Genomic DNA, 72089 nt, shown 5'->3' on the forward strand with positions numbered 1-72089 from the left:
TTGCTGCAGACTAGCCACCCATGAACTCTCGTCATCCAACTGGGTAAAGCCTTTGGAATTCAGTAGATCAAGGTTTTTGTGGACTATAGATGGTGACAGGAGTGAGTTCAAAAAATTAGAAGGAAGATACAGTTTTCACCTCATCTGTCTTGTGAACAAGTGATCCTTGAGTGTGAAAAAGATTTTTATTTGCAAAATTATGGCCTGTGGTCCGCTTAGGTTCCTGAACAGGTTGTTTAAATTAGGCTGTGCCTTTTACTTACATTTTTCTTTGTCAGAGGATGAATCTTGAGACAGAGCCCACTCACTGCTGTTTTTTGTTTTGCAGTATGCAAATGCTTCAGCAGACAATTAAAATTTAAGGGAAGAAATATAATTATGTGTTTCTAATGTCTTAAGTGTTTGGAAGAAGAGTCTTGGTAGTGAGTTATTTCTTTGCTTTCATGTTATCCTTTGTAACTCACTTGCCATCTAACTATAATTTGTCTTCTATTTGCCTTTTACAGCAAGAGGGAAAGGAAGCCATCATGTAACTGAGCTGTAGCCTTGCAGACAGGTTAATCTGCTTCACTGCTTGTGTATGGGGTGAAGTGGGAGCATTTAGTTCAGTAGGAAACTTGACCGCCTTTGTCCCTTATCCTCTTTACTGCAGCTACAAAACTTGTTTTTGTTCTGTCCAAATCTTGTGGTACCACTCCTGCTTTCTTGCTAACACATCTTTTCATCCATTTACCATTGAAATGCAAAGTCTTGAAGCTTAAAATGTCACATAAAAAATTGTTCAATACAGGGAGATGAATTAAGTGAGTTTCAGAGGAAGGTGGTGAATCCTTCTTAATATATTAAAAACAAAAAGGCAGAAAACTTGGCACCATATTTTAAAAAGAACATGCAGTAGGCTAACTGTCCCAACATTTCTTTCTTTCCTCAAAGATTTAGAAAATTACCTCGGAACAATCAATCCTGCGTCCTATTGCTGCCTTATTTGCAAGATTGGTTACACATCTGGAACAAGGCTGGGATGAGGCTTGTTTCCAAAAGGAAACAATTATTAGAGCAACTGCTCATTTTTCACCACCTTTTTATTCTTTCCTATCTGATCGGTTCTGCAGCGTAACACAGGTGCTCCCAAGCACCTCTTCCTAATGTAAGCATTGACTAGTATTTCCAGCAATAGAGCGTGCTCTCAGAAAAAGATCTTTGGTTGATGGGTAATGATATGGGGGTAGAAGATGGGGAACAGTTTGTGCCTATAATAAAAATTGCAATCAGGTCTCCTGCCAGTGAGAATAAATTCACTTATCCATTGAAGTCAACAAGATTTTTTGCAGAAAAATTGCTCAGGGAAAATAATGTTGGGAGAATGTGGCTCACAGCATCTGCTGTGATGATACTGAAAAATCTGGTAGAATGACTAGCTAACATAGATGACTGACTTCCCGGATCACAGTTCTGATTCATGGTGATTGATTTCAACTGCACCTGATGTTGCCACTGAAAGATCTGAAAAAGTTAAACACTGGAAAATACAAGAACAAAGCACATGAACCTTGATGACTGCATCTGATTCAGCCACGACAAACTGCTGTGATCAATCCATAAGAGAACCTTTCTTCCTGAAAGCTTGCATACCTTGCATAATCTGCCAGCCTGTTGTAACCAGTCCCTGTTCTCCAGAAAACACAAGCTTTAAGGCGCTCATCCTTCTCTGAATTTTCATTCTAAACACCATCCATACCGTGTCTGTTCATTACATCAGAATACAGATAAGATTTTTGCATTTCTGAACAGGATGTTGCAGCTGAGCTTCCTAAGTCAGTCAGAAATGCTAATGAACAAAGCCTCCTAGGCTCACCTGGTTTGGCAGTTACTGTTATGCACAGTTTTCACAAACAAAGGCCCATGGTGTTTAAATGAAGGACACATACAATACTTCAAGGAAATAGAAATAGAACTCAAATATCCTGTTCTCTCTTGAATATGCAGGTGCTCACTTATTTCTTCTTTCTCCTCTTATATCTCCAGTAAAAAAAAAACATGTAGAGCTTTATGCCTTTTGACTCCATGGTTTGCTTGGGTCTTTTTTTCCCAGTGTGGGAATTTAATTTCATCTTTCCCTTGCTGGAAATAAGTAACATTTTGTAAATTCTTATTCTTTCAGTTCTATCTCCAACAGTCTACTTTTCTTCACTTTTTAAATTTTCTGATATAAGTGTATTTCACAAATTTCTGTCAACTTAATCCTGCTTCAGCTACAATATTTTTCTGCCTTTTTAATATTTTTATTTTTAAAATGTTTTAAATCTTTGGATTAATTTGTTCTGAACCAGACAGGGCTGTTTCAGAGTAACACCAAAATCAACTGATAACATTAAAAAAAAAAAGTGTTTTCACTTAATCTGAAAAAGAAAACTAAACAAAATTTCTGAGAAGTCTAATGCTTCTAATTTTCAGGACAAGAAGCTAAAAAATACTTTCTTGCCATACTGCAAGAGAGTATTTTGTTGCTTCTTTGTCTACTTTCTGGCTTTACAAGGGCTTTTTAAGGTGAAAATCTTTGTACTAATCAGGGGAGCAATCATGTACTATGCAGGAAATGTCATCCTGACCTTCTCGAGCCCTGGAAGTGGTTATCCTGAAACATGAGGATTAATATTTCCTGCATTCTTGTAGTGTGTTTTACAACTCATTATATCACAAGACCTCAACAGACATCTGAAATATCACTATTACTTATCTAGCAGCTGTGAGTACAGATAATACGTCAGAGCAGTAACAACTGAAGAAAGAGCAGAAGTTAAGGGAATGCTGCTACTTATCTCTGGTTAAAAAAAGAATATTCTCTAACCTTCTCTTCTGTATGTGTACGAATGCATTATCTCCTTTGCACGGTTTTCAGAAGTACAACACACTTCCTCTAAATTTCTCTTCATATCAAAGCACCATCCCCTCTGTTCTTTTTTTTCTTGCCTTTTTTTTTAGTACTAGATTTTTTCAAAGAGATGGCATAACTGAATTCTTTATCTTTTCAATATGGAATATAACATCAGTTTATATTTCAAAACTTGTAATAGTTTTACATGATTTGTTAAAGTGCTTGTTAATTCCAGCTGGTCAAGTTTAGTGTCTATTTAGACAGAGGGCAGTTAGGATAGGGAAAAGTCAGAGAGGAAATAGCGCATCATAAGGGAAAGGATAATGTTTTTTTTTCATAGAAGTCATTTAACTTTCAGTGTTATACAGATTATTCAGTCTCCTTACCTGTTTGTCAGTGGCCTTGGGTATGTCTCTGAAACCCTCAGAAATCCACAAAGGCAATCCATTTCCCCTTTCATGAGAAGGGGTTGTCCTTCTCCCCCATAGCTGCAGTTGGGGAAGATAGGAAAGTCATCCCTGGCCATATACTGGAAGTCATCTGAGAATCAACTCTAATCCTTGCAAATCCCTTTTGCATACTGGGTCGACATACTTCATTCTTACTCCAAATACCCAGAGAGATCATTTCAGTAAATAGGGTTTAACTGGTCCTTGTTTATTTGCCTTCTTTTCTAGACCCAATGCGTAATGAGTTATTCATACCAGAGTCCTCTAAAATTCAAACATAGATTATTCACATGAGCCAATAAAAGGAGGCCCTCAAGGTCCTATTTGGTCAGAACTCCACCTTCCAAGGTCCTTTAAAGCAGACTGTCCATAGCACACATGAGCTAAATAGCCCTCAGCTGTCTGAAAGAGAAAATCTGAGCAAACATCTCCTTTTTTTCTCTTTAAAGAAAAAAAGGCATAGAGAAACACAATTGTCTCAACCAAAGGGAAGAGTACCTGGTTTAGGTGGTAATAATGTCTACCGAATTAATTAACTGATGAGTCTTCGCCAAAAAATTTGCATGATAGGAAGGTTGGCCTTATTATGAACTCATATAGAGAGAGGAAGGATGTGGCAGAGAGGCTGTATGACAAACTGGATTCAGGACCGAAAGCAGAAGCACCGCAGGCCAGAGAGGGAAAATCCGTCCTATGAAAAATCTCACTGTGAGGCACTTTCCAGGCAAAAACTCAATTTGAAGCTCTCTGAAAACAAATGTTTGCCTCCAGATTACTTGCTGGCAAGGATCCCAACAATTTTGCTCTCTTGAGCTATATAGACAAGATATTGGAGACTGACCGCTTGGCCTTCATTTTTCCCGGGCCTCTCTCTCCTTTCCAGCCTAGCAATAGTTGCTGTTTATGTAGCTGGGTCTGGTATGTTAATCCCATAGAGATTTTTCTTTCCTTGACTCATATACAATTTATGGGAAACATGCCCATCTGATGTAAAGAAATTCCAGGTGTCACCTTTATTTAGGTCCATAAAATTCCTTGTCAAGTAGGTTTACCTAAGTATGTTGCATGCGTACCCTACAGAAACAGAACGTTTCAAACACTAGTATGTCTTGAATTGTATTCTTACATATTTATATACTTATTTTCAGTGTATTGAACACTCATGGTTGTTCAATTTAAAGTCAGTTCCTCTTTTCTTTGCTCTTGCTGAAAGTAAGTGACTATTTGGTTATGAAGTCTGTAGAACCCACTGTCTCATCCAGAAACAAACATGTCTTTAGCAGTGTTATTACAGGTTTTTTTAAAAATCTTTGTCAATGATGAGACAACACCTGGTAATTATTTCTATGAATGAATTTCAGTGCTGTCTAATTGCCTCTGGACCTATACTGCACCCTCTCTCTCTTCCCTCTCTTGCATCTAGCATGCTATTAACAAAGGCGGCTATTAAACACCTTTACCTTCTCCTACTATTCTGGGCAGCATTTCAATAGCTGTGCTCCATTCAGGATTACTTGACCACTGTGTTTCTGCTTTATGGACGGTATCCTATTTTGTGATCCTCAATAATACATCTGTGTTTTCATCTTTCATTTGTAAACATCTTATAAAGATATTCTTCATAATTAGACATCCTTTCCCAGTAGCCGTGCCAATCTCAGGACAAAAGGCTGTTTTTCTGGATTCTCATGTAGCATCCACCCTTCAAAATAAGTGTTTTTATGCAAAATTTCCCCATGGAATTTTTTAGATATATATATATAAAAAATAAATCTTGGATGCAGTAATCCTTGGGCCTTCTGTTGATCTGCATTATTTGTCATTGCAGTCTTCTTGTCAGAAACTCTAAATTTTTTTCATATTTTTCATAAATTAACTTCTTCCATGAGGAAATTTTTTTTTTTTTTAAGAAAGGTCACTTGTCACTACTTCCCCCACTGTAACTATTTCCACTGTAAAATCTGTCTACATGCACTAAAGCCTACCTATTAGAGTCCAAATGTTGGCAATCAGGGTAGGATTTGTTTTCAAGCAAGTGTTGCATGATTCATCTTAGACCAGTTTATAGCACTTTCGTTATAACCCTTGATTAGTCTTTGCCTGTTTATATTAATTAGATGCTCAAACATTCTGTACCATCAAGAATTATCATGCTTCATTAGTATTGTTGTTTGAACTGAATGCCAGGAAAGTGTTTGGTCATAATGAATTATAATATCTGTATTTTTAGAAACATTTGAATTTGCTGCCTTGCTTACTGAAAGGATCAAGACTGTATCTCATTGAGATACGGCTAAAGTTCAAGTTATTAACAGATTTCAGATGCTTTTCCTGTGAAGGATGAGACCATAAGATTTGGGTTAGGACATTTTTTGTATTTAGTTTCTTATGGTTTCTGTAGATGCCAGTAAATTAGCACATATATGGTATCAGATGTCAGTAAGCAATATACACTACCTACTGTGTGTGCTAGGAAATTAGAACACATTCGGCAACTATTTATTAGCATTTCAAACTCCTAACTACTGTGATAACTAGCCACTTAATAAGGCTAGGAAACTTTATATACACTGTTGTTTAGTGACAGAGAGGATAGGCATACTACATACAAGAATCTGCTTGTTTCCTGAAATAACCATGACCAAACTTCCTTATGAAAATGGCAGCTTTGCATGTTCTGAGCACTTTTCTGAAAGGCAAGTCTTTGAATGGCTATGCATTATTTCAATTTCTTCTGCATTTGAAGAAAGTAGCAAACAAAGTTGGAGCAGCCTTAAAAAGCATCACCAGGCTTTCAGTTGTGGACAGTTTAGGTTGTTTATCTGGAGCAACAATACCTACAGAAATGGGGGCAGAGGCTGAATTTCCATGTGACAAACTTACTGCTGTCAAAGAGGCGCTGTCAAAGAGGCACTGTCTGTGGCAAGCCCATCATTTCCATGTGGCAGATATGTGGTGAATCTATCATAATCTGGCCTCCAGCTGGTTCACTGTGGACATCTGATTTCCAAGAGCTGCCCAATGATGTGGGCTGGCACAGTGGGGGATTGTTGATAGAGGAAGGGTGACAAATAGAATCATAGAATCATTAAGGTTGGAAAAGACCCTTAAGATCATCGAGTCCAACCACTAACCTATCCCTGCCAAGTCCACCACTAAACCATATCCTCAAGCACCACATCTACCCTTCTTTTAAATACCTTCAGGGATGGAGACTCCACCACCTCCCTGGGCAGCCTGTTCCAATGTTTGACAGCCCTTTTGGTGAAGCAGTTTTTCCTAATATCCAACCTAAACTTCCCCTGGCGCAGCCTGAGGCCATTTCCTCTCGTCCTAAATACTTCTCCTTCCCCACCAGAGTTATTCTGATTGCCACCTCCATTATCTTGTACTTCTATTTTTAAAAGATTGCCCTAAGCAGAAGTCACTAATGTACAGAACAACTATGGTATGATGTTAGTAGCACATGTTTTTTTTCTGTTCACTAGCTGTGTCATAATGTAAAGGATCACCTGTGGTAGTTCCACATCTACCTTCTTCAGTCTTAGGCATAACTTCTCAAACAGCCGGTCAGGAGGCCTGTTCTAGGGGTATGGTTGGGGAATGAAACTGATATGAACTGGACTGAAAGGTTAAATGTGTAGACAGTTTCAGTGGACCAGAAAATTCCTATTAACACTTTGTGTATGTGTTCTTAAACAGAAAAACTGTTAGGTAATTAGATTTAGCCCATTTTCTTTGATAATCATTAGTACAAGCTTCTATATAGATTAATTAGCCCTGCTTATTAGCCAAACTAATACTGCAGTGATGTGTCTGTCTTGTTTCTGGTACTTAAGTTAATGCTTTTAGAGGCAGCTCAGATAGCTTACCTGAGGTTTGATTTGTGTGATGTAGACATACCCCTCTTATACCATTTAACAGAGCTGTGCCAGGCCAGCCTGGCACATGGAGCAAGAGCAGGCAGTTGCGGCTCTTCCACATGCACTAGAGGTCAGGTCAAAGTTGATCCAAATCAGCCTTAACAAACAGTAGTTATACTACAAAATGTAGTATGTTACTTGGGAGTATCTAGGAGGCAGATAAAATAGGTTGTAAGACTTCTTTGCTAAACAAAATCAATTTTTTTGCAGCTGAGATGTATATGCAATTGTCTCTTCGCTTTACTAAAAGTAGCCTTCAGCAAAATGGCTTAAAATCTTGAAAACACATTAAAGACATTAAGGTAGTGGGAAGTGTGTTTTCTTCTTTTATAGGTATATCTTTTGGTCAGTGCTTTAATGCAATGATTGATGAAAAAGTTGTCTATGGCTGACATCTGGGATTATTAATGGATGGAGAATCAAATTTCTTTGGCATTAGAGGAAAAGGGTGATCTGTGTCTTGCTGGATAAAATGTTCAAATGGCAATGGACCTTCAGTTTAATTTTAGCTATCACATTTTAAACCTCTCAAGCTAATAAATGGTGCTTATTGCTCCTACTGCTTAGGTCCGTGTAACTCATGAAAATGTGTAACTTGGTAATGGATAAGAACAACAGCTTTGAATTCTGTGGCTAAAATCTGCAGCTTTGATATGTGCAAAATTCTAACCAGAGCCAAAAGGACATCAAGTAAAAAGCAAATAGGGAAGTTCAGGACGTGGCACTTTGCTCTGTAATTGTTACGTTTCGCAGCTCTCCATGAGTTAAAAGTAGAGCGCTGCACAAGGCTGCTATTGTGAGAAGCCAACTCAAGGATTTTTAATGCTGTAAGACAAAGGGTTCCCTTAGCTAAAAATAATCTTTTCTTTCCTCTTGCTCCCAAGCTTTTTCCTCTAGGGAGCAGATTCATTATGCTGCACGTATGTGTTCAGTGCATTGCGGGAGCCGCTGAGGTTTATGACGTCATGGCTCTAAGCCTTCCACTTTTGCCACAAGGTCTGCACGCGTAGCTGCTGCCCTTTGTGTCTCGCTAAAATGCCACTTTGATGTACTAATGTGCTTTTTACTTATGTAGAAGACAGCATTTGCTGTTCTAGGTCAGTAAATTTGCAAAGGGAAAGCATGGATAAGGAAAGAGGGCTTTTTTCGTTGTTAGACAAAGCTGCCCCTTGATTTTAGGGCTTGCTAATCAAACAAAACAAAACACACACCTCATCAAGATTTTACACGGTTCACTTGTCAGGCAGAAGTGTGCCTGGAATCCATTTCCAGAGGAGGTCAAAGATCAGAAGCGCTAAGGCAGCCAAGGGAATGATTCCCCTGTGACACTTTTGCTGTGTTTTGATGAAAGTGAAAGCCATGTGGTACATGGATGAAAAAGCAAACAGATTTTTTTTTCCTGTGGCAGTGCTGAATTTTGAAGCTAAGCACAGCAGGTAGGAAAAGTCTAATATTTGAAAAGCACTGGTACATCGAGACACCAAATCCCATGTCTCTGTCTTTTTAACCCCTTGCTACATTTCTTACACAAGTCTGTTTTTAAGTTTCACGGTACAGTTGTTTTTTTTTTTTCTCCTAAGAGCCTGGGTGTTTCTCTTAATTAATCCTGCACTGGGAGCAGGAGAATTGTGTATGTAATGCATGGGAGGTCATAACGTGCCAAATTATATGTATATCATCTTACTAGAAGAAGTATACTTCCCCAGTAGGAATGGCCATGTTAACTTAAATATGTCAGTGATGTATGCTGGAGTATTACCTAAAGATGGGACTAAAAGCCAAGACTATAATTCATTTACTATAGGTTTTTACTGTTCCAGAAATAATGTCTCGTTCATATATTTGGTTATACAATTTTATTCTCCTGACAGAATTTCCTTTCAATGGGTAGCAAGATTCTTGTTTCCACACCATTTGACTGTTACATAGTATTGATTCCATTGTATTGCCACGTTTTGAGGGTCATTTAATGCAAATGCTTCCACCTCTTATACATGCAGCTTTTTTTATTATGCATATTTCTGAAGCTTGATGAGCATGTAATTTTTATAAGATAATAAATAACAATACTGCAAAAGCCACCTAGAAAAAAAATTGCCAAGGGATTTTATGACTCAGGGGATCAGTAATGGAATACAGAGTTTTCCACCTCTAGGGCACTGATTCAAATATAACCTAGGTCATTAGTGAGCAAAAATCATTACCAGCAGCTGTTCAGTGACCTACAGAATGTGAAATGAGTTTGTGGTCTCCATACAGTTTCTACTACATGTGTATACAGATACCAGAAAAAACACGGTCAACGTTGGCCTCTTTGTTGGCATTCTTACTGGAGAAGCTCAAATCCACACAGATGCATGGAATGACTAAATGGCTTTCACATTTGTAAGTATGAAAAGTATTTGACTGATATAAGGAAGGAGAGAAATCCCATTGACAGCATGTTTAAGGAAATGTACAGCTGACAGTTATTGATTGAAAATCTTCTCTCTTCTAATAAGGACAGATTCCCTTTCAAGCGATTGTTGCTGTGGACATCTGAAGGTCTTGAATTAGGCTTGTAGTGATTTCATTGTCGTTAACATATTATGCTGCCAACGAAGCAAAGAATCGTGGGTTGAAATAACAAAGCATTAGGATTGCCAAGAGATGAATTTCAGTTTCTTAAAGTTTAGGTGGGGATTGTGCAGCAGCACAAACAATGTGGGTGGAAAAATGTTGTGGGTGGTGGGAGGGATTTCATGGCAGCTCTTTCCACATGACTGAATTAGTTATTGCCTTATCTTCTAAACCAGTTATGTGTTCTCGCCTCAGCTGATGGATGTAGGAAGAAGATACATTTTTTTCTTGGCCTTTTTGCTAAGAACAAATGTGTCCTCAGCTTACTATCTGATACATCTCCTGTGACAGCCCTTGCAGTAACATAAATTTGATGAGCTCTGTAAGTCATTTCCATCTTAAACTACAGTGCAATTAAAGCTTAAATGACTAAGGATTTGACACTGAGCAAATTTTCTTCCTGTCTGTGTGATTTTTATAGAATTTGCTAAATTCCTGGTTGCATTAATTTCTTCCTTTTTCTTCTAGTATTCCCGGCAAATGAATATACAATGTTATAAATGATTTCATATTTTTAGACAATTGATCAGATTTGTCACATTTTATGACAGGGTTGGGACTTCCTTTTAAAGAATTGCTAACTTGATTGCACTTCAGAAAACGTTTATGAGAAGAAGAAAGATGTAGCCATGCTGCCTCTGCCACACTTAGTTAAACAGGTTAATTTGGGATAAATCATCTGTGAAGATGCCACAGAAAAAAACATCTGTGAGGGAGGATCCTGACTGCATTACTTTTAGGAGTTTATACTGTTTATCTGGGTATGGCACTGAATGATAGCTGCTAGGTAAGAGTGCATAAAGCTATCCTCAGTTTTGCAGAGAGCGGGTAAGGCAGTTAAGGCTGTGCGTACATGATCGCTAATGGCTGTATCAGATCTGTTGTGCTTTAGCTTGTAGCAAAATGCCTTCTTTCTGTGTAGTGCTCCAGTAACTTACCTTCATTTTACCTAAGCCCATTTGGTTGTAATTTTCTCTGTACCGCTGCAATGCCCGCTACCTATAAAAAGGAGCTTCACAAAGTAGATTATCCCCTATATAGTGAAACTGCCCTTGTCGGAAGCTGGGAACCTTTTGCAGGGTTTCCTCCAGCTCATTCTTCTGGGGGAGAAAGCAGGCTGTTCTTAGTAAGTCAAATATTTAACACCAAAGCCAGATAGCTTTAGAAGACTGCAAGTTCTCAGCAAAAAGGACTTAAAGCCAGTGTACTGCTTCATTTCCTTCATTCCTGCATGCCCCATCTTCTGGCTGTGTGAAAGTCTAAAAGTTGTCAGCCGGAAAAATCGTCCACCCAGAGGAGCATAGGGGTGCTTATCAAGGGGAGAATTTGCAATATAGACTGGGGGGAATCAGTACTGACCCTGTTGGCCTGTATTTTCAAGTCCAGTCATAGCATACTGTGCAGATGGCATCTTTATGGACAGAGAACATTTGGCCTGCTCTGACAGACTTCCTTCTTAGCTCTGATACCAAATTTCTTGGGGATCAGGACAAAAGTCAAAGAGCAGAACCTTTCCCACTCAACAGCCTGTATGGGGCCAGCCGTGCTCTTATTTGCTCTCTCCTCTGTATTACTTTGAATAGTTTAGTCTAAGCATGGAGGGGAATTTTGTTGATGTTTACCTTATTAGTTGTCTTCTGTTAAGAAAAAGAGAGCCCTCAGCCCTTGTTCCTGTCCTAAAGACAAGATTATTTAAGTAGATCAGAAAGGCACAGATGAAGCAGATGTGACACACTGCCTTCATCATTTCCCAGGTAAGAGCAGAGAGACAACTCACCTGAGGCCATGTGGAAAACCTATGACCCATCAGGGTGACAAATCCTGGTCTCCTGAATTTCAGCTGCAAAATCACCTTTTTTTCCATCTTAGACCATGAATAGGACTCATATTTTTCACACATGAAATAGAAGAACTTGAAATGTGTTTTCTCTTTCTGTGAGGACAATGTCGTTAAATGCCCTGGCTCCTCTCAGATGTAGGGCAATATCTTTGTAGATGCAGAGTCCCACTGGTATAAATAGAAGCTATTCTTAAACTCCACTAAATTACCCTGGGGACTCTGGCTGCTTTAAACTGAAAATCCAAAAACCAATAAAGGATACTACAAGGTTTGCTTCTGGCATCCCACACATGTTAATGTATTTCAGTTAATTAATTTTTTAACTTAGGTCTGGCTTACCTGGTTGTAGAAGAAGGGGAAAGGCAGAGAAGTCCTGCTTCTTAGACCAGATGGCTGATGCCACATGGATGAGACAGAGATGAAATTGGGGTGCCTCTGCAAGTCTGATGGGTTTGCCCAAAAAAAGGCCAACTTCTCACAAACCTATTTCCCCGATCTGTAGGGCCGGAGCAGGAGGGAGGGATGACACTGCTGAGGCTGCAGTCACTGTGGCACTATGGTGGATGTTGAAGCTGTCACGTAGCGCAGCCCAGCTTCTTGTAGCTGTTCTGTTTGTGTGTGGGCAACACATTCAGTCAGATGACTTACTTTATTCCTGACAAGCAAAAATGATTTAAAAATCCCTTTTTTTACACTTCACAAAAATTTTAATCACTTTAAGCTGATTTTGAAATGTTTTCTTAATTTGATTTTCTTCAACACACTTTGGAATCATTTTTCAACAAAAACATGGACATTTTCACAAGTTGAAGAGGGTGTTTGTCACTGAGACAAGGTCGTGTCAGGCCTTCCCAGCACATGACTGTGTTTACTGCTATCACTGCTGTGTACTTGGCTTTAATGCTTCTGTCTGTTTTAACTGGCTTTTGCCCTGACTTCTGGTTATCTTTTGCTTCTTATTTTATTTTTAAATAATTCAATGGTCAGTTCTGCTAAATGTTATTTCATAAATTGTTATTTTTTAGACCTCTTAAAAGGCCAGTTACTCATGGTGTGCCAGAGCTGGAGGCCTTCCTGGAGGGTGTGAGGATTATTCCTACTGCTAATCCTCAAGGGGGAAATTGCAATTTATTGATTGGAGGTATTGACAAACCTGGGAGGATCTGGTATAGAAGTAGAGAGGGATTCTTTTGTACATGCAGCATGTCTTTATCTGCTATTTAAAAAAAAATAAAATAAAAGTGGGTCAGATAGACACTGAAAGAGATACTGTGGTGGGAGCAATCAGAAAATATGGTGTTGGGCAAGAATTACTTCCCCTCTGAATTGCAGTGCTCATTTATAGCCAGTTTAGGCAAATTTAGGAGAGGAACAGAAATGGTATCGCTAGTTTAGAGAAGTGACTTACAACCTTTTTGTGAGGGGGGAGCCTGTGGTGCCCTGCAGGGCCCTGGCCAGGCAGTGGGGCTTCCCGCTCACCCCCCCGGCTCATCCCCTCTGTGGTGCAGGCAGGCACCCCGGCCCGCCGGGCACCGAGGTGAGCTCACAAGGTGCTCCGGGCTGCAGGGTCTGTTACCGCGATCCCAAGTCTCATGCTTCATGCTGAACCCATGTCTTGCTCCTGCCCCTGCCCTGAATCCTGGATCTTGGGTCCTGCCAGAGGCTGCTGCTGCCAGCCGGTCAGGCAGCCTTTGCTCTGCCTGCCTGCCTCCCTCTGCACCCAGTGTCCCCCCCTCAGGCTAGCCCTGCTCCCCGAGAGCTGACTGCCTCTGCCGTCCTCCTGTCTGACAGGCACATGAACATTACCCCATTTCATGGCCATAGACACAGCCCTGTGTGAACTGGGGCTGGGGGAGCCTTCCCCACACATGACCTCTGCCCTCACTACCGGTCTAGAAACTTGTGTTTTAAACCCCGCTTTATGTTGAGCTTCTTTTTCTGAAGTTTATTATCTGAAAACTCATCCAATGTGAGGTTATTGCCCTCCAGGCTGGTTTCATTTATTTTAAAATATGATCCTCCTCTTTCTTATCCAAATTACTTTCATATCCACTTCTATTCAGATAAACGAGGTCTCACCGGATGGCATTTGTGTAAAGTCTCCATTTACATGATGATGTTTGAGTAGGTCATGATGACTAAGCAGTTTAATCTCTTCTGTTTGTGGTGATCTTCCTTAAACTCTTGTTATATCATATGGGTATATTGCACGGTTCCAATTAACATAGAATTAATTGTTTAAGGATTTATTTCACTTTGGTGGTAGGGCTTTTAAAGTGGTGATTCTGTGACAAGGCAGAGGTTGGTTAGAACCATTATTGGTCAACTGTGTGGTCTTTCTGCCACCTTGTGGAGAATAATCACTAAACTGTTGAGATGGAAAAGAAGACATGGTTATTAAAATCCATAATTTTCATAAATGGGTCTAGGAGCTGCTGTAGCAGAGTGAAAAATCGTTGCTCTCTCTAAAAGTATTTTAAATTTATTGAAAAAAAAAGTGCTCAGATCACTAAAATCTAAACCACTTGCAACTGTAGCAAACTATTACCACATGTATTCCTTAGTTTTTGTTTCCTGCATGGCTTATCCATACCTTCATAACACCAGTTCTCCTGGCCTCCCTGCCTCACCCATTCTGAGCAGCATGGGTTGATGTGATTGTCCTCACTTGGGCCTGCAAATTCATAGCCTATTATACAAGCGTTACCCTGCCTATTCTCTAATTCAGTCCTAGCACGTGTAGTTAGCCTAACAGATGCACCAGCCTCTGTTCATTGGCTCTGATGAGTGTTACTGAGCACCAGACATTATTAATTTCTGTCTTCTAATTCCTGGCTGAGCCCCTAGCATCCAGCCAGTATGTAGACACTGAAATTACACTGTTGCCAAATGGGGAAATTTCTGCCAAGGGTAACCAGGTTATTCAAAGATTAATTTAATCTGGAAGCATGATTTGTTTCACCCAGATATTTCAAAAGTTGATAAGTGACTGTTTAGCTCTCTGTGGCTCATATGCAAAACCTTTAAGTTCTTTGCTGTACATCAAAAGTTCAGATTGTTGCAGCTCTTCATTACAGATCTTCAGTGAACCAGGAGGTAAAGTCTTCTTTAAAGATTCTTGGCATTTGACAGTCAGTTTCCTTCTTCCCTTTCTTTTCTGCTGTGTAAAGGACAGAGAATCCAGCTTCTCCTCTTCCATGTGTTGGGACTTCAAGGAAACGGAAAAGATCCAGTTTGTTCACTCCCACTTCCATTTTCCACGATCATTGATTATATGACTGCTTTAAACTTGTAGTAGTTTAGCCCCAGCCGGCAACTCAGCCTCACGCAGCCGCTCGCTCACTCCCCCACTGGTGGGATGGGGGAGAGAATCAGAAAGGTAAAAGCGAGAAAACTCGTGGGTTGAGATAAGAATGGTTTAATAATTAAAACAAAACAACAATAATAATAACAATAATAATGTAATGAAAAGGAAAATAATGAGAGAGAGGCAAAATCCAGGAGGGAAGGGGAATAAACAACCAAAGCAAACAAGTGCTGCAGCCGCTCACCACCCACTGACCTGACACCACCCGTCCGTGAGCAGCAACTGCTCCACCCAGCGCCAACTCCCCCAGTTAATATACTGGTCATGACGTCATATGGTATGGAATATCCCATTGGCCAGTTGGGGTCAGCTGTCTTGGCTGTGGCCCCTCCCCTCCCGGCTTCTTGCCCACGTGGCAGAGCACGGGAAGCTGGAAAGGGCCCTGACTACTATAGGTGCCACTTAGCAACACTGAGCTGCTACTTAACAACTAAAACATCAATGTGCCTTCGGCACTAGATCAGCTGCAGTGAAGAAAACTAACTCTATCCCAGCCAAAACCAGCATAAAACTAGATATGGAAAGGAAAAGTCCCTCTGATTTTAAAGTGTTTTTCAAAGATGGACTATTCAAACATAAGATTTTTCTCAACTTACTTGTGCTACAGTTAGAACAACACATGCCAACCAAATATGCATTCCTTTTGTGCTAGATACTCTACAGGTATATGCTAAAAGAGGTCACCCAGACATATTCTGATCTGATCAAGAAAAAGGGTGGGGAAATAGAGATTCATCAGGAGAAAAGTGTCATTAACCCATTTTGTACTTGGTGATCCAAGTAGTATGGAAAGAATGACTGATGCTGCAGATAGACAGGTTTGTGAATCATTTAACCATGTGAAAAGAATGTGAAAAGAAGGGGCTATTGGCATGAGTAAGACTACTCATCTGCATGAGAATATATATGACTGCCTCTGAAGGGTCCCAAGATCATGCAGATAGTGTGCATCAAAGCCCCCAAATAAACTTGGGTTTCTTTTATTCCAGTCAAATCCTATAAACATTTATACTCTTCAGTATGAATGCTTCCATGGTTTAAAGCACGGAACATATCTATTAATAGAATTTATATGTTTGCCTATCCATATTATTCATTATTACAGTTTCTGAATTATTTCAAGTTTAGACATACAATTTCTGTTTTTAAACTACAGCGCTGCGCTTTTTATAGACAGCAATAGAAATTATTCTTTTGCTACCTTGGCTTTCTTTGCTTCTAAAGCTCTGCAGAGAAAGAGTTTGTGCATTAGTTTATCTTTGTTTTATTTGTTGCCTTTTTTGCATGGTAAGAACAAATGATACAACATGGATGTTGGTGGTAGGGAGTATCTGTATCTTGTTTTTGATTAGCTGTATAATTCCAACCTCTGTAAAGGCGTCTTTCCTAGTTCCACTGTGCCAATGCCCTGACTCCTCATTACCCTGGGTGACAGAAATCTACTGGTATTTCCTCCAAGATCTGTAGCAAGTGACCAACATTTTGTGGAATGCTTAAGGGGAAAGCGTTTTTGGTTTGGAAGTTCTTTCTTCAGTTCACTGGGCTTTCTTCTTACATTTCACTGCCAGATGTAGCAAAGAGCACAGTCCCTAGCTCTTGCTTGTGTTTTAACATGTAGTTAAATACAGGTTGTGAATACAAGCGTATCGGAGAATAGAAATAAAGTTGGTTAGCATGCTGTGCTTTACACTATTTTTGACTCAATGTGGGCCAAAGCAGTACAGCAGAGGAAAGCACAATATAGATTGGAGTAAGAACTCTGCGTGTCGCCTCATTCTCCTTGTTACAGAAGAGAGGAGGCAGATTTTGTGTTGCAAGTTGCTGTGTTAAATCTTTCAGTGTCATGTTTGACTATTTTGGCACTCAGGAGAAATCAGCTAGGTTTTTGTTTTTGCCGAGAATGAATATCACAATGTGAAATTGTTTTAATTGCTGTGACTGCTAATTATCATGCTTACCCATTCCACTGCACTGTTGAGGATTAATTCTGAGGCAAGTACCTGGATGCTGTTTCGTTGTTAGCTGATCCTTGGCAAGTTTAATTGCAAAGAGATTTGGAGGTGGCTGTATGAGGGAAGCAGACACAAAAGCTGGAGAAGAAGGGAATTCCCACTCCTCCCTGAGGGGCTGGCTTTAAGTTTTTGGCTCTCTATCCTGTAACAACTTGTATTGTCTCTGAAATCTGTCCTTCCCTTGAGGTATAGATAAAAATGCTGAGACTCAGGTTAGTTCTGTGTAGACGATATCAGGGCAGATACCTGTGCTTAAGAAAGAAAGAAAGGAAAAAACCGAAATCTGTGTTTTACTCCTTGAATCGATATTCAAAATTCTGTGGAGTGTCTGCCCAGGTGCTTCAGGCTGAGATAATTTTACAAAGGAGGACTGTGTCAAAAGAGGTAGCAGCCTCTTCCTTGGTGCATCTGTCACCAGGAGAGAAGCTCTGTCTTGTCTGTGTAAATAAATGCAGAGTATGACTGAAGAGAACAGGCTCTAGACATCTTCTGAGTCAACAAAGTTGAACCTTAATTGAGTACTGTGCAAAACTGGGCCTAATACTTAAGAAATACTTAGCAAATTCACAACAGGAAAGTTATTCTCTATTTTGTCTGTTTACTCCTCCTTCCTGTTATGCTGTATGGAAAAAAAAAAAATACACTGGAATGTGTCCAGATCACTGAGAGCGCCAAGTTCATCTAAAAATCTAAAACCCTTAGCAGAATATTTTGATTAGAGAGGTTAAATTCATGGGAAGTGCTGCAATGCAGTACCATGGAGGTTACATTTGCTGGCTCTCCTTTGTGTTGGTGCGGGCAGCTAGGTGGGCTACAGCCTGTGTTTTGTATACATTGAAAATATTTGCCTGTTGAATGAGCAATTCAAGTGGTAGGAGAATGATTTCTCCAGATATTTGCACACACAGGATTTGAACTGCTTTACATATGAACCTGCTGATCTCTCCCTGCTCAGACTAAAAATGCTGGATGGTACAAAGTTTTTACATTATTATCTTATTATTTAAGGAATTTGCCTTAGAGCATGTGGGCTTTTAATGTGAAAAATGAATTCTATGTTACATTTAAACACCTAAAAAAAAAATCCATTCATTCAAAATTCACACTTGAGCCAATTAAAGTAATTTATTGCTCTTATTTGACATATGATATCTAAACTCTGAGAATTTTAATGTATACCATATGTAGAACAATCTAGGCAAGGCAGAAAAACACGTTATTCTCTTGTATCACTTCTTTTTCTTTTTTTTTAGAGGGCTACACATCCTTCCTTGAGGGAATGTACTGGGGATTTGGGTTTTATTGTTTTCCTTATGTAATTTTTATATAAATAGGTCAAATACCAGAGTGTAATTGGGCCTGGAGGGCAGTAGCTGAACCAAATGAAGTAGTAGATGCTGACTAAAACCTTTTGATAAGTGTGTAAATATAAAAGCCATTTCATAGTACGACTCACAAGTGCTATTTTGAAGAGTGAGATAAAGTGGCAGTAGAAGCTCCATGTGACAATTTTGTCAGAATCTCTGCTACCTCCTAACTCCTGTTTTCCAAAATAAAAGCTCAAGTATAAAGAATTTTCAATGACATTTAGGATTCTAAATGGTCAAGTAAATTTGCAGTGTAGGACTTCGGAGCTTAATTTTTTTGTTGCACATCAATTTCCTCTCAGTGACTATGATGTTCCCCTGCAGAGTGGTAAGCTGCGGCTGAGTCATCCTATCTGTAAGCTAAAATCTAGACACAGACAGTCTCATAGACTCATGCAATTTGGCAATAAGAGGAAAAATTAGTCTTTCAATTCAAATGAGGTTTATTTCAACTATTTCAGTCTAACGCCCTTAGTAAGCTTTAGCAAGTTTCACATCCCATGGTGACTGTGTCTTTCACAAATTCTATGCAGATGCTTAAAGCAGAGCAAAGGTGTGTTGAGATGTACAGTCTGTGGTTGACCAGTTCCATCTAGTCCACTGTTAGTAGCATCCAGACTCTTGCAAATGAAGCTAAGAAAAGTCTTTTACAGACAGCAGGATTTTCCCTACTAGCCCTGCAAAACCTGTGTAGAGGGGAATGCCCATGTTTCCCTGTCTTTGAGCCAAATGGTGTTGTGAGATGATGCTCATAGTCTCATTATCTCAGAGGTTCTACACAATTATATGATTCACGAAATGATGGAATGTCTTTTGAAAGCCCTGGAAACAGGCTGACACCTCCCATTGAAACTGTCAGAACATAGCTGCTTGCCCTCCCTGAACCAGGAAATGTTCAGAGGGCTGGAGGCAGAATGATTCAAACTGACGCGCCTGTGTCCTAGGCTCAGGGAGCAGTATCTGGGGAGACCTGATAGTCGGACTGGTTTCAAATCTAGAAAAGAAAAAAGCAGTGAATAAGTATTTGAAATAATAGTGAATTTAGATACACATTTCCCCATTGCATTCTAATCCTGCCAAAGACTGAAGCTGTTAAATTGTCCCTCCAAGTCCTCAGTCTATGAAAAGTTTGAATTCCACCTTAAAGCACCAATGCTGAACCACTGTAGACTAAATCGGACTTCAGTTGTTTGAGGCATTTCAGTCAAAGCCCTGTGTGCCCCGAAGTAGCTCCAGGGGTCCAGAACCAGGATGTTTCCTATGTCATCTGCTATTTGTAACCCTACCTAGTTGAGGCTGTTTTCAAGAATAACGAGTCGTTAGCTATGTAACAAAGGAGAGTGTTCTCTTGTTTTTACAGGGGCAGCTTTGCAAGGAGGGCAGAAGGGAAATTTCACTCCTTCCTCCCTCTGTTAGCTACCATGTTGCTTCTCACTGTCCCATCATGGCACTGGTACTTCATATGCCCTGTGCTGTCTTAAGTTGCCACTGCTGTTTCCTAGTTTGCCTGAAGTCAGAGAGTATGACACTGCCATTATGATATGCAGCATATATAGTGTGGTTTGTTTTTTTTTTTAATGGTGTACTATCATTTTCCTACTTTCCACTCCCATCTAGACAAAAAATCCCCAAACAAACCAGCTTCTTCACCAGAAGGGTAGAGCAGCACTGCAGCAGGTTATGTCAACAGGCTGTGGAAGCTCTGTACTTGGAGGATTTCAAGACTTGGCCAGACAGAGCTGTGGCTAGTCTGATCTAGTGCTGGCAATAGCCCAATGTTACTCAAGCCATGGGGTGTACCAAACACCTCCAGAGGTTCATTCCAACCAACATTTTTATGATTCATCCCTCCTCTGCAGCCGTGAGCTATAAAACCTTGGAGGGACATGACCCAAAGTAAGGGATGGATTCAGTTCTCATCTTTCACAGCGGAGCTGTGTCTGCTGCTAGTGTAACATGTATATCTGTTCTTGCCTTGCAGTAAGATTACTCAAGCATGTCTGCTTTTATGGATTTTTTTTTTTTAAATTTGGTCCTTTCATAAAAGAGGGCAAAGGAGGGAAAAAGAGGGAACGTTAGTGTTACTCTTTTCAGAGCCTGAGTAGCTATGGAAAAGATGCGTGGAGAGGAAACCCAATATACATCAGACAGAACATTTTGCAGGTCCAGAGTGTACATGCTCCTATACATATCTGTTGCTTTTGTGCAAATTTGGATGGTGACTAAGCATAGCTTACCATGCATGTTGACATATTGAAATGGGCATATACTTTCATTTTCCTGGCAAGACCTGGTTAAACCTACCAGATCACTCGTCCCATTGGGAGAGAGCATACATCCTGAATTAGCCTGGAAATAACATCAGTGATGTGTCCAAAGGTATTTCTGGGATATCTCTCTCAAAATTCTGACATAAAATTTATGGGAAGATTCCTGGGTTAATTCTCTATTCTCTTTCAGAGTTTCCAAAATGCCCTGTGGGTAATGTTCAGTTATTTCTATATCTTACAAAAAAATATCTGGAAAACAAATTTTTTTGAAAGGTAGAAAGCTTAATATTTTCAAAAATTGCCCTAGGATATGGAACCTATGGATTTCCAGCTCTTTTCATTTTACAAAAATTTTACTCTCATGCACTATGCAATAAATACATAATCCCCATCTATGTTCCAGAGCAACTATAAGTTTTTAGAGGGAATTCTAGCTTATTAGAGGATTGTTCATTAAATTATGCTGCTTTATCGATGCTCTTTGCATTGTTACTGAACATATTTAAAGCTTACTGCACTAAAGAAACAATTAACTGCCTGCAGGTAGGGACACATATAATCTTTGTTCCCTTCGCCATCTTCTCTGTGGGACTGTACACATATTTAGCATACAAAAGTTACAAGGGTTGAAGAGGCAAACCTTTTGGTAGTCTCATGTTACACTACTGATTCTATCAGAGATCTGAAATAGTGCCCTGTAAAGTGCAGGCTTTTCAACAAAAATTTCACCAAATATCTGAGAAGTCAGATATTCTTGCAATCTTACTAATATCAGTAAGCAATTAGTATTTAGGAAAAGGTAGATGACAGCCATTTAAGCAAACTATACTTTTATTCCCAGTTGCACTAATATGGTTGATATATTTTTTTAAAATAACCTGTCTAGTAGGCAGAGTTTCTAAACAGACATTATAAAATACGCTCAAGGTTTAACTTTACTGAAGAATGTGACAGGCCGCTCTTTTCTAGCTGCTGGGAGCCAGCGTAGGAGCTTGAGTGCACTGCCAACAAAGTTCTTCCCTCAGCAGGTTACAAACAGGATGGCTGGTAGAGAATTTGAGCACTATCAGGGAGAACTAGTGGCAAAGATTAGACTTGTATGACGAAGTTACAAGCTGTGTGTGTTCTCCCTGCTTGTGGGGCAAAGGGGAAAAGTGACCACAATTCCCAAGTCAAGGAGAGACATATGGGCTGTGGGCTTTCTTCCAGTAGGGGAGACACTGATTTGGGATTAAATAATTTTGTTACAGTAGGATGGGTGCTTGCTTGTGCTAGTCTGTCAGAAAATAAAGTGTTTGATTTGCTTTTTTTGATTTCTACAGCACTGAGCTTAGGTTTGCATTGAATTATTTATGAAGTCCACAGATCTCATTCCTGACTCATAATGGACACCTCAGCACTTACCACTGTATTTGCAAAATTAGAAAAATTTTTCTTAGGTATGTTACTTCACACTTATGTCTATTGACGTTTATCTGCCATTTTAATGCATAGTCACTTAGTCTTGTAAGCTCTTCCTGCACTTCTTCAGAGACAGCCCTCACCTTTACCGGACTGAATAACAGAATTATCAACACACCATGCCACTTCACCTACTGGCAGAAATCCCCTGGTGACCTTCCTCTACTGTAAAAACTGTTTACTCCTACCTTTTCATTCCAATATTTCATCTGAGAATTCCTTTTGTTTCCAGGCTGCTTAATATCCTCGAGAGCCTGTTGAGAAACTTTTGGAAATCCACATGAATACTATCACCTGGACCTTTTTTGGTCATGTACTTGCTGATGCCCTTGAAAGTCTCAATAGGTCTGTGAGGTGCATGCGCCTTTATTAAAACATGTGGCGACTCTTCCCCCCTATATTGTTTGTCACAAATTCTTATAGTCTACTTATTCCTCAGTGTAGACACCAAATTAATGTGTTCATAGTTTCCAAGATATTCTGTGGAATTATTTTGAATAGTAGTGCCAGGTTTCCTACATGCCATGCTTGAGTTATCGAGGCAGTTTTAAAATGAGAGGTAACATACCATTGTTAGTATCTTAGTTATTTCATGTCTGGGTTTCTTTTGTACTCCTGATTGAAGACTATGATTAGTCTTCAAGTTAGTTTGTTTTGCCTCTTTGTTCCTTAACAGCTCCTCAATACTTCAGTTTGAAGTCCATCTGGTGACTCCTCTGCAAAGAGTTTTGGGGTATGAACTTTCTAAGTCTCTTCCATAGTAACCGTAGAAGTGAAAAATATATTTAGCTTTTTTGTTATGGTCTTAGCTTATTAGTACCCCTTGCATATCCAGGTTATCTACTGGCTTGACAGACTCTTGACAAGCTTTCTGCTCCTGCTATGTTCAAGAAAGAATTTATAGCCTATTTTGGTTTTGTGCTTGTGCAAGCTTTTCTCCTCAAACTCTTTTTTTTTTTTTTCTCTCCTCACATATCACATTCTCACATTTGAACTGCCATGGTTTATAGTCTTTTCTACATTCCTCATTTGGACATAGCTTTTGCTGTTTGAATGATGTCACTAAAATCTTTACCCTGCTGTTTAGTGGCTTTTTGCCCTTCCATAACCTTCTTTGAAAGATGTGTTTTCCTGTGACTATAAAGTGGTGTCTTTAAGTAGTCAGTCTCCAGCCTGCCTGCAAAGATTTAACTCTTAGATTCCTCATTTAGTTTCTTTTTAAGAAGTTGTCTATGTAGTAGCTTTCTGAAGCTGATCTAGTCATGGTGGATCGTTTCTCCAGTACAGGTTTTCTACATTACAGAACACCTTTTGATCATGACTTTTTGAAACAGGTCCCATGTGCTACTCCAAAGTTATGAGTTTGATGTTATATTTTTGTTTCATGCCACCAGCTATTCCCTCTTGTCCCATATATGATATTTTATCCCTTTCTCTTTCCTATTGGAGATAATCACTGTATCACTTCTCCTCTCTCTAACACCCTTTTCCACTCTTACACACCAGCTCCATTTCCTCTCACATACTAAACAAAGCTTTTACTGAAAGCATATATTCTCAGCTTGTGCATATCTTCAAAATTATTTGCTTATGTTTACAAAGAAGGACTAATTTTCCAGCTTTGTGAGTTGGTCTAATAACAATATGTCCTTTTCCAACTTCACTTATAGTACTGATGAGTTTGATGGGCTGCTGGTACCTTGATACCTCTGCCTTATGACCTGCACAATGCCTAGAATAAAGAAAGGAGTTTTAAGAAGAGGTTTCTCTGATATTGAGAAGAAAGTTCTTCAGACATTAATGAGGAGCTTTGCCAAAAAAATTAATGCTAGCAAGCAATCCATTCTGGAGGACTTTTAAGGGTGATGAAGTTTTGTGCCTTAAATTCATTTGGAGATGGAAATAAGAAGAGATTGGTGTGGTGGTAATGGGTTAGGAAAGGAATTGAAGTTGAAGCAAACAATTTACACTTGTGAGAAAGCAGAGGATGCAGAGAGCTATACTGGCAAAGTGACAGTCAACAAAAAGATGGTTTTAGTTTCAGTCTGAACCTATCAAGGTCAGATGTCAAAAGGTGGCAGTAACTGAGTCATGACATGATGACTGAGTGGATTAAATTTGTAGCTATGTCTATGGACAGACAAGAAGGGCTGTGTCTTAAAGTCGTAAGGCAAAAAGACTCCCTCGGGTTTAAAGCCTGTGGTCATTTTGCTGATTCTTGAAGAGGGGTACAGGCATTTGTTTCCCATTGTTAAAGTGAACTCTGGCCTTTGGAGGAATAAAGCTATTTTTCTTGTTGCTGACACCACTGGGACACCCACAGTGTGCTGGGGAGTCAGTTGCCTAGCTGCCCTCAGCTCCCAGTGAAAATCCCATGCAAGGGACCATACTGCATTGCAGCCTTCTCTGCTTGTTCTGCTGTCAGAGAGGGACTCACACAACATCACCTCTGTTCAGAACAGAGGGAGATATTTAAAAATCAGAACACTTTGCACAGTGTACAAGTAAAATGTTGCTTTTGGGTTTTTAGATCTTTGATGTCACTTTTAGTTTTTAGATCATTATCAGATGTGCAGACATTGTGGCTGGGCTAACACATTCTCATGTTTTCAAAGGAAAGCATTTACACGCTTTCTTCTTTCTTGCATGATTTCTTTTTTTGACTTTTCAAGTATTCCTATTTTGTAAAATTCCACAGGTATAACTGATTTCTATTTTTTTTATTTCTAGATATAATAAAGTATATATTCTTATTAACCAGAAGACTTATATGTACAGGGAATATTAAGTAACTTAATTAAACCATAGAATAAACCAATTTATTTGATGGAAATTTCCAGGAGGCATGTAAGATCCAGATTTTGTTTTAATCAAAAGGTGATAATTATCTTCTTGTCTGGTAAATGCACATTCAGAACTGAAAGCTTTAGGTAGAAGCACAATCTCTGTATAACTTTATAATTTTCAAGGTACTGAGATAACCAGATATATGTTAACTAACCTCACATTAGAAAAATGATAAATTATTCTCTTTATCTGTGGGCAGCCAGCAGTTCTATACATTTATCACCTAATATTCTTCATATGAAAATGTATTCTGATTTATTATGTATTGATAGTCCAAAGATTACTAAAGAAAAGTCAGTTGTACCATAAGTCAGTTATCTGCCTATTCCACGGCATTAGAGTTTAGCTTCACTCAATGGCCAGACAATATCTGGGTCTGCTCTATGGCCTTGACTTGTACCTCCTGTGCACGTACCTGCGTTAAACTGACATTTTGTTACTTACATTGTACATAACATAGAGCTTTTAACTGAAGGCAGATATGGATCTGAAGGTATCAGAGATATAGTTCTACCCCATGTATGATCAACAGACAAAATTACATGTATTGTTCGAAAAACCTGTTCAATATGTCACTGTTAGTATTTGGCTGCTTGACTTGGCTAAGGTAGGCAACACTAGAATTAACATTTGACTGACCCTCTTGCATGTTTTCTAATATAGCCTGTAATTATAATGCTTATCTATTATTTTCTCCCCTAAAATGCCTGCATGGGAAGGATCTGTGATAAATGAGTGACAGCAAAAAAGGGCAGGGGAAGATTTCTGTAGTATCCATCACTCCTCTATGGTAGAATTTCAAAGCAGGAAGCAAGTGAGTACAGAAAGGTTTTAAAAAAGCTCATCATTTAGGCCATTGAGTCTGGAATGGATCTTGCCTATGTTTTTACCTTTACTACAGAGCTTCTGTACAATGCTGGCGATTTATTTAAACTAAACTTTTGTTACGTCAATACTTGTTTCCTTGTTTTCCTTTGGCCTTGATTTGAAACCCTGGGAACTGGCTTGCTGAGTGCTCACAGCTGAAACTGAAATCAACAGCAGCTGTACTTTGAACAGAAAACATGTTATAGGAAGCCATATGCTCCTGAAAAGCCAAATCTTAGATCAGATATGCAAAATTAGTCATACTCTTATTTTTAATCTTTGTGTGCCTTTGTTTATCTATCTTAAAGCAGGATTAAAACCTGTCCCATAATAGGGATTTTGTGAGCATGAAGGAGCTTGGTTTTGTGAAGCTTTCAGGTACTCCGGTGAGGAGTGACGTAGAAAAGTTCACAAGGAAATTTAATCATTCTGCCTCTTGAATTCATACAATGAATGACAGCCTATGGCTGTCCACTGAATGAGAATAGACAGGATGGAGGAGCAGCATGCTAAATAAAGTTGGACCTACCTTATACATGGAATGAGGTGGCATCCTTTAGATTACCGAAAACACGGTCTCTCTGAGTTGAGAGACATATCTGTTTGCGTACCACAGTGGGGATTGGACAAGTATTTCACAAAACCCACAAAAGAGGTAGACACAATATAAGCAAAATATGAAAAGAAGGATACAGTGGACAGGGAAATATGTGCTTTGATTATGTTGATCAATTGGAGGTGTAAGCAGCACAGGTGATGGGGGAGGGCAAGCACATCTGAGGACCAATACATACAAGCATTACATAACCGCACTGAAGTAAGTGTCAGGCTGTGTCCTGTCATCACCAAGCCTGATCCAGCATCAGGCACTCTCTGAGGTATGAACCCTTCCCCACAAAGCCCAGAAAAAATATGTTTGAGAAATACACAATTTGGAGAGAGAGGTGAAACTGTCTATCAGCTTACTTCTCCTAAAAGTGGGAATGGTGCAGAGTCAGCTGTTTACTCTCAGTCAGTCAGTTTATTTTACCAATTTAGCAGGAAGCACAGCAAGAGTTGGATCATTTTCTGCTGAACTAGTGAGTTAAATGGGCTGATGAAATTATCTCAAAAATTTCATTTGTATGAGGGAAGTGGTGGAACTGCAGTCCTGGAAAATTAAGAAAGGACTAGGAAGGAAGGATAAAGATTTACCTTTTTTTTGGTGGAAAGTGAACAACTGGATCAGCTCAGCCACATTTGATGAATTTTATATGGAGAACTGTGGAATTCAGTCTTACAATAGTAAGACCTCTTTTCCATTTAACATCCAAAACATGGATGCCTGTTCCTTCCCAGTGGCAGGCAACAACCAGACTAGACACCTACAGGGGCTATGAAGGCACAGGGCAGTGTCAGCCTCACTATACTGAGGACTGTGGAGGCTCAGCCACACCAAGTGGGGATGCAGTCTTCAGGGTCTGTGGCCAGCAACATCTGAGAAGTTCTACCAATACATGTGAATTGTGGTTTTGAGAGATTTCAAAGACCAAGAGCACATAGAGGATGAGTGACACAGGTAATTTGTTAGGGGAGGATGCAAGCAAAGGAAAGGGGTGGTAAGATGGGCTGTGGCAAAGGGAAAGCCTGGAGGAGGAGGAGGAAGGTGGGGAGAAGATGTGGTTTTGTTGTAAGGCTGGGAGGGGAAGAGGCAATGACGCAGAACCGGCTCAGGTCTACTAGGACTTATTAGATCAGATGCTGTGCTGTGTGAATGCAGCTGTACTGTCTTTAGGGAGCAGCCAGATTTTAAGGCTATGCAGTCCCTTTAGTGCAGCACAGGGCTAATAATGCTGTCTCACAGCCAGCTGTTCCTGGAGCTGTGAACAGTGAAGGTGCCTTGCAGGGGCCCTAAAGGGTCAGCCTGATATCATAGCCCTGCCACAGTGGCAGCGCCCTCCCAAGTGAGCCCTGCCTCTCAGCGAGAGCAGAGCTGTGTAGCAAAACGACTGGTGCCGGGGACCTGACATCTACACTAGCAGCATTGTGGAAGTTTTCACTGGAGACTAGACCATGTCTAGTTCCCAGGATTAAATACTTCTTAGCAGTCGGAGTCCATCGGGTGCATTCATGGAGTTCATCTTCTGGTTTAGCTTTGTGAGAAAGGAATACAGTTCACGTCCTTGGAGACTGCCCAGTGATTTGAACACAAGTGCGGTAAGTGCGGATGATTGGGAGAGTGGCTTTGAAAAACATGCTTTTGCTTTGAACCAGAAAGCTAATTTAAGCACACACATGAGGATCAAGCAATCTGGATCTAGTTTGTGTTTTGAAAGGCACCTGGGTGGCTTGACATGGCTTTGCCCACTCTGGGTCCAGAGGGACCATGGCATTCAGTATGTCACGGGGACAGTGTTGCATCTCAGTGCTTTGGCCCTGGTTGTTTTGGGGGCCACAATGCCGTGGCAGGATCCAATGTTGCTACTGATCATCCCTAGCATGCCCGGCCCTGGGTAGAGGGGTCTTCCCTGAGTGGCAGCAGGCACGCTGCGCCCAGGTTTTCAGATTTCAACCATGTCAGCTCAGGGCTGTGTTTTACCTCCCTGGGCCTAGGAGGATGAAGACTAACCCTTGTAGCCACTCTTCCCACAGCAGCTCCCTCTATTTTGCACCTAGTCATCAGCCAACTGGCCATACAAAAGGGCAGATAAATCTTTGTGGCTGAGGTTTGACATGAGTTATTTCACATTGTTCTGTGAGCATGTTTAAAAACATTGTCTTGTGAACACATTTAAAAATCAGAGAGCCATTCAGTACCTGTGCCCTGGCACAGCTTTGGCCTTTTCTTTTCAAACTCTCAACAACTTCACTGCGTTTCCTGTAGGTCACTGGCCACTCTCTAGCAGGATAACCACTCAACCTGTAGTCCAGGGTCAAATTAGATTTTGGGGCCTTGATGAAATTGCTTGAGCTGCAAAAGTTTGGGTTTTCCCCCCTCAGTGCTGTCTTGATGACCAGATTTAGCACCTGCTGGGCTGGGAGCCCTCACGCAAGAGGTGGAAGCTGAGGGAAGGAGGGAGTGGGGGGCCCGCAGGTGGGATCAATAAGCCCCAATGAGCCCAGTGTTCAGCCATTTCAGTGTGGGGTGGATGGGAGAGGTTGTGCTTGTGGCAGCAGGTCAGTAAGGGGCCTTTGGCTTTGCTCACTAACAGGGGCAGGGGATAATTTTGCTTTATCTGCTGTTGGGAAAGGTTGTTTCTGTCCTGTTTGATTTTGGTTTGGTTTTTGGTTGTGGGTGGTTTGTGTTTGGTGGTGTTTTTTTTTTTTTTTTTAAATAAGGATATCAGGCAAAGGAGTGTCAGGCTTGTTTCAAATGTGCTATTTCTTCCACCCGGAGAACCTGTTTTCAGAGTGGTGCTATCTGAAGAAGGCCTGGATTTGCTGGGATGTTAAACCTCTGCCATGCTGCAGTCTGGGTGATAATGTTACACTTGCTCAACTGTTTTTATTGCCTCTAAAATGCAAAACATTTGTATAGACTATAATTGTAGCTAGAGCCACCTCTTGGATGTAGAGAGGCAGTTAGTGACACAAACAGTACCTCAGATCTGATGGGCAAAGGATATTTGTCCAAGGCCCAAAAGATAGTTAATTCTGATGTCAGGATGTTTGTAATACAAAAACCAATTTAAAAGCAATAGAAATAATAAATGGTAACTATATTTTCAACATATGTAATGAAGTATTTAAAGATATACATGTATGCCCACATGGTAGGGGTTCTGAATAAGTGAGTCAGTAGCTAGATATTCTACCCACAATAATAACATAGGTAAAAGTGTATTTGTCCTTGGTTAGTAAATGCAAACAGTTATTGTTAATAGCACAGAGTGAGTAAACTTGTGAAGTTAGGTGAGGTCACTTCCACAGTGTGCATGTGCACTGCTGGAAAGGCCTTGCACGGGCCTCCTGAAAAGCTGCAGCTGGGTGTCCTGAGGGTGGTATGTACAGCTCTGCTCCAGGTGTAGGCATCTCGCTTGCATCCTGTTAGGCAATGACTTTGGTTGTTGTTTGATGCCACTAGCCAAAGTGAAAAAAGATAAGCAGCCATAGCTTTTTTTAAAAATGTTTGTTAATTTTTTTTTAAGATAATGATTTAGCTTCTTGCATAAAAATAAACAGATTTACTGTCTCCCAGCATCTGGGTCATTTCAGTGAATGGGTCAATAACTAGGATGTGACATTTTTTACTCTTGTTATAAATGTGCCTGCTACATAAATTAGTTAACATGAGGTAGTAATATGCCAAGTAGGGCTTGTAATGTGCTGACGGACCTATTCTGCATTTTATTCTCTGAAGTTGTCTGTCTTCAAGGCTATCAAACTGGTATATAACATTTACTTCTTAAAAATATCACAGAATCCCAGGCTGGAAGGGACCTCAGGGATTATCTAGTCCAACCTTTCTAGGAAGAGCACAGTCTAGACAAGATGGCCCAGCACCCTGTCCAGCTGACTCTTGAAAGTGTCCAGCGTGCCCAAGTCAACCCCTTCCCTGGGGAGATTATTCCAATGGTGACTGTCCTCGCTGTGAAAAATGTCCCTCTGGTGTGCAATCAGAATCTCCCCAAGAGCAATTTGTGTCCATCCCCCCTTGTCCTCTCCATGGGACTCCCTGTAAAAAGGGAGTCTCCATCTTCTTCGTAGCTACCCCTTAGAGTATGAGTTGTTTTCTGCCAGTGCTAATTACTTCTGCTCTATAGTGGGTTTTAGTACCTTGCAGCAACCTATGATCACCAGAAGTTATCTGATATTTCTTGCTGTGTTCTTCCTGATGTGTCTTTTTTTTCCCTTTTATTTTTTTACCCAAGGCTCTCTATTCCATTACACTAGTATTCACACTTTTTTGCCATCCTACTGTATTTAAATACTAACTTGGAATCTACTGATGATTAACTATGTTTTCAAAGGGAATACAAAAGTTTAAAGGAGCCTTGTTGAAAATAGCTGCTCTTAAATCATTGGCCCTATTAAGATGAGAACAGGTTGGTTTTTTTTGTTAAATGATTATTGCCTTCAGATTCTGAAAAAAGCATCCCTCCTTTAACTAGCGTGTGGAACTATGCTGTGTTTCAGCCTCTGTGTATGTTATATGTGCAGTAGATGGCCTTAGCTTTAAACTAAACTAAGGGTTTAGCCTAATAGTGGGATCCTGAACTAAATTTAAACCACCCAGTTTCAGACCAAAATGCTATAAATCGAGCAGCATGAAGCCAAAATAATTCTTCAGCTTTTCCCATGGATTTTTCATGTGTCTTGTGTGTACTATGTTTATGCCATTAGCCTGTTGTTCCTAAAATGCAGTACGTAGCAAATGTGTGAAACAAGTGGGGAGGAGCATTGCAGAGTGACTGGAGGGGGCTGAGGTGGAGGAAGTAAAATAGGATGTTGTAGAACATGTTGGTCAAGTATAATATAGAAGTCAATCAGTGACAGCAGTCAGCTTGTTTATTCCTATTTGTTTACAAATAAGGTTAGAGCTGTGCAAAACAATGTTAGTAGAATTTTAATGAAGGTCATTATTCCTGATTTTCTTTTTTTTTTTTGACTAGGGATTTTTCTTGTTGGCAGGAGGGAGTGGAAAAAGAAGCGCTTGTAGGAGGAATAGGCTGGAAAGTTACTAACAGAGCAAAATGTACGTAGCTCTGTAGGAGTAGGAAGATGAAACTACACAGCATTTTCCAGAATGTTTGAAGTGAAGATAGAAAAGAATTAATTATATAGGATTTAATGCTCAGGGATTTAAAGCTCACTGTAAGATGAGCCAGAAGGATGAACTTATTCGTAGTACCCTGAATGGAAAGGGGTGAAATTGATCTTTGGTGGTTGGAGAGGAGGATTTTGCAGTTCTGAAGACATGAAGTGATCAGGTCTCAACCTTGAATCAGACCACTATAAATGAAGAGGAAACATGACAAACAAGTTCAGAAAATATGGAAAAATTCACACAATGACGTATATTAGTCAACAGATATGGCAGTAACAGAGGGAAAACCAAGACTGTGACCTCTGGTGCTGTCTGTTACGGTGAATGATGGAGTAGGCAGAAAAGTTCACAGGCAAGATCTACAACTTGATTTGGGAAAGCTTAAGTTTTATTACTACAAGTGACTGGTCCTTATATTGCAATGGGTTGTATTTAATAACATAAGGAGGAAAATCTCAAACTATTTTTCCTTCTTTTTTCATATGAATGTTAATTTAATAAGCTGAAGACCTTTTAGGGCATTTCTTATTGTGTTAATGATATACTCTTTTGTGTGCTTGAAAGCATGAGACCAAAGGAAAAAAAAAGACACTCATATGACAATATTATGCCCTGGAGTGTTCTTACAATGTAATGTTTGGTCCAGAGCTAGACCAGAACACCTGGAGTTTGTGTTTCTCCATCTGAGGACATCAGCTCATCAGTGGCTGCCAGAAATGTCCCATTACTCGTGTCTCCGCTATAATTTTTCAGGGTGTCGGGAATGAGGATGGTGCCTTGCCTTCTGACACAGTACATTAATTCACAGCTAAATAAGGTTTATGCTGGAATAGAAAGATTTTATTTTATCGTATGAATATAGAAAAGGGGTGACTGAAATTTTTCAGGTTGTAAAGTCATTGCTATCTTTGTTTATTAATGTTCTTGACTCTTTTTTTTTTTAATTTGTGAAGCTATTTATGAATAGACATAGTATTGGATGGTTGCACTAGATGCATTTATGTTATAGGAAAGGAAAACCAAATGCACTATCAGTTACAAACTTATTAACCTTCAAAAAGATGAAGCGAGGCAGTCCTACTTAGGGAAACAGTTTTCAGCCTTTTAATCTCATGGCCTCTCTTGAGACCCACATGCAGATAGGAAACCAGTGACCTGATTCCCCTTCAGGCTGTAGTAACAAGGGTGAATGTGTTCATCATGTAAACAGGGACTCTCCTGTGTAATGATTTGCTATGAATGAGGGGCTCCAAACTTAAAAGAAATGGGTGCATGGTTCTGGCGAGCATGTTTGAGTTGTGTAGTAGTGCTGCTGCTTTTTCTATTTCATACAAGGGTGCAACTTTGCACCGGAACGGCAGTTCTCACGCCTAGTCTCCCTTAATGTAGGAACAGAAGCTCAGATGACCTTGATGACAGAGCGGAAAATATCCCCTGCCTACAATGTAGGTAGATATAGATGTTTAATGAGCTTAGCCAAGGCAGACTATGTATATCTCTGACCTTTGCAATGCAACATTCAGTTGATGGATTCAATACAATAGATTCAATAAGACCTTGATTTATATACCTTTCCTTTTAAAGGGAAAGAATAGAGTTGTTATCAATGTGTATGACCTAGCCTTTCCTTCTGACAGTCAATGGTGGAATGGAAACCCTGATATACAGCTGTTTAGTTAAGGCACTCCATGCAAAATCTGGCAGATGGGTTCCTGAACTGGATTGCAGAAGTTTCAATGAGAATCATGGCTTCCTTTGAGTGTAATTACATGTTGCTGATCTGTTGTGCATCAGCAGTCAGTAACTATGATTTTGCTTTTTATGCATTTTATTTTTAATTTAAAGCCTGCTTCTGGCTTGTCTGACAGGTAGAATATGCAATTCTCATTTCCTTTGGTCTTTCAGTGTACTTCCCCCTTTCTCTCTTGGCTATTTGGGTAGGGTAGCTGGCAACTGGTAAGCGACTGCTTTCCTTCATTTGGAGGGGGAAACAACACAAAAGGAAACATCTGGATTTTGGGAGAAAAGGTCTGCAGTGGCATTTTACGTTTTTTTAGCTGTGTTCATGAGTTTGCTCCTAACTCATTTTCTTGAACATAGTTAAATGGAAAGTAAATCGTGTCAAGGTTAATCCCTGTTTTATTACTGGCCTTACTGAGGGGAAATAGAGCTTCTTAAAGTTAAGGCAGTGCCTACTTAAGTGGCAAAGGCTTGCTTATTGAAAATCTCTGTTGGATTGTGCAAATGTTAGCTATCCACATAAACTGATTGTAAGGGAAAACAATGGCAGTAGGTGGATGAAACAATTCTTCCTTTCAGATGGCCATCAATAAAAGTTGCTCCCTTCAAAGCAATTAGGGGATCCCAATAGGGGGAAAGGGAGAGACACTACAGCTTGTGCTGGAAAGGAAGAATGTTATTAAAATAAGAACTGAGATTAAGGTATTTATGCCCATCACTGACCTGTGTTGTTATGATTGAAGGTAGGATAAAATATTTCTACTTTGATAGACAAAGGTATAGTCAAAGCCCTGTGCTTTTGGCTTGGAAACCTACTGGTGATATTTCAAAATGATCAAGGTGTTCATGTGGTGATAGGGTGGGTTGGGCTTGCTCTCACTCCCCATCTCCTGTTCTAGTGAACTGGAAGGAATGTGAATGGAAAGCAATTTTAAAGTTTAGATTTAAATGTTATGTCAGTCCTGGGTTAGGTGGATAATTGCAGCTGTCTTAAAACAAAGGCTTTTTTTTTTTAAAAAACAAACAAAAAACACAAACAAGCAAACCCCAACAACCCAAAACAAACAACACCCCTGCAACACCCCCTCAAAAACAAACAAACAAACAACAACAACAAAGCACCCCTAAAAAAAACAACTGGAGCAGCCAGGCCCAGTTTTCTTCCTCTAGATCTGCAGTTTTAATTAGGAGGTTGCAAAGCTTCTGAGTGCTACTGTTTGTATTCATAAGGTAGAAATTCCTTTTAATGTCGAGTGGTTGCAGTCCTCCACATAAAGTCACATGTGACATGTGCCCTGGCTCATGATGAAAATTTTTTTGAAAAATAAACAACAGACTGGTATTTAAAAACTACAAGACACTCAAAAGTCAGGAAAATCACTATGATTTTGTTTCCTTCACATTTGCATATGTGAAAAGACAGGCTCATACAGTCTGTAGCTAACAGTAAATAGGCAGAAGTCTTTGTAAAAATAGCCTGATATTTTCCTTGCTCCTGCCTGGCCTCCCTCCCCTCCCCATACTCCCCTGTGTCCATGTTAGCCATGCTTCTACTTGCCCCCCCCCCCCCCCCCCCCCCCCCCCCCCCGAGGAACTTCCATGGAGGTCACACACAGCCAGATGTGTTCTGAGGGGTCCAGAGAGCATGAACCTGGAGCAGGATACCTGGTGGGGATGGTCACCCACTGTGGTAGGGCTAGCCTAGGGTGGCAGATCAACTAGATTGTTCTCATATCAACTACAATCGATCTAATCATATCAGCTAGATTGACTCCTAGCTTGCCACAGTGATGATCCTGAATCTCATCATTTTCTTGAGGAAAAACAAAAGCTCGCTGCCTCTGTTCAACCCCATCCCTATAGCAGTAAAGGTAGTAAAAATTATATCAAATAGGAATTAACAAAAGAGAAATAGTTCCGTTAATGAAAACTTTCAGAAATTAATGTCATTTGAACAATATGGCATTCAGCATACTGTAAACTTTGCTAAGTTGCAATGACATTCGTAACTTTCATGTCAGTCCAAGCTAAATCATATTTTAATCATGTTGTCCTCTGCTAAATTGCGAATTATATCCTTAGAGACCTAAGAAAGTTTTAAATGTTCAAAAATCTGGAGCTATAGCCCTGTTGTGAGTAGAACTTTATTATGGATCACTAGATTGGATTTGATTTTGAGTCAGTTTAAAAGCTTTATTTTGTTGTTTGGAATGACATAGGTAAAATGTTAGAAGAGAAACTATTGAAAAGGAGAACATACAGGGTCAAGACAGCACTAATTAGAAAGGCTGTGTCATTTCCTAGATTCATGGAGAGGCTTTGTATATAATCCATTAATCAAAAGGTATTGATGTCTTTTTTTTTTTTTCTTTTCTTTCAAAGGTGGGTGATAGGGAAGAGGGTATAATTGTTTCCTATGCTTTCCTCTGAAATCAAAGATCAAAATTTTTACTTATGGGCTGAAGTTTAATGGAATGAAGGGCTTCAGACAGTGGCACCCATATTTGTTGGACATCTTCAGGGCATTGAGGCTTCTTGGTTCAAGTTGGCCTTTTGTTTTACTCTGGGCTTCAGTATGTCAAGTGTATAGGGATCAGTGGTTTTGTACTTTTTTTTCTCTTCTACCATGTAGAAAGGGATTTTCATGGCTAGGGAAAGCAGTTTTTGCCAGAAACTTTTCTCATCCAAATAGAACTGGCAAGTGGCCAAAAATGTGCTGGTTCTTCTTTGGTTGTGAATTTTAATTTCCGGAGAGCTCCTTTTAGTACTTGCTCACATAGTCCTTCCTTCTCCCATCAGTGCCGTGAACAGAGGATGCGAGCAGGTGTCTGGTGCCAAAGGTAACATCTACAGGCTCAGCCTTCAATCCCAGCCCCTGAGGCAGGTTACGGGCAGGGGCTCTCCTCTTTGCCAGCCTTCCCGCTCTGCCTGGGGGGTGGTGGCTAGCAGCAGCGTGGCCCACTAGGTACGCTTGCCCACAGCTTTCAAAGTCCTCACTCATCTGTCTGCCTGATGGGCAGATGAAAGCCAGGGTACTCGGCATGCAGATGGTAGTGCCGGTTGCCCTACAGTTAAAAAATGATAAGGAGATTTTTAGTCGGTTGGCTAGAAACTTCTTTACCCTCTTGTAAATAAGGCGGCCTCCCCCCCCCCCCCCCATTTTTGAACTCATTGTCATTCATTCAACAGTGTGAAATCTGCTCATTTTAAGTATCAAGTGTTTTTCCCTAGCAACAAGATTTTTCTTGTAAGTGACAGATTGGATGTAGGAGCAGGGTGGGGCAGGATGAAAAAATATATTTCTTAAAATATTGTTCAATAACTATTGTCTTTACAGCCCTAGTGTTAAAATTGTACTACTGACTGTTTAAGTGAGGTTCCCTTACATGATAAACAAATTTGACTTATAGTATTTGATCTTAAATTGACACACACGATATTAAGTTTTCAACATAAAAAGAATTTATAGTTCATCCATCTCAGTTTTGTATCACCATGTGGGAATAATTTGTCTAAAATATTCCTTAATAAAAGGCATGTACTTGAACACGGGCTCTAAAAATCTATGGCACAGTACTTTAAAAGCCTGTTTGCATTTTGTCTGTTTCTTTAAAGGGCTTCCGTATTGTCTCGGGCTCCCCTGGAAATGCAGTAAGGATTCCTATCACATCTCGGTTGCCATGGCAACAGCAGTCTTTCCCATAATGAGCTGCATCATCTGAACTGATGTCACAGCATCATGCAGCAGGTCACACAAGGCACCTCCTAGTATTGCATCTTACAGATGTGCCATAAACATCAAAAGAGGATGATTTGAACAGGACATGGTAAGTGCAAAATGTTGCGCTGTTTTTAATTGCACCGTTATTTTTTCCTGTTTTATGAGGCTTTCCTAATGCAAGAATGTGTGGGTTGCCTTGTGAAAATCATTTTGAAGAAAGATGCTGCATGCCTAAATATTATTTTTCAGGCAGACAGGCTAAGACAAAGGCCTACAGAAAACGCATTCAGTCTGAATGTTTAGGCTTGTCTTTGCATTTGTGATAATACCCTGAAGATTTGAAAAGAATATATTTAAATTTCACAATCCAATTAAAGTTGCTACAGTCTGATTTGCTTAAATAGAAAGAATAGCTGTTTTCAATTCTAATGCCATAAACATAGCTTGTTTCTTTCCTTGCCTCTTTATTTAAGCTTTCCTACTATGTGTAGCTCTTCTTTCAACCTATTTTATTTCAATAGCATGAATATCACCTATTTATTTTCATTGGCCTTCCATAACATGGTAGTACAGAAAATACTTTGCAAACTGGTGTTGAACAAGCAACTGGAACAGTACTGAACCACGTTTAAAATCAATACTGTCCTATTTCTGTTCATACTTTTAAAAAAGCAAATACTGATATAATTGTCAAACAATAGCCAGGTATTTTAAAAGTACAGTATCTTTTAGATTTTTCTACTGTTTGACTTGGAAACTGTTTTTTTAATAGTTATATGAATTTAGTGATTTTTAGATCTATCTTTCACTGGAAGGAAAACAAGTTTGGGTGTGTGTCGTTTTTTTTTTTTTTTTCCCCCTGCTGCAACTGCAGTAAAAGGTGTAGCTAAAGGTTCAGGCATTCTGAGGGGTTTTGCTATGAATAATATAATAATAGGAATAATTATAAAGGCTTCCACTTCTGTCATGGGAAGAAAAAACATATCTTCTATATTTAGCAAATTGGTTAAAATCATGTTCATAATATTTAGCAATTCTATAGAATGTCCAGTATTTGTTTATTTTGTATTAAGGTCTTGCTTCTGGAGGCCAGGCTAATTTTGCATGACTTTAACTTAATCTTGCTGGATGGTATACAACAATGTTAATTGTTTGATTTTGCATGTTTAAAGGATTCAGTCTTTCAGCTGCTTGCTATTAGAAGGAAAGAAAAGACCAGATGCATGTCATTTTAATTGATCAATATGTCCACTAGGAATTAGGGAGTGGTCTCTGGCTCTGTTCTCTCTGTGTAGTTTATATTTCAAAAGTGCAGCAAGAAAAAATAGCAGCTGCTAGCCTTGTAGGGATGCTTATATTTATTGTGGGTTTTAGTCCCTTATACTTCATAAAGTATGGACTAGTAACTATAATGAGATCTGACTGCTCTTCACAGGGATGGGTGCGATGGTCTTGTCTGGCACAAGCTGGAATGGAGCTCCTATATCTTAATTAGACAGTCTGTACTGCATCATGCACGCTTACTTCAGCATGGTCTTGGGTACGTTTGGGTTTTTTCCTACTGCAAAACACAAAGCAGATGACCGTAAATGAACGATAGAATGATGTTGCTTTATTTATTTGTGATGCATTTTACAGTGTGAAAGTAGGGGTCTCCGCTTGCTGCGCTCTCCTCAAGCAAACTCGGAAGGTATGAGTTAGCAGGAAGGAGGGAGGGAGGGTGGGACAGCTGATGTCTGGCTAGTGTCAGTGTCAGAATTAGAGATGTGAAGAGAGCTGGTGAGCAATGCGTTTAACTTGCAACTTTAGGGATTGTCAAAGAACAGTTAAAAAGGTGTGAGCATAAGATACATTTGGTTGGAATATTATGCCTTTATTAATAATAACATATTTTGTTAAGTTTTGCAAGTGGCTTGATTTATCACTACAATTTCTGAGACTAGAGTTAAAAATGAGGGGAAACAGATTGGGGAAAAACAACAACTTTTGACAGTGTTCATGGAGAAAGGACCTGCTATGAAACCCCCGGAGCAGTATTTTTGTGGTTTGTTTTTTTTTTCTGTTGTTGTTTTAATTTTTCTAATAATGAGGCTGCAAATCAGGTTGTTTTTCAAACCTTTTTTTTTTTTTTTTTAAAAAAAGTTCCATTACTCTCTATTCCATACCCTTCTCACAGCATTGTTTGCCCTGGGAAACGCCCGCTAATAATGGAGCTGTGATGACAGTAGTTTTTTCTTGGTGAACATCTCAGCTAATTCTGACTCTAGCTGAATATCTTGATTGTAGAATACTTCTTGTTCATCTTCATATGGGCCCAGGTGTTTAACTGAAGGCTGTATATGAGGATATGGAACAGTATGGAGTAATGAAAAGGATCTTGGTATAAAAAGCAAGCCTGATTGCCTGAGTCAGAGCATGACCAAGTGTAGAAATGCTACAGATATAATACAATTTTGCTTGCTGTTGAGGCAGATTCATAATTGGTGCAATTATGTGTGAGACTGTGTTTAGCAGTAGGAAAACTGTGTTGCTTTCAGTTTTGTTCCACAGCTGGTTTTACTTACCATTACTCAAGTCAATATGTTTTGTAAATACATGTATTCCTCTCCAAAGCAACTAAATTTGAACACTTAATCTGGATGCTAGAGTTCTTCTGTATATGCAGTTTCATACTGACGTGTAGTTGGAGATGGGCGTATACTCGTGAACGGAAAGGATGTAACTGGTTAGTCTTTGTTTTGCTAATGGATTTTATTGTATTGCCAGTTAAATAGTTCCTACATAGCTTGGTACTGAAGACAGAAACAGAAGCTTGATTCCTCCCAAAACAGCCATGGGAGTTGATGACAAAACCTGACTCCAGCAATGGAACTGGGTACAATTTTAATGCTTTCTCTGTGTGTTTTTTTGTTTTTTTGGTCAGCATATGACAATGCAAAGCCTACTGAGAGGGGATCAGAGCATGTCCTCTATGGAAGGAAGCCTTTTTTCTTCTCTAAGGAGTAGCTGAGGGAACCTTGTGCTCTATGCTTCATCTTCTGTGGGAACAGTGGTGGGTGGGTGTCCCATCCTCCCCACCCCCTGGTGGCTCTGGAATGGGTCTGTGTCCAGGAATTCACCCCTGGAAAGTCAAGTCAAAGGAGTCCTCTTAATCAATGCCTGAGAACTTCTGAATAGAACTGGTGGGGTTTCCAAAATATTTCCTTCAAAATAACTGAGGAATGAAAAATAATTTAAAAATCCTATGCCATGTCATAATTTACTTTAACTCTTCTGTTAATCTTACTACTGTGTCATGAAAGAAATAGTAACAGGATTCTGGGCTTGATGGTGTTTTTTGTGTGTCTGTGTCCATAGTGCTACCAGCTACAGGGTGAGGTAGAGTTGGCTGGAATGTCTGAAGTTCGAGATTTGTATTTAAAAGAAAAATATTTTATATGTATTAAAAGATAATGTGTTTGTCTTTTGAAATAGTATATATATTTTGTATTGTAAGTATGGCCTATGCTATATAATGAAGTGTCTGTATATTCTGTAATGAGACATTATCCCAGTAATACCAGTATAAAATTAATGATACATGAATGCAAAGATTACTTTAAGGGATCATCTTTCAACTAACTCATCTCTGAATACTAACATTTCTGTGGACTGGAGGGGAAAAAGGTGCCCTTCGTTTTGCCCTTTTGATGAAAACAGCTGCTCATTAAAGCAGATTTCAGCTGCAGAAAATAAAAGCTATATATGTTACCCCTATCATGAGTCACCTGGGCTGGGCCAGATCTTTCCTGCCACAGGAAGTGAAGGAGCAAAAGGAAAAGCTGAGCTGGATGGAGAGCCAGGAGGAGTCTAGATTGCTGCTTTATGCAGTGGGGGAGCAGGACGTACAGTGGATGGAAGTGGCAATGGATGGGCAACCATATCTGACATCACTGTCATGATCCAGAACTCCCCTAAAAAGGCAGCTGCCATCCTCGCCTTCTCAGCTTCTGCGGGCTTTGGCACAGGGGAATAGAAACCTCAGCTACATTCCGACCCCTAACAAGTTCTTGCTATAGCTGTTTTCTATTTTGCCAGTGCTTAAAGGCTCCCTGCCTCTTGTTTGTTGAGTGGGCATGTCTGGTGTTTAATCAGTTCTCTTGTACAAAGGCCCACGGAGTATTTTCTTTCTCATGTCTAGTTTTGTACTGACTTCAAAATAAAAGTGGCTAACCCCACTTCACACCCATCAAGTCAAAACTAAAAATGCACAATATAAACCCCTTAACTGGCTTCATATGGTCAGAGTAGTTTTAACTACATGAATAGTCATGCTATACTTGTGTGTATATGTGTGTGTATATGTACACACGTATGCTACGCATGTGTATGTGTATATAGAAAACATTAGAAGGATCATCATGAAAAGGGTATTTAATACTCCTTGAGTATCAAAAAGTACTTTCCTAAAGCAAAAGCTTTCTTATTTTTAAAATGCCTTCAGAAAAGCTTTGCTTCGTGAGGAAAATGGGTGGGGAATAAAGAAAAACCAATCCAGATAGCTCTTCCCTTCCTGTTTTGTGGATGAACTACAGGTTTCAAATATCTAGATTCTTGGGTACTTTGAATCCCGGCAAGGCTGACTCAGCTTTTCATCCCTCCAAGGTCAAAAAAATTCCGTGCTGTGCAGTTTACGATGTCTGGTGCTTTCAGACAAGATGTTTAAAGCCAGGAATGCTCTGCATGAATTCTCAGTTCTCATTGCACGTGGCAGATACAGGCTTGCCCTGGCAGCCTTGGCCAAAACGCTGTTGCCACCTGCTTCTTGTCCACTATTCAATCCTGATGCCAGGCAAGGAGGGACTTTCTGTCGACTGGTGAATGAATGTCTTCTAGGGCACCTGGAAATGGAGATAGCTTGTAAATGTAAGTGAAGTGTTCTCCAGCCCAGAGGATAATCATTGTGTCCTGTGGAGAGTATTGACCTCAAAGTTAAGGGTGGAGGATGATTACTGTGAACTGTAATGGCGCTTTCTTACCTTTGCCCACTAAGTGGCTTCTGCAACTGTTAAGAGCACCCAGGGCAAGCAGTCAGCTCTCCGGATGACTGATCTTTTTGCTGCTTCACCTTGCAAAACAGCGCTGTGCAAGGGGAACCACAGGACCCTCCATGCGGCGGTCAGGCTTCTGTGGGGCTGAGAGCAGGCACAGAAAGGCCTGACCCCGAGTACTGCTGGTGCACCAAGTCCAATTACTTTCTCACAGACACCAAGTGTACTAAGTATATAGCTGAAATGCTCGCGCTCTCTCTTTGGCAAAGAGATCTTTCAGGTAATAGTGATTTCTGTGAGGAAATAGCTCTATGAAATGGTTTTCTCAGCCCCCACGGTACAGTGTCTCGTGGGAGCTGACACACTTAAAAAGATGGCCTTTGTTAGTATTAGGTTGTACTAAAAGAAGTCCTAGTTTTTAGGTGAGGAAGTACCCAACTGCAATATTTAGTTCTGTTTTCAGTCTAACTGTAAATTTATTACTTTTGCATATGTGTGTTTTTCTTTAAAGACTTGCCCTGTACTGATTGTTTTATAAGATGGATGATGTCCTAGTTTCAGGATTAGGATGTAGGCATGAAGTTCCTTCATGAGCTGGCAAAGAATAATATCAATTTTTTTACTGACTTGGTGTGTGGATAAAGTAAAGGCGGCATGTATCTGAGTATAAAACAAATCTCTCTCTTTCTCTGTGCCATTTTAACAGTATTTTCTCTCTGGACTAAAAGCTTGTAGCTGAGTCACTACTTCAGTCTTAAAATACATCCCACCTAACCTCCATAACTTCTCCTTGCATACTATGTTAGACTTGCATTTTTTGTTTTCAGCTCCTGCTCAATTCTCTCATGTATTGACTTCCTCTGTGCCTTACTCACTCCTTCTGGCTTTCTGAATGTTATGCCTGTAATTACTCTCTTCTACCAAGTTGTCATTCTTTTACTTAAATCCCTTGGAAAAAAGTTGCATTTCCTCTAGACGGTCTCTAAGAAGTGGTCTATGAAGAGTTATGCACAGAAAACTTGTGGGTCTTCGGGGTTACTACAATGTTTTAAAATATCAAAACAATTGAGATATCTCTACCAAAGTTTGGCCAGGACTCTTACGGTGCTAGGGGCTGTAGATATACCTGAGAAATGGTGAAGTCTTTCCTGACTAGATTACATTAATATTCAGTTTAAATTGAGATGAGAAACCATTTTCCTTGCTTTTTCTAAATATTCCTCAAAAGGGATAAGTAACGTGCCCAAATTTCTTAGAAAACCTTTGACAGTCCTGGGAGAAGTTGTTTTTCTTATTGCCTGTACAGTACTTCAAAAAGACTATAATCTTTCATCTGTCTTGTTACTTTCCTGTTTATGCTTCTGTGTTTTCTGAGGTTGGGTTTGTTTTGTTTTGTTCATGGTGGCTGTATTGGATAAAGCTGAGTTTGTACTGGAGATCCAGGAAATTTCAAGGGATTTAAGGCAAAAAAAGATTGTTACCTATCCTAAATTAGCTTGCAACTTAACACGATGATCTTGGGAACATTCTAGTCTTCTTGCCAAACTTTTTTAGACAAACCTTGACTGTACGGTTTAAAATGAAACAAATAGTAATAATCCATACCTTCGTTGCTGGAAGCTGCACCTTTATATGCTTAGTTGGCAATAGAAAGGAAAAGGCTTTGTGCATTTCTTAGTTTTGAAAGAAATTAGCACATTCGTTCTAAATGCTTTTAGAACTGAGTTTCCTCTGTTGGCTTCATAAGTGCTTGTCCTTTGTTTGACAGATCGCTGTGACAGAATATTCACTGCCCAGTGGTTAGATATAAAAAATATTTGTGCAAAACAGATTTTAAAAACCTAAGAATACAACATACCCACCTACTGAAATATTAGGGTCATTAGGTAGGAAATTGGAAAATATGGATAAATGCCTGGTTTGCGTAACAAAATACAACCTTAGATATTGTAAGTGAGGCTACTGAGAAATCATGTTGAACAGGTGACTTGTACTGCATTTTTGCCTTTTTGGTAAACATGATAAGATTTTTGACAGGTATTTGTTTCACAGAGGCTGATAGAACTTGCACAGCGAATACAAACCAAAAAGGAGCCAGATATTGTCAGGTCTGAAGGCTGTGAGAGATTGTTTTTAAGCTGATATTGCAAGACAAGCCTTAAAGAAACTCAAATAAAATACTAGTTAGCCATGACAAAACTAACAAAAGACTTCCCTCAACATGTAGTTTTTGTCATGATAAAAACTGCACTTCAGAGTTGAATGCTAGTGACAGAATAACTGGGGTCTGTTGAGAATGTTTGCAAATAAGGACATCTTTCAAAGCTGTTGCATGTCGCTACTCCAGGCTGCTTACAATTTTCAAGTGTGTTAGATCATGTTTAGAAGTAGCTTTTCCTGCTGAGGAGGCTAATTCTCTGGCCAAGGCACTTCTGTATCAGCAAGTATGTATCCTTCCTGTACTTCAAGCTGCACTGCTAGTCTCCTAAAAGATACATATTTTGTTAGAATAGTAGGTCAGATTTTGATTGCCACAAAAAACCCCACCCAAAACTCATAGCTTCAGCTAGAAAAGGCTGCCGTCAGATTTCAGCATGTCTAGTCTGTGTTGCTAAGGCAGTGACACAGCAGATATGTGAGTTGCCATTTTAAGGGTCAGCTATTAAAATATGCAGGATATATTTTATAGACCCTTAATGCGTCATCTAGGCTTGTTCCTTCTCAAAACTTCATCATAGTATTTTACTAGGTCATTAACAGTAACACTCCTGTTTAGTTTTTTGTGACATTATGCACTGATACCTTGGAAAATAATTAGGGGATTTTTGGTTTTCTTGTATCTGGAGAAGGCGGAGTCCAAATATGCTCTGTGCATGTTGTAGGAACAGGCAGTGTATCGGCAACAATGATGATTGCTCTTTCAGAAGAAACCAGTTTTAACCCTCCAAGTGCTTGACACCTGTTTGCAGTGCAATAGCTTTTTAAAGTAAACCTTTAAATAAATGGAGAGACTTGCTTTTGTATTTCTGTGAATTATGCAGAAAACTTCTTAATTATTCCTTTTGTTCAGCTTCATTATGCCATTTTGAATTGGATTAGAACTTCAGTTTCATTTGCTGGTCCCACCTATGTGATCCCTTTTCTTTGTCTAAACCTCTAAAATCACTTTGATCAAGACTGATAGATCCCCCTCAAATCTCTGTTGTTCTCTCTTCACGCTGGGCAATATGGAGAAATGTTTGTCAGCATGTCAAGGGCCTGAATGGTGAATTATGTAGGACACTAGTACTAGATAAATACTTTTTGAGGGAAAGATCTTAGGTGTTCTCCATCCTGTACTTGTAATGAAAATGTACTGAAACTAGTATGAGGAATTCCTGGGTTTAAATTTTAATGTAAGATAATATAGAATAAGAGCTGGTCAGATAAGTGATAAGCTACAAGAAAGGTAGCCTTGAGCAGTGGCCTGTGATACCTGAATCAAGGAGACCTGGAAACTACTTCTGGCTCTAATACTAAACGTGTCACATGCCCATTGTCTCTGAACTTGTGCCTCTTGTTCATCACCTGTGGAATGGATATAGTGATACCTCTCCCTCTTGTACAGCACTCTATATAAATGCTAGATGACACTACTATCAACTTAACTTTACACACACACGCATACATATACAGGCAAGACAGTAGCAGATGCCAGACAGAATGGTGGAAGGGAACATTGCTGATTAAAAGACAGATGTGGGTGCTGAAAATAAAATGTAAAAATCTAAAGGCAGAAAACTAGCTTTGGGGATTTTCTTTTCGTCCTGGGATAACTGATTGCACGGTAGAAAACTTACCAAATGCATGGAAAACTTTGTGGTTTTGGCAACATAAAAATTACATTCATAAGGAGTGTGTGCCAAACTGTTGAGCCTGCTTAATTGAAAATGAAAGCTTAATTCTACTATTAAGTTTGAAAAGACCAGGCAGATATCTCTACTGGCTGAGTCTAAATGATTTGCATACAGAGAAGCAGCAACACCCGGTCTTTAAAGCTTGAGGCAATATGTACATGTCGTTCTGCTGTAAAAGAAGTTATTCCTTTTCTGGGGAAGAAGGGGGACCCACCAGGCTTTTGCATGATCTTCAAGGGCTCCATTCCACAAATAGACCTTGATAAAAATTATTCTATATAATGCTGTTTTCTCAGTCATTGCTGACTCATTAAAACAAATATTGCTGATCTTCATTAAACTTTTTTGCCTAGGTTTTGTTCAGAGAGCAAACAACCCAAAACAGCTAATGACTAATGGATATGCATTAACAAGAGATGTTAGTCCTATGTATCCTGTATCTGTTCTGAATTAGACAGACCCCTGGGTTCTGGAGATATCACTCTTTCCAGTGTAATAAATACTTACTTATAGAAACCAGAGTAGCTGTAAGGGTCAAGTGAGCTAAGGATGTGCCAATAGCTCAGGGAAGAGGAGCATGGCAAAAAAGGCACCTTATGAGTGATCAAGAGTAAAAGTAGCTCCCACAGTTAACCTGTGGTGTTTTCTGACTCCCAATATAATTTAGAATCCTCTCCAATTTAGTCTTCCTTAGACCTACGTACTGGCATATAGCTTTGATTCCTGTGTTCATCCTTTGAATGGTTAAAAAAAATAATCTGAGGATGTGTGTAAATATGTAAACAAAACAAGCTAGTATGCTAAACTCAGCACCTAAAATTAATGTAGACATATTTGAATTCCAACAGCATATTTTCTTGAACTTTCCTGAATGGCTTATAAATTAAATTATGTGTTTCTCTGTGTTGTTATGGGGTGTTCATTGTTGATGGAGCATTAGTGGGCTTTTTGTATTATCCTTACAAACTGACTAGTACCTCATGGTTTTAACTAATCCTTAATAACTTCAGACTCTGGACAGCAATTACCGAATCAAATGTGTGAAGATAAAATAGGGTTCTAAGGAATTTTCTTTGATTTGTCTGGTGCTTTCATTGGTATGGGAGAAGCATGGGGAAGGCAGAAGTTGTAGCGAACCTCAACAAACCTTCAGTCTGTGAAATGGTATTTCTCCCTCTCTACATCCAATTTGAAAATTATACATTCTGAAAGTGAAATCTGATAGCATTTGGAACCAGGAAAAATGCCAGTTTTGTAGGGCTCAGTAGTTTGGAGATTATTTTCTTCTTTGGTTAAAGCAATATATTCCTAGACTGGAGAAAGCCTCAGGGATTACAATTAGCCTGCCTTGGGCTGATTAGTGTTGAATACTTGAAGATCCTTGACCAACAAAATAACGTATCCTGACAGCCTAGTGGAGGGAAGTCCAGCATTTCGCTCCTCCCTGCAGTGAGCTGAGAAAAGAATCGTTTGGTAGATTAAATCCTTTTATGAGAGAAAAATGCTGGATGTATTGAATACTTAGAGGTGGTTAGCTCTGGGGCCAGGATGCACAGTGTTTTATTCCAGCCTTTCAAAGCATTTTACTGAAAGTAAGAAAAGTATGATCTGTGGCATAAGACTCTACTTAAGTCCTCCTTATCTTATTGATGGTTCATAACTGCTAGCTGCCCCATAAGCAGATATCTTTACATTTACAGCTTAAGCTACGCACAAAAATGTACTGATGATTAAAAGACCAAATAGATCTTTTCTGCTGATCTATGTAGTTCTGTGATCGGAGAAAAATGTAAACAAGCATTTCAGTTTCAATTACATATATTTTAAATTTAACTTAATAAATGAGTTTATATTATTTGCTAAAATGGAAATGCAATTTTCGGTGTTCAATAAAGACTAGAGAATGAGTAATTAAAAGGAATGTAGAATGTGCGTATTGGAAATGGTTCAAATTTCCTTCTGAAAATTGTTTCAAGTAATCCTAAAAGATCTCACAGAGAACTAAAATACTCAGTAATATACTATTGCAACATGACTATTTTTGCAAACTAAACCTCTATGAACAGTTGTAGTGTTTGTAATCAAAAAACTTTGGAGTTGGTTATGCTATCAGACATCGTTTGCTACAGTTTTTTGCAGCATTTTAACGATCTCTTCTAAGACATAGCTTTGAAGTATCACAGAATCAAAGTTGGATTCAGATGGGATGAAACAGACAATACTTCAAAAACAGACAAAATTCTGTTCAGTGACCCTTTAAGAGATTGCTAAAGATGTAGATATAGGTCAGATTACCAGCCATTTGATATAAAACTTATGAATCTAGTGGCAACTCTGTGGTTCTAAGAGTAGAAAAAAGTCCAGTATGTTTCCCCATCATAATCAATCATCCTACGGCCTAGTGTTACACTTTTTGGATGGTAATGCAATACAAATAATTCCCTTTTTAAGGTGAGGGGAAATATTGTCCTGTAAGATTAATTAGGTTAGGGAAGTATGGGGGTGGGAGCAGAGACTGATATCTAAGCATTCACTTGATTAGCTCAATAAGTGTGTGAGCCAGGGACACTAACTTTCACTCCAACAAACAAATCTAGAACATATTGACACACAGCAGGGAAAACTTGATTAAAAAAATGCACAAATAAAACGTGAGCTTCTGAGGGTGAGTTTTTTTGTTTTTAAATAAGAGTGAGGGAGCTTAAAGTGGATGATGGTACCTTAACGGCTCCCAGGCTTTGCAATGAGATAGTTCCTGCTGCAGTGACAAGGAGGAAGACTGTCAGAGTTCCCTTGAGAGCAGTGCAGTGCAGAGGCTGGGAGGAGCAGGGTCTGCAGCACAGCAGCAGTGGGCGTGCTGCTGCTCAGAGTGGGGTTTAGTCAAGTCATTACCCGTGATGATCATGCATACTTACAAATTATGTCTTGGAGCAGGTCAGAAATGTCAGCACGAGGTTAGTCTTGAAGCTGCTTTAGCACTTCTTTCCTTTCATGATAATTTCTCTGCTGCAGCTATTATAGGCATGCTGCTGCAACTCGCCTCAGGAGGTGCTTAGTTCTTGCTTCAGGCCCAGTATCATTCCATGTTGTGTGAGTTTTGGTTTTGGTGGTTGTGGTGTTTTTTTTTTTTTTTCTTCTGGTTCTGTGATTTCCCCATGGAAAGTGTCATGTGGTAAATTGAATGAAGCCAAGCAGAATCATTGGAAGCAGCAAAACCATCCGAAATGTGTGCCTCATTTGAGATTCAAAGGTTTGAAAAAGGGCTGTGAGACTGTAAAGATTTAGGAATGTCCTTGCTCTTCAGTTTCCTGTCAAATAATGAAAATGTTATTGGTGTTGTCTGTGTAGTTCAGGTTGCAGTTAGAGTATTGTGGAGTGCTGAAGTATATTTTGTGTGCTGGAAAGCCAATTAAGATCTGAGCACAAGTAATATTGTGCAGGTGGGTTTTAGATTTGTTTGTCAAGGAGCTAACGTGAATTCTTTACCTTCCGTAGTGGTGATAAAGTATCTTACCAAACTTGAAGGGTTTTATCCTGGTTGCAATTTTTGAAATATAATGTCAAGCTTCAAAAGGGTAAAGAAGCCCAAATTTTCAGGAACGCATCAAGAGCTTTAGAGATGTGTGGCTTTATTTTCTAAAATGCCAAGTAAGATATCCATGGCCTTGAAAGTAAGATTAAAGAATTCACTGATTTTTTTGTGGCGAGGGTTAGTCTGGTTGATACTGGCTTATAGTTTCATTGTTTTTGTTTTGCTCTTATTTGAAATGTGAAAAATTCCCAATACTGAATCTCAGAATAAAAGATTCTTGTTGTACTGGAAACAGTTTCAAGTAGTGTTGTCTTTGAACTAAAACATAATGGCAAAGTTAAAACATGAAATTACAGGAATTATTTATGACAGCCCCAGGGAATGAAATCCTATTTAATGCAAAAGCAGGGATAATAGTGACAAAGTACATGGGCAGTAAGAACATTAGTTTCAAGATCCACAACTCCATCTGCTAATGTAATTCAACCCAATTTTGAAAAAAATCAACAGTAGGTACAGTAGATGCCAATTGTTTTTGTAGATTCTAAAAACAAATAAGCCAAGCACAATACTGTGATCTGTTTTGGCGTTAGGGTTATATTTCTATGGTTATTGTGGTTAATGTTGTCAGAAAGAGAGACTTAGCATGTGAAGTCACGCACAGATGCACACACAAGTCCTGAGCATCTCCTCCCCATGCCAAAACACATACTGTGTGAGTCTGAGAGCATGCCTGCAAAGGAATGTACCAGAAACATAGCAGGTATGTGAGAGCATATCAAAGATTTGTGACATGAGCTCCTACGTGACCTATAACAGCTCTATTAGCTACTCACTCCATCATTTATTGACAGGTCTGGGTGGTGGGGTTTGTTTGTTTTTTAAGAAGTGGTTCTTGCTGCTAGAAATATGTGGGGAGTGCTAAATGAGAGAGTCAATAGTATCCTTTTAGGATGTTTGGGCAGACTGGGAAGGGACTTGAGAGGAAGCAAATCACGTGCCCAGGGTGTGCTTGTGGAGAAAGCATTAGTGAAGGGGCACAGAGCAGGAAGAAAGAGTTTGGTAAGAGATACCTCAAGCAAAAGAGGCGTAGAAATTGGGTTGCTACAGGCTGAATGGGTTTGCTGTGGGCTGTAACAAGCTGAGGGAGAATGAGGTAACAGCTGATACAAGCAGGCCAGAAGTTAACTGCTGCTTAAATACTCCAAAGGCTCCTACTCCTGTTCAGCTCCTGTCAAAATAACATGAACATTGCAGATTCCTCTGTGGCCATCTAATGGGTATGATGTACTATTTCTAGTCATGTTGGGAATAAGTCTAAGAAGTTTAAAGTACAATATACAACAAAATATATCTAATGGCATTATCCAGTATGGTTACAGCATGCAGAAAATGAATCAGCAGCAATTTAAGAACAATAATAAATTTAACTTCAGCTAAGCAAGCTCATTTTTTAAATCTTTGGAGACTCTGCAGGATGTTTTAATGGGTCTTTTGTGATGTGGATATTTCCTCAGTTTAAAAACTGGACTAAATAGGTTCATTTTGCATAACTTAGGAAGGAGCCTTCATACAGTAATGATTTTAGGTCGCTGCTAAGCTAGACCAGATGTGGATGAATGGCTTAACAGTGAAATGCTGCATATCCTATTACAAAGCTTTTTAGGCCTATATATACTTACCCTCTTGGCAGTAAGCTTGCAATTAACGAGTAAGTCCTTAATACATAGTTACATGTCAAAAAAGGCAATAACAGTTCCACCACATTCTTGATGATTTTGTGGAACCTTTGAAGCCAGTCATTGACAAAATAAATTGATGGAGCTAGCTGTAATTAGGAATAAGTTAATTTGTGTACCATTGCTACCCAGAAAGATACTGTCTTCCCTCTGTGTTGTAGAAGTTAGCAGAGACCATACTGAAATCATAAACTAAACCTATTGTCTAGGTGAAAAGAAGGAAATGATGTGATGTAGAAAGCTGCTAAATAGGGAGTGAACTTTCTGAAATACCAGGTGTAGTCTTTAAGGTATGAACAGTCATCTTCTAGAAGACATTATTGACTTGCAGAGATCCAAAAAAGTTCTCTGAAATATCAAAAATAACAAAATATTATTTATCAACCCTTCTTCTTGTTGATATTTAATACAGAATAGAATATTTCAGTAGGAGGGGACCTACAATGATCATCTAGTCCAATTGCCTGACCACTTCAGGGCTGACCAAAAGTTAAAGCATTTTATTAAGGGCATTGTTCAAATGCCTTTTAAACACTGATAGGCTTGGGGCATGGACCACCTCTCTGGGAAGACTGTTGCAGTGCTTGACCACCCTCTTGGTAAAGAAACGTTTCCTAATGTCAAGCCTGAACCTCCCCTGGTGCAGCTTTGAAGCGTTCCCATGCGTCCTGTCATGGGATCCCAGGGAGAAGAGACCAGCACCTCCTCCTCCCCTTCCCCTCCTCAGGAAGCTGTAGAGAGCAATGAGGTCACTGAACTAGACCAGCCCAAAGTCCTTAGCCACTCCGCATAGGCCACGCCTTCCAGCCCTTTCACCAGCTCTGTTGCCCTCCTCTGGACACATTCAGCGACCTTCACCTACCTCTAAATCGTGGGGCCCAGGACTGCAGACAGCACTCAAGGTGAGGCTGCGCCGACGCTGACTACAGCAGGTTAATCGCCTCTTTTGACGGGCTGGCTGTGCTGTGTGGGATGCACCCCAGGACGCGGTTTGCCCTCTGGGCGCCAGGGCACACTGCTCACTGCTGCTGAGCCTGCTGCCAGCCGGCTCCCCCAGATCCCTTTCTGCAGGGCGGCCCTCCAGCCACCCCCTCCCAATTTGTACTTGTGCCCAGCATCGCTCAGCTTTCTATTATATTTTAATATAATAGAAAGGTAGATGCTAAATGATTAAAATGTTTGGGGTCACAAGCTCAAATAGTGTTTAAAGCTGGGTTGCAAATGGTGCCTAGTCCTCTATTCTTAATTCGCTTGTAGATGTCCTCTTTTTTGTTTAGACAGGTGTTTTGCTGTCAGAAATGTTAAGTGAGCCTTTTGACAATGATGGACCTTCTACTAAATGTTATGGAGGTGGTCAGCCAGTTAACTAATGAAGCCTTTATTGCACCTGTTTTCTCCACCATTAATTTGGTCTGTATGTTGATGCTTTGTCATAGATAAATCAAAATTTAAGTAAACAGATAAGAATATAATTAAAATCCATGTCCCTGTAGAAACTTTCTATTTTTTACTTATCAGTATATCTGTCTATGTCATGAAACAATAGATTTCTCCTGTATTTACTTCAACATCAGTCCACATAGAAAAATCTTTTTTTTTTAAAGATATGTGCTGTGATTTTAAAATGAAGAAGGGGTGTGTGTGTGGGGGGAGGCGGGGTGGGAGGGGCAGGGAAGTATTCTTACTGACTTTGCAATATCTGAAATATTAAATGTAAAGAATAGGCCACTTGCCTCTGTAAAAAAGTATTCATACAAATAGTTTTGTTACTTTCTGAAAATAATAGCTACATCCTTCTGGCATGAGGCTCACTTTAACAAATGCTGACTTTGCATCCTTTATTAAGAATTTGTTTCCCTGGACCGTTAGATCACAATACTGAATGATGATCTACTTAATAAATCCAAGCATAGTAAAACTACATCTTTAACACAGAAATTGAGTATTTAAGTTAAAATTCTGGCATAAATGACATTTTCTCTGTGTGAAACTAAATGAGAGCCATAATTTTGTATGGTGGTGTTTTTTTTTCATCCGGAACATATAGGTAAGGCATATATTTTTCAGCAAATTCTGTAGACAAGCTTGATAGGCAAGTGATTCTCTTTTCTCTGAGAAATAATGCATTTTCTTCAACAGTTTGAAGATTGCTCATGGTTTTAAAAGTATCTAAGAGGACATGTACTGACCTAGTACCATAGGTCACTAGCAGAATTATCCAAAGACTGGATTTCTTTCCTGTCATACCCAGGAAATTTTTTTTCAGTGTGTTTACATGGGCCAGATTTTAAAGTTCTTTATGCTTCCCAAGGTAAGAAGAATTGCTTGGGGCAAGACTGAAAAAGCCAGTTTGGTTCCTATTATTTAAATTTTTCTATTATGAAATTATTCCAGCTAGTTCATTAAGACATATGTACCATAATTAAATTATCTCAGTGCATTTTATAGAATTTAATATTTTCCTTTTGGAAGTAAGAGATGGAAATGATTCATGACACTCTGATTTTCATTAAATTGATGGAAACAGATATTTCCATTGAATTTCCTGCCTTGATGAGTTTATTCTTAAGGTTTTTTTACAGATATTTACTTTCATATTTAGATATGGAATCACTAGGAATGATCGCATTGTAAAAGCATCATAAAAATTGTTCATCAAAGTAATAGGAAAATGAAAAAAAAATTTATTTTGCTGTAAACCTTTTCCTTGTTTCAAAATTTTAAAACCTTTCAGAAACCGATTCTAAGAGATAGTTTAAGTGGTTCTAAAACTTCATCTACTTTATTCTGAGAAATGTAGGTAAAAAATTAATACAGCATTTTGGAGTTGTTTTTTGAACAGTCTTGTTCTGCAGTACTCTGACTTAGAGTTAAAAGTTTACAAATAGATTTTAAAGAATGAGGGAGAAGAATTTGCAATTCCACTCACCTCCATGAGAACAATTTCTGATCAGTGCTGAAAAGACTAAAAAATTATGACAAGTCAGAGGTTAATGGATGATGAGATATTAACAACCACCTAAAAGCAGCAAAATCTGTGTAACACTGGCCATGTATTTACAGCCCCGTTCACACATTTTCTAATCTTTCAGGAAGAAAATATCTCCCTAATCACAGAATCATCTGTGGTTTTAGGAGTATAAAGTTTTCAGAATAACACATTTTCAGATATAAAAATAAATAGTAATAGTAAAAATAAAGGTAGTAGTAAAGCTTGTACCCATTCCAGTCTCTTTCACTGACGGTTTCCTAAAGAAAAATGTATTACATGTAATAATAGGATTAAAATCTAAGTCAGAAATTGAAGTGCAGCTAAAAATAGATAGCTTTGAAGTCTGCAGCTTTAACGTATATCAAAAGATATTGGCCTTTTCAAGCTGTTTGGTCTTCTCAAGCTATCCAGTCTTCTACAAAGGCAAAAGAAACATTCCTGTGCCTAATATGTGGATTAGCCTAAATGCTTGTTTGGGCCTCAAAACAATTTGCGATGTGAATTTTTGGGAAGTTTTGTCCTACTTTGCTCTCTGTTTACTTCTTTCTGCATTTGGGAATTCTCAAGTACTATGGGAACACATTCTTGCGGTGTTTCTGACCTGACCCAAATGAAAAATTAAATAATAGAAAACACTCTTACGCTTCTGGTGTCTGCTGATATTTTTTGCCTCTGTGAGATTCACTACCATCATATCTTTCTGAAGTGAATGAAACTAGATACCTTAGGAAACATTGTGCTGGTTACCAAGTATAAGAAGGAATGTTTCTAATTTAATATACTCTTGAGGCTTAGGTGAGACACCGGTGCTCACTGACCTTCAATTCTGCTAAAATCTAAGCGGCAGACATAACTTCTGAATGATTGGAAGTTAACTTAGAGCTAAACGCTTTATTTTCTTTTTCACAGCCGTTACCTTTCATTCAAAAGTGCCCTTGGCTGAATTCCATGAAGTGAGAAGTGATGGGTGCTGCTCAGTGAATGAATTCAGACTGGAAGAAAATAAATTACAGTCTGGAATGAAAAGCATTGGTAACTGAGCTGGCAGTCTGAATCTGTAAGTCATCTAGCACTTGATAACTTTCATTACTATTAATGGAACGAATGCAAGTTTAGGTGCATTGCTTTTTGTGGAGGTTTTATAAAGGGTGAAATCCTTTAGGAAAGTTGGAGGACTGGATCAGCAGGGACAGTCCTTTAATAGTTCGCTTCTAAATTGTACAAACATTGAGCCTCATTCCGGCAAAACTGATATGCTGACAAATCTCAACAGACCCATATTCAAACTTTGGCTGGTTAGAGCTTGGAAGATCTATATTGGACTGAAAATACGTTGTGTGTGTTAGCACATTTTAAAAAGATGCACATCAGTGGCTATTAGCGTATGAACAAGTAAAGTTACAATAATGCCCCACAGTTCCTAAAAACTGGAATACATATATTAAATCTCTTTGGAAGAGTCTCAGGACAACTCTGGCACTGGCAATTCTATAATGAAATGGACTATTTAGAAACCCTAAGATAACAGTGAATGAACTTGATAGGTTTGCACCATATAGTGCATTGATACAGAGAACTCAGGCCACTCAAGCAGTAAGGCCTCCACATTAGTGGAGTGGTACAGTAACCTGAGGCAAAAAATTTACCTATCAGCTGGACTGATTCTAATGGAATATGGCTACTTTTCGAGTAATCAAATTCACAAGCTTGAGATGCCCCTCACTGCGTCCGGCTGTGTGGCAGGGATGACCACGGTGTCCACCTCACACATAGCCTCACCAGGTGTCTACAAGCAACTAAAGTAATGATGAAAGGGAATCTTGAAAACTGACTAATAACTTCAGGTGAATATTCACTGTGGAAGAATTTGTATTATCATAGCATGACTGATAGAAGATTTGTATGAAACCCTAATGTATCTATGTATACGTACATATGTATACACGTATATGTTACATAATGAGTTCTGGAACAGAAAAAGTTTTCCTTTATTTAAAAATCTTTGCTTGATGTCTCAGTTCATCCTAATTTGAGGAGGTCTCTTTCCATCTTCCCATAGAAGGGTGATGATTCTTCACTTCACCACTTGTGGTTTGGTCACTGGCAGATGGGAAATGGGTTGAACCCTCTCAGAAGCCATATGTTTGCTCCCAGTGGGGAGCTGAAGGAAGAAAGGGTGGATTTAATCTTTATTATTGCAAGAGCAGCCGTGTGGAAGGTGGATTTCTCTTAGGACCTTAAAAATGAATTCTAATTAAGGTAGAAAGTGAATTGGAGGTGCAGTACAATAGAATAACTGTGTACATGCACTTCTGTTTCATCGTGATGGGTACTTTCTGTTGCTGCCTGTCTGTTGCCAAGTAGCTTCTTCAGCATTTCCCTGGCTTGCTCTTTCCTCAGCTGTTACCAGTGTTATCAGCACTGCCTTTCCTCCCTCCCCCTCTCCTTATTGAGATAATGGGCAGTGTAGTTTGCTATAACCTCCTGCAGCACCCACTCAGCTGCAGACCAGCCCTGGCTGTTGTGCTACTCTAGAAGGTGGTTTTTTTACTTGTTAGCAGTTGTCTTTGTAGCTCCTGCAGCAGCTTGCCTCTAGCCATTTCTCTATTCTTAATGGATTCTTGTTCCTTTTGCTGACACACACTCACTCCTTTGGACATGTCTTGTTTGGACTGGAGCAGAGTTTTGTGAAAAGGAGCGTAACAGGCTTTGTTATTCTGTCTGGAGGCGGAAGAGAATTTTTTCCCCTTGATGTTACTGAGTCCCAGCAAAGAGGAAATGCTAGCTCTTTACTTGAGGTGCAGGCTTAGATTCTTTTCTCAGTTTGCAACCAGATTAACCACAGAACAGGATAAGAAGTGGTAAACAGAAATGAGGAACAACTAATCTGGCAGCAGGACCAGGGACTTTGCAGTAGCTAGAAATGATCTTGGGAGTAACCGAGGCATCAATTGCACTAGAAAGTGACCAAAGTGTCACATTCTGCAAGGACTGGAAGAGGAAAGAAGCTTTTCAGGCACTTCTTTTGAAGTGTTCTGTATTTTCTGATGACTTATACAGGGATTAAGCTCTAAGAAGTCTTGTGAGTAACAAAAGCATAAAGGAACCACAGATAAATCGTTCTGTTGTGTCCTGTCAACATTCAGTAGTTTTTCAAGCCTGCAATACTGAGATTTCAAAAATTCCTAATTGAATAGTGACATAGATGACAGTGACCTTTATACATATGCTTTTTCTGAAAATTCCTCTGTGCTGGTGCTGATGTCAGAAAGTGCGCATATAAACATGTATGCCTGTATTTGTACATTCTGCTCTGCTTGTGCTAGTTGTTGTGCGTGGTGCTGTCAGACAGAATAGTCTGCTGTTTCTATGCTTACTTTTTCTCCCAGCTTCAATGTTCTCTTGAACGTCTGGGAGGCAAGAGTGGAAAACCATAATTTTTCAGGCTTCAACTTCAACAGCAAAAAGAGATTGACAGGATTGGCATTTGCTTTACATTATAATTTAACTCCTAACATACCTACTGTTTCTTCCCTTGCTACAGTAATTAATACCTTCTGATTTTTCACCCTGTAACAGCATTCTCCAAAACCTGAGCCACGCATCTGTCGGCAGAGTGGGTGTGGGCACCAGCCCCACGTCTTTGTCTTCACTTGTTCTTAGAGCTGCTATTTCTTCACTACCTCTCCTTTCTCACCTAAATGTAGCCAGTGAGAAAGGGAAAGAGTCAAACTCCTCTTAGTAAATCCATGTCATATTCCTTTGAGTTTATGAGCCATAGCTTTTTTCGCGTGCATTCTCAAAAACGTTTTTTTAACCCCTTGGGCTCAAAGGGACATCTTCTGATAACTGTCAGCTGTTGCTTGAAATTTTTGTGGTGGAGCTGCTGCATCCTGATGCCTCCCCAGATTCAGGAGTCCTACTGAGATTCACTTCACCAGATTCTCCAGAATCTTCATGTACCTTTTTTTTTTTGTTTTGGTCTAATGTGCAGCATGTCAGGAGCAGGACTTGTTACATCAAGCCTTTGTGTTGAAATGCAGTGTATATAGAAATATGGCTGAATAGCCCAGGATGTAAAAATCAAGCCAGTGTAAGGCATTTCTAATAATAGAAGGGCAGAAAGAGGGAGCAGAAGAATGTAGCTGAGCTGGAGGGAAGCCTCAGTGAATGCACTGAAGGGCTGTCAATTCCTGTGCTTACCTCCTTAGAGCTGAATCGTTAACCTGTGCTGAAGTAAACTGAGGTCAAATCTCTCTCTCAGACTTACTGTTGGTTGAAATTTCCTAGGGCTTGGCTCAGAAAGTTATTGCTGGCTGGCAGAGAAGTTAGAGAAAAGATTTGTAAAAACCATGATTAACTCACAGTGAAAATTGATTTTAGGGGTACTAGATGTGTTCTTTATCCCAAGCTTTATTTCACTCTTCCTATTTCCCTCACTAGCGCAGCTTTCTGTTCATAATAACATTTATAGGAACATAGGTGTAGACCAGCCACTAGCACTTTAATCACTGTGATATGTACTAGTCTAGAAACCATAGTCATGAAAATGCTGACAGCATACACATAATTCTTGTCCTGTTTGGTAGCTACATGTACCATGATGGCAATCCCAGGATGCTTTTTCTGTGCTTAAAATATGCTGTAATTCCGTGATATTCAAACTGCAGGCTGGATACCACCCAGAGCAGTGACCTCTGACTCATCAAAAGAACTAAGTGCTGAGAAACCACTTGTGTGTGCAGGCTTGGATTTGCAGCTAGAGCTCTGAGACGGAATTGAGAAGCAAGTATATGTGGAAGATTACCTCCACTAACGCTAAGAAATGAGATCAGGGTAATCTTCCACTGTACTGTGAGAAGTATCCAGAAGCATTTTAGTGATAGGAGGTTGATGCGTGTTCTTCACTATAGATTTAACTAACAATAAGGTACCATTAGGACCAAGGCTCAGTTAGGAATAAGTTTCAATATGTTTCTTTTGCATCTTTGAACACACAGACTTGAACCAGTTCTGCAAGCGGAGCAGATCAATGTAACTCTATTTAACCTAATTGGGTCTGAGGATTAACTTCAAGGGATTTATGCTGTCTGTTTTGAGATCATTCCTTTTCTCCTACTCCTAAATCTTCCCCTCCCCACCCTTTTAGCTTGCAGGTTTGCAAAATCTGATCTAAAGACTATTTAGCTTTCTTTCATCCAGTGGCTATTTTGTGACTGTGAAGAGTCTAACTGTATGCACCTTGACAGAACATTCAGTTCTCCAGGAACTTCTTTTTCATTTTCAAGTATTTAACAGGTTAAAAATTATTTGTCAATTATACAGTAAAAATGCTTTTATGACTATAGATGGCTTAATTTCCCCAAAAGCACCTTAAAGAGAAAATACAGCCAAAATGAGTTCGACATACGGTATTTCATTCTTTACCTCCATCAGATTTCCAAAATTCAGATCCGTTAAATATTAGTTGAGCATGACATGTGCAAATATTCTAGGTAGTCCTGTGTAGCACGAGCACCAACATCAATGTTGCAATAAAACTGATTATATAATTGATGTTGCTGGAGTTTCTTTGCAGGGAGAACTACTCTTGAGTAAGCTCCAGGAGTTCGCGCTAACTTTATTTGTTGGACCGTAACTGTTTCCCTTTTTCTTTACTTCCCATTATTAACATGATAATCTCTTTGCACTTCTTTTGTGGGCTTACAGTAACTGGTATAGGGTATGTAACTACAAATCCACTTGTGTTCTAGAAATTTTCCAAAACTGTGAAAGACAATCAGTAACTGTTGACTTACTATACTTGATATGTTTTACCTTGCCTGAATCTGATGTTAAAATAATTGAGCCACACAAAAAAGATAGATAATTTTCTAGTACCAGTTTTTGGTAGATCTATAACCCCAGCGTAAATGATTTTCCACCTTTTTTTCCTAATGATGCTTAGTTATTTTAAAAAAAAAATCATGTCACATCATGTCATTGGAGCTTATAGGTCTTTTAGAGGTATGTGCATTTTGGAAAAAGCTATAAGGGAAGGCATAGAAGAGATGAAAAAGGGAGGAGACTTCAAAACTGTAGTAATTTGAATTTTTAGTTTATATAGAGCTAATAACTGTAATATGAATATATTTAGAAAGTTAAAAAGCCTGTAACGCTTTCGTTTCCTTGCCCATTATTTTGTCCAAAACAAATGGTAGTTAATTTGGTTAATCATACTTACAGAAGTGGTCCTGGTTTTTTAGAGTTATGCTGTGCCTAAGAGAAGCTATGGGGATCTGTTCCCTTCTTTGTAATACCGAAGTGTATCAGAGAACTTCTTTGTCTACCAACTGTTATTTACCTAATTAACATTACAATATAGTGTTCCATTTCCAGTATGCATTACAGAAGTCTTTCATCAAAGACCCCAAATCAGTTCATTAGTCAGTCTTGACTGTTTGGTTACTGCCTATTTTGATGCTCATAGACAGAGCCATCCTTATTATCACTTTGAATTTAAGTTGCATGTGTGCAGGTTTCTTGTCTTTGGGTTAATTTGATTCTGATTGCAGTAAACTACTTGATAATAAATTTTAAAGATAAGGTGCAATTGCATCAAAGCATGCCTTATTCATGCCTGCGTGAAGACAAACAATGCCCATTTGGTTTTTTTTTTTCTTTCTTCTTTGGTATGTTTACCATGTGTTATGGTGGCATATTGTCATCTCTCATCTGATAGAAGTGCGTTCCAAAGACAGACAGCTGACACTTAAGATCACGTGTTTTTGAGAGCGTGGTGTGCACAAAATTTACCAGCTATGCAAAGTCTCGTATGTTTTCTCCATAAAGATTTACTGCAAACATAGACCAGTGTGATGCTGCTTTTGTGTGCATTTGAATGCACTTATGAAAACTTTAGTCAAAACTATGTTATTTAATCTTCCTTTAATCTGAACAAACAGATTTGTCTTTGTATTTTTACTTGGAAAGAAACAATTTGGCATCTTTTGATGTGTGTTATATGAACAAACATTAAGTTAATGCATGCAAAATATTTTCATAGATGGCTCTTTTCTCCTTTTCCTTTCTTTGCAATATACTCCATTGCTCTTATCACTTGTATAATTCTGTTACATACCAGCAAGATGCACTACAGAGAATGCTCCGTTCTGATCCACTGCGGCCTCATGCTCAGCCTGCATTTCAGTTTCTTCCACTAATTTAGAAAAAACCGTGTGTGTGTATATATATTTAAGAGAGCATTCCCTCTGCAGAAATATGAGGAACACAAAAATTCTTACCTGGCTTTCACAGCTGGGTTACAAGACTGAGGACCACCACCACCACATGTTATTACTTCTGAGACTTGTACTTGCAGGAAACAACTTCCAGCTGTTTCCTCTCTACTCTCTGCAGATTTCTGCCTGCAGGCAGTCTGTCCCTGAGTTAGTGAGGGTCATGGCAGACCACTTAAAGCTACTATTCTGTGTGACTGTGATGTCTTTTCCTTCCCCCTGTGAAATCCTGATCTCTCCCAAACAGCAGCTCCTATGGTTCTTTATCTGCAGCCTGAGACAGCTGACAGCTGGGGTTATCCTTGTCAGACGGGAGCTTTCTGAAGAATGACTGGCCCCGTTTCCAGGTTGCCTGCCATTACTATTTCCTTTACAGATTTTCTGCAACAAAAGAGTGTCATCTTTGTTTCCATTGTGCTCTAGCCCGTGCAGATTCTCACATATACTTACTATACTTACAAAGGTACTGTACTGCATACTTACGAAGGACAGCAGTTTACATCAGGGTGTTACCTGCTGCAGGTTACAGCTGAAGCTGCAGGGCAATCCAGAGAGGTAGCAAACCAGGTGGTTGTCATAATTTCTAACTTTTAGATGTAAAGGAGCTATATTATTTTGCCTTGAGCCTCCTAGAAACTTCACTGTCTATGAGTAACTGGTCCAAGCTTTTTAAAATAGGTTGGGTTTTTTTTCCCCTTGTTTGTATTTATGTGGCCATTATGATTCTGTTCAGAAAGATCCTATTCTTCCATGGAAAAGCATTTGTATGGGACACTATTTAGCCTCTCAGCTATTGCTTTTTTATAGGTGTTTATGAAAGGATAAAAAAGGAACATACATCAAAATAACAAACATCAGAGAAAATATTAGCAGTCTATACGGGTGGATATTCCTCTTGTAAACAAAAAGCCAGTGAATTTAAAACCAATTGATTTCCAGGCACATACATATGGTACTTCTGCAGGATTAATGAGTAGTTAAGCAAGAAACCCTGATTGAGTAAAGATTAAAAACCAGATCCTTTTACGGGGTCAGAAAACAGGCCAAAGAAGGCAGTGCTTCAGTTCAGGAAGGCTTTTGTGACTTGAACAGGTCCCCACATGCTGTCTGGGTTACCTGTTCTGGGGGCTGCAGATGTTTTCCAGTAGAGGGACTCAGAAATGCAAAGGTGTCTTAAAGCCACTTTTACTTCTTGTTTCTCCTGAGTTGTGAGTTCTTGCATTTGTCCTGAGGTCAGACGGCAGGTAGTTTCACCATATAGTCACATGAAGGCAGGCAGAAAACTGTTCTGGACAGTATTACTGTATTTGTTCATATGTACCTAAAGCAGTATCCTTGGAGAGCTAGCTTATCTCACATTGTGTTGCTGTTACTTTTCAACCTTTTCAACCAGCCTTCACTCCACACTTGCATAAATCCTACACAAGTAACTTCTGTAGATGTAGGTGTATGTTAATTATGAAGAGCAGAAATAAAAGATCACAAGCTCAAACCAGTTTTCTTACCAGACCATATCTCTGTTATGGTATGGGTTTTTTTTCTGTGAACAACCTGGGAAAAAATATGGCCTGAACTGGTTGAAAGCAAGCTGATAAGAGTCAGGGAAATCTTTTAAAGGAGCAAGAGATTCTTTGGAAAGCACATATGTTGGAGAGATGGGCTATAGCTGCAGCTTTGGAAAAGGTGTTGTGTTCAGGATTTTTATTTTTCCTTGTTGTGGACCAATAAATATTCTTTTCTTAAGATCTTGTGAAATGTGCAATTGTTGCCTTAGCAGCATGCTCATAATTAGGGTTGTCATCTCATCATATGAACTTTCTCAGTCATGTTCACACCTGTCATGAGTTATTAAAAGACTCTCCTCACTTACGTCCTTGTTTACCCATTTTTAAAATGCACCCTTTCATTTTACCCATTTCATAGAAAATCATCAGATTTTTTTTCTTTGCCCCCATACAAAGCAGGGCAAGTAGTGTAGACAAACTCTTGCTTTAGTCCACACTTGGAACCTGGAAGTATAAAGAGAAGTTTCTTAGAGTCAGGTTCTAGCTTGGAAGCATTTTATTAAATAATAATAATGACCTCCTTAAAAGAAGTATTTAAATACATATTTTTCACCCTCAAGGTTTCATATTTTATCTAGGCTTGGTAATGCTTATGTGCAAGGCAGAGTTCTGGCAGATGTAAGCATGGTTGAATGTAACATTAGGTGGGTTTTGGAAAAGACAAAACCTATCTCCTTTTTTTGAAAAGGGTAATAGTAAACCAATGCAGCATTTTACAGCATTATCAGCAGCAAGGAAAGGAGCAGAGCAGTATTGCTCAAGTTCAATATGTCACTTCGAAGGACTTCCTACCCTGTAGAATTAATAATCTCAGATTAAATTCCAGGCACATGGAGGAATAAAATGTATTTGATGGAGTCTAGCGTATTGAACAATGAGCATTTTAAACTAAATAAACCTCCAAAACAAAACCAGCATGACATAAAGAAAGCTATAATTTAAACATGACCTCAAACTCCTTCCCCCAAATCAGAGTTAGATGTCGATCTCCTCAGAGACTCATGGCTTTTCATTTAAACAGATGACTTCACACCATGTGCAGATAGTCAGAGTGGAAGAACAGTTGGAGTCAATCTCCCAGGAAAATATCCTAAGTGTGAAGCTGTAAGGAGTGAGCTAAAAGATTTCATGATGCAATCTGCTCCTTTTTGTATAAGATATCAGTTGTACCTTGGGAATTAAATTCAAATCTTCAGTCTTCTATATGAGTTGTTTAAACCTGTAGCTGAAGAGCCGTTCTTGTATGTTGTATAGCTCAGTGTGTAATTAATTATTACAGCTAGGTGAAACTGCTCAAGGAGAGGAGTTTAGGCTGCAGACCTGGTAACTTGGAGGATAAGGTATCTCTTGGGAAGTTAGAGATCTACCTCAAATCCCTTCTCCACTATGGACATGTAAATCCATCTTACTTCCTAAGAAAGCAACTTTAATCAGCTTTTCCAAACTGAAGCTTTGATTAAAACAGCCCTCAGTTCAATCTGTGACAGTTTGGACATATTTTGACCACATCCACCGGAGCAGGTGATTTAAGGACGACATCGAGGGATTTATGCATCCTGTTGGGGTCCAAGTATGAGATGACCAGTGACTATTGTACAAGCTTAGGTAGGTCTATACATGCTCAGGAACAGGAATGTAGCTGCCTCAGAGATTTTACCGGATGGTAAGGATTTCTGACTCCTCTAGAGCTGGGTTAGTTTGATGGTGAAAGTTAGCAGCCAGGTGTTAGAATTCGGCACCTGAATAAACATCCACATCTAAACTAATGTATGCAAAGTACTTTGTTCTGAATCTCATAAACTTCTGAGGGATTTGGAATAGTTTTGGATAAAGTTAACGATTGTGTACTTTTCCTATAACTTTGCAGTCTTAGGCAATCACAAGCTAGTCATCAAAATGCTATTACAGCCACAAGCAGGTATGATAATCCATTTTATTGGCTTATTGACCTATCTTTTTTATCTATGTAGGTGATATCTGACCTTTTCTTATCTCTGCCTGGGGACACAAACTGTTGTAAGGACATAGCATTTATAAAGTGCTGTCAGTATTAAAGCAAGCTTGCCTTGATATTCCATCCTAGTGCTACACAGTATTACAGCTTATAGAATGTATTAGCTTCTCTAAACTTACTGATGCCTCTCTATTTTGTTTTTGCTTCTGCATTTTACATTCAGTGGCATTCATGAATGAGCGTTTAAATATGTAGTGGGATATTGATCCCAAGCATTTTAGTGTAGAACACAGGTGGCGTGTCAATAAAAAGTTGGAAGGAAACTCTCAAAACAGCAGGAGGTTAAAATACAAACTAGAAGAAAATATTACTCTGTAAAGACATTAGATCTGATTTTGCCACAACAGGAGTTCCTGAAATAACTACATAAAGAGTGGTTTGCATGTAAGAAGACTGTTAGTCTGTTTTTTAAAAAATAAATTAAAAAATACAGCCTGTCCTGCCCCTACCATCTTCCTGCTCATGAGCTTACTTTATGTTGTAACATAAACTTTAAGTCTTTTCGATGAAGTGGGTGATAAGCCGCAAGAACAATGTACGAATGATGGAGTTGGTAGCTGACAGAACCCACCTGTGAATATAAGTTTAATCTGACCTCTAATTAGCATGTAATATGAAAAAGTAACTGCCAAAGAAATGTATTGACTTGCAGTGAACTTTTGAATGAAAGTTAAATTATTTCTCATTGCTGCCGTTGCTTGTTTTACTCAGACTGTAACATGTAGGCAAACAGAAATTGTTTTCTCTAGTTCATGCTATCCTATAAGAACCCGTTGATTCACTGTATTTTCTTAATAGCCAGAAATGGTTTGTTTGCAACACTGAACAAAATTAGAGCTTTCACATCTGTTGTAGATAATCATTTATATAGCAACACTTGCTCTAGAAGTTTAATTATTTGTTAGGGAAAATCTCATTTCATGAACTGAGGTCCAATATGTAAAAATACTTTGGCATATAAATTTCACCCACCCTTTTAAAAATTGATTTTTAAAATCTTAATCTTGATAAGTTTTATGAATAAAAGTTGAATGTAGGTCAAAAAATAGTGGCTTAATTTTGAACATAATGAAGTTCAGTCTTTGGATATGTTTCTTTTTTTGAAAGTCAGGGAATGGTGATATTGTTAAATGCCTGATTCAAATTACTGACATTGTTTCAAATATTCTGTAGTTCTACCTTTGTTCCAACCTGAGCAATCAAAAAAAAAAAAAAAACCAAACCCCACCAAAAAGTGATGTTCAAAACCAGGATAGTAGTTTGGCCCTTGCAAGTATGGAAATCTCATGCAAATGCTTGTTCTCTAGAATGTGAACAAATGCCATCATTGGTAATACCCTCTGAGAAAGAGGAAAAAACCCTGAGTGTTAATATCAGGTTTTAAAATAGGAAAAAATTAAAGCAGTAAAGAAGAAAAAATTTAGCCCTTTACCTTCTCTTGTGTTCCACAGTATTAGAACCCTCTTTGGAAGGAGTACACAATATAAACAAAAAGCCATTTGAGAAGCGACTTGTCATAAACTCATACCTTGGTTTATACACATGAAATGTATGCTGTATTATGTTTTTCCTGATTGCGTTTGTCATTACATACAGCTACTGTTATACAGAAAAAGGGAAAACCACAGTTAAGAGTTTATGATGGCAAAGAAAAATATTAGCAATCTAGAGAAAGGATGAAAGACAAATTTTACTGTAGATCAAGATATTGAACTGTGGAAATACTGGAAAAGGGCATGTCTGTGGTAGGAGTAGTAAAGGGAAACAAAGAGAGCAGTGACCTGGACACAAGAACAAACACGCGTGCGTCACAGAAGTGTACAAATGTCTAGATGAATACATGAAAAAGTCTAATTCATGTTGTTAGTATATACTACAGAGTAGCTTATGCTCATCCTATTCATGCGGCTTTTCTATCAGTTTCATCTTCAGATACGTTATGTAGAACTCTGGCTTGCTAGTTTACAAATTACTGTTTTGGATACGTCTGTTTTTATTTACTGATTTTGCAAAATTACCTTGAAATATATATACATTGCAACACAAATCAAACTATATAAGGCAGATAATGTACCTACCATTTTATATCCTAAAGAATGGACCTTGTCAGACCAGTATAGAAAATGGTTATTTTTAATATATGCAGTATCCATCTATCTATAGTGAGATTTATGTTAACTATATGAAATACCAACTTCCGAATTAGTGCTTCCCCAGTTTCCTTTTCAGACAAACTTTGTAGGAATGACACTCAGTGGGAGAATACGTAGATATCTGAGATCTACACAGATGAGCGGGAATTATTTACATGTCCAGGTTTTACAATTTTTCTGACACATTTTTTAATGAATATAAATGCAATTTTTCAAGGCTGTTTGCAATATCTGTTCCTTAGAGGAGATGCATTTTTGTTAATCTTTGCTTTACTAACAAACCACATATGCAGACAGGAACTATTGCATGGATTTTTAGTAAAGACTTCTTTTAAGAAAAGCATTGCAGGGGGAAAAAAGGCAGTGATTAATAAGTTTGTGGCCTTAAGGGCAGTTTTTAGTTGAACATAGTAAAAATGGTTGCAGTGTGCTAAAGAGGTATAATATATCATGAACTTTAAAATGTGCAAATGAGGTGATAAAGAGAACTTGTGTTAATAGCCCATAACATAATGATGTAATAAAAGTGATAGCTGAACAGCTGACAACTGTGATTATAAAGGACCTTCAAAGAAAATTATACTAATGCTGTAGAAAAACCAAGTAAATCTGTTAAGACTCTTCAAAGTAATGTGGGTTGGTGGAAAATTTAGGTTTTTGAAAGCAATCTCAACTACCAGGGCCTGCACAGCTGGAAGTGCGAAGAGTGTACCTCTGGAGTTAGGGAAGCCAGGTATGGGGTAGTAGTAGGTTTACATAGCCCTTGCCACAAAGCGGTCCTCACTGGCAGCACTGCAGCTTGGGGTTTCAGCTTTGTGCACAGTAATGTCAGACTGCAAAACACTCACAGTGCCCTTATCAGCCCATGGACTATCCCATGTTTGTATGGCATACAATGTACACAAATATTTAATTTTTCCTAATTTGGACTGGAGAAGAGTTTTGTGAAATGCAGTGTAACAATACTTGATTGCTCTGTCTGGAGGTAGAGAAGGAATTTCCCCCCTTATTGTTGCTGTGTCCTAGAGGAAATGCTGGAGAAGGGTTTGCAGCAAGTGAGCAGCCTGTCATCGGGTGTCCACTGGCTCCACCAGCTGCCCCCTGTCATTTTCCCTTCTAAAAGGACCTTGGACTTTGGGCCACTGCTTTTGTGATTTGTTCAAACAACTGACGGTATGGTCCCCAAGAGCCCCTCAGGCATGATATATCACTTCTGAAGATTGCGAGGTATGTGTGTGCAGCCAACTACGTCTCTGGCAAAAAATCCGTTGCACGGTAGGGTACACGTATGCGCAGCCAGGTACGTGACAGGAGTGTCTGGGGGGAGGTTGTGGCTCACTTCCCTCAGGAGGGTGAGCAGCTCTGCTATGAATAACTCAATAATATGAGATGCAAAACTTTTGAGATTGGAATGCAAAATCCATCAGGACTGTTTATATCTACTGCAAAGTTAGCCATTGGCAGCTCCATATCAAGTATACAAACAAAAGCTGTGGTAATGGCAACGGATATAAATTATTACTGTTTAGCCATGCCAGTGTTCTCTTGCTTGATGTCAGCTCAGATCTTGTAGAGACTGCATGTACTTTTTCTCCAATGTGGGATCATGTTTTTTTTTTTTTTTTTCAAGGCTGAGACATGCTTTGCTGTTCTTTTAATCTGAAGTTCAATGGAAAAGACCCAATGTGCAGTTTGTGGAGTGCAGAGGTGGAGGTATAAATCCTCATTCTGAAACGGATTAAACTGTATCTATAGTATATATGATGGTTGTGGTTTGACAACAATCATATGGCATGTCATAGCAGTTTTATGGGAACTGCAGGCAGACTTGCTGTTCCTAGAATCATATTTATATGAACAAGTCTGCAGCTCTTCAAAGATGGAGCACTTCTGTGAGTCAGTGAATTTTCAGTTGCTTTGATGTCAGATGTTACATTCTGTAAAGTTCGTTACAAATTATTTTCCTCTCCTTTTATACCCATGTTTCTTCCCTCTTAAAGAAAGAGTGAAAAACAACCGGAAAAAGTGGTCTATTTCCCTCCTTCTGTCAGGCTGTGTTTGTAGGGGATGTAATACACAGACTAACTCTTCCTGACTGCCTGACTCTGCAGTTCTGGAAGCAGAGCTATTCTCTGCAATTTATAATAAACATCTCTTTTTAAAACTTTTTTTCAGCATCAGAAACTTAATTGCCAACAGGCTGAATTAAAACAGCATGACACACTGAGTAATGTAGTCTAAATGAAGGCACCCAGAATAGGCTCACTGCATTATCAATCATGTTACTTCAGCTCTACTTCAGAAAAGAGTATTTAAAGGCTATTCTGAAGATGCTACTTTCACTGTCTATTTTCTGAAGTTCTGGAAAAATAGTGTTGGAAGTTTATTGGACTCTTTTATTTACTGGATCCAAGGAAAATTCTTTATCCAAAAAAATTTTTTAATTGGATTTGACCACCCTGAATTTTCTAACTGTAGAAATATAGAAAGATACAAAGAAAAAAAATTCCATAAATACTAAAAAGTGTTTTCAATGTAAAGCTTCTTACATTTCAATTTCTTTTCCCTTCAGAAATGCTTTGAAATGAAACTTCCTTTTTCCTACAAAAGGATATATTTCAGAAATGCTAGCAGATGGTAAAATCCATTATTTATAAAGCAACCTGTGTTTACTAATGAGTCTCTTCACTTGATGGGGGAGAGGGCTATAGTGTTAGATACTTAGACAATAAGGACAACAAAACAAGAATCCTTTACAGCATGATCAGGAGGAGTCAGATGCTTATTTTCCTGGTAATTTCACAATCTTTACTATAGTGTTGTGAAATGCAGTATGGCTGAAGGGTCTGAATACTGACTATAGAAATCCTCATTTCTGTTCGAGTAGTCTTTTCTGACAATTTTTCTTTCCTGAACAGTTTCTATGTTTTAAAGTTGTTAGATTTTTGCATATATCTGATCCTAATAACTTTCATTTGGCCAACTGATATTTTCCTCTCATGATCAGCAACAGGCAGAAAAATCACCTTTTTTTCCATCAGTAATTTGATTATTATGACTAATAACCCTTATTGCTGGAGACTTCTCTCATAATTTGAACTTGTCTGGCTTCAACTTTCACACCTGAGTTTCTCTGCCTTTTAAAGGGGAACATACTCCTCTTCAGAGGCTCGCGTGTTCTCCATGGACAATGTCCCTCAGTTTTCCTGTTGACACTAAACAGACAAAAAGCTTTTTATGCCTTCCAGTTTTAAGCATCTCTGTCTCTTACTATTTTGATGACTTTTGCTACATACATTCCAGTTTTTCAACATTTTTTTAAAATGTGTCTACCACACCTCCACACAGCATTCATTCTATTCTCACTACTACTTATGTTCAGAGGTAGTGTTAGTTTTTCCTACTGTTCCCAGCTCCTGGTTTGTTCCACAAATTGTATTATCTCAGGTGATTACAGCATACCCTATGGCGCTCATTTTCAGTTTGCCCTTAACAATCCTTAATTTCTTTCCTGAGTCAGGATTCCCCCATATGTTAGTCACTGATTTAATTCCTTGATCTTTGGCATGCAACTTTACATTTGCTTAGATTAAAATACATTATATTTATTGGGCTGGTTTTCAAAAAGCATGACCTTAGCCACCAGTGGGGATCCTCTGGAAAAAGCAGTGGAGGCTTCTTGCTGTAACAGAGCTGGACTGATCATTCTTTCGTTTTCCACCATTCAATCTATCTGCAAACATCACAAGCAGTATTTTTGTACTTGCCTCCAGATTACTGGTGAAAATGTCAAATAGCATGGGGCCTTGCTAATCCCTGTGGAATCTCACTCAAAGCAGCTTTGCTTGATTCCCCATCAAGTGCTACTTTCCAAGATCCTTGAGCTAGCCAGCCGCTTAATTCTTTTTGGTATATGTTTTATTTCTATTGAAAAAACATCATGTGTTTTATCAGTGTTTACCTCTCCTCACTGTAAGCATGACCTTGGGGTTAACAGGCCCTCTTTCACCAAAGGAAACCCTGCCAACATGCTGAAATGGAAGTAATCATCTCAGAAAGTGGGTGCACTCTTATGGGAAAATTTGCATTATTTCAGCTTGTTCCTTCTTTCCTCACTGGAGAAATGAATTTCTATCTCCAAGTCTGTTTTACTTGTATCTTTGAAAGATGACTAGATTTGTTCAACTAGAAGGAAACTTAGGGCAGCAGAGGGATGGCAAAGACTCTCACTGCATATTACTCCAAAGAGCTAATGTTTTAATTACTTAATATTCAGTACTGTCCTCTATCTCTGTTCTCTGGTAGGCAAAAAGCTGGTTTCTGTTCTGACTGAAGCTCTTTAGTAACAACAGGATAAAATGGGGTTATTAGTGTTATGGCAGAGAACCCCAGTTACTATTGTGCTATGTTAATGCAAAAGGATGCTTTCACAACCAAAGATGGTTGAAACAAGATATGCGTTAAAACTCCTACAGGGAGCAACGGCAAATGCCAAAGTTCACCACCTCCTTTGGCATCGCTACATCCTTCTGATTGTTTCATTTCTATTTATCTTTGAAGAATGAAAGTTAGGTGATGTTCATATAATGCTGTTCATCTGGGTACTCCTAAGCACTAAAAATATTTCACTAGTTCATTACATCTTTGTGTTTCATCTGTGTTTATGTTACTTAGTAGTGCATAGGCTATGTGAGTGAATTATTCCAGAATTCAGAATTTTCAGTGAGAATATTAACCTCAAAAGAATTGCAAGTCTTGCATATCTTGGCATTTGGAGTTCATTTTTG

This window comes from Phalacrocorax aristotelis, chromosome 9 (genome assembly GCF_949628215.1).
Source record: "Phalacrocorax aristotelis chromosome 9, bGulAri2.1, whole genome shotgun sequence".
Classification (NCBI taxonomy): Eukaryota; Metazoa; Chordata; class Aves; order Suliformes; family Phalacrocoracidae; genus Phalacrocorax; species Phalacrocorax aristotelis.